General features: G+C 22.4%; 12 protein-coding genes across 13 annotated transcripts; 7 read left to right on the plus strand and 5 right to left on the minus strand.

Moving 5' to 3' along the window:
• Positions 1-3,999: 3,999 nt before the first annotated feature.
• LOC128955478 (platelet-activating factor acetylhydrolase IB subunit alpha2-like) lies at positions 4,000-4,846 on the plus strand. The gene is made up of 2 exons (XM_054301153.1): positions 4,000-4,376; positions 4,472-4,846. Exons 1-2 carry the CDS (start codon positions 4,037-4,039, stop codon positions 4,813-4,815), a joined length of 684 nt encoding a protein of 227 aa, XP_054157128.1. The 5' UTR covers positions 4,000-4,036; the 3' UTR covers positions 4,816-4,846.
• Positions 4,847-5,439: 593 nt separating this feature from the next.
• On the plus strand, positions 5,440-6,234 carry LOC128955693 (platelet-activating factor acetylhydrolase IB subunit alpha1-like). The gene is made up of 2 exons (XM_054301364.1): positions 5,440-5,781; positions 5,879-6,234. Exons 1-2 carry the CDS (start codon positions 5,535-5,537, stop codon positions 6,232-6,234), a joined length of 603 nt encoding a protein of 200 aa, XP_054157339.1. The 5' UTR covers positions 5,440-5,534.
• A 1,462-nt stretch (positions 6,235-7,696) lies between these two features.
• Positions 7,697-9,449, minus strand: LOC128955694 (uncharacterized). The gene is made up of 7 exons (XM_054301365.1): positions 9,427-9,449; positions 8,950-9,359; positions 8,631-8,753; positions 8,422-8,574; positions 8,010-8,291; positions 7,831-7,945; positions 7,697-7,754 (listed from the first exon to the last, which is right to left on the minus strand). Exons 1-7 carry the CDS (start codon positions 9,447-9,449, stop codon positions 7,697-7,699), a joined length of 1,164 nt encoding a protein of 387 aa, XP_054157340.1.
• Positions 9,450-10,658: 1,209 nt separating this feature from the next.
• Positions 10,659-11,206, minus strand: LOC128955695 (calsequestrin-2-like). Its single transcript, XM_054301366.1, has 2 exons — positions 10,964-11,206; positions 10,659-10,868 (listed from the first exon to the last, which is right to left on the minus strand). Exons 1-2 carry the CDS (start codon positions 11,204-11,206, stop codon positions 10,659-10,661), a joined length of 453 nt encoding a protein of 150 aa, XP_054157341.1.
• Positions 11,207-12,619: 1,413 nt separating this feature from the next.
• Positions 12,620-13,363, plus strand: LOC128955696 (basic helix-loop-helix transcription factor scleraxis-like). Its single transcript, XM_054301367.1, has 3 exons — positions 12,620-12,864; positions 12,952-13,057; positions 13,154-13,363. The coding sequence occupies exons 1-3, from the start codon at positions 12,620-12,622 to the stop codon at positions 13,361-13,363; spliced, it is 561 nt and encodes a 186-aa protein (XP_054157342.1).
• A 2,093-nt stretch (positions 13,364-15,456) lies between these two features.
• On the plus strand, positions 15,457-18,589 carry LOC128955697 (integrin beta-PS-like). The gene is made up of 10 exons (XM_054301368.1): positions 15,457-15,661; positions 15,760-15,835; positions 15,955-16,086; positions 16,176-16,565; positions 16,664-17,315; positions 17,389-17,593; positions 17,655-17,813; positions 17,893-18,019; positions 18,091-18,371; positions 18,491-18,589. Exons 1-10 carry the CDS (start codon positions 15,569-15,571, stop codon positions 18,587-18,589), a joined length of 2,214 nt encoding a protein of 737 aa, XP_054157343.1. The 5' UTR covers positions 15,457-15,568.
• Positions 18,590-19,818: 1,229 nt separating this feature from the next.
• Positions 19,819-20,259, plus strand: LOC128955699 (uncharacterized). Its single transcript, XM_054301369.1, has 2 exons — positions 19,819-20,069; positions 20,147-20,259. Exons 1-2 carry the CDS (start codon positions 19,862-19,864, stop codon positions 20,257-20,259), a joined length of 321 nt encoding a protein of 106 aa, XP_054157344.1. The 5' UTR covers positions 19,819-19,861.
• Positions 20,260-22,025: 1,766 nt separating this feature from the next.
• On the minus strand, positions 22,026-22,820 carry LOC128956304 (adenylate kinase isoenzyme 6 homolog). The gene is made up of 2 exons (XM_054302004.1): positions 22,418-22,820; positions 22,026-22,340 (listed from the first exon to the last, which is right to left on the minus strand). The coding sequence occupies exons 1-2, from the start codon at positions 22,710-22,712 to the stop codon at positions 22,102-22,104; spliced, it is 534 nt and encodes a 177-aa protein (XP_054157979.1). The 5' UTR covers positions 22,713-22,820; the 3' UTR covers positions 22,026-22,101.
• Positions 22,821-24,720: 1,900 nt separating this feature from the next.
• LOC128956303 (mite allergen Lep d 7-like) lies at positions 24,721-25,801 on the plus strand. Of its 2 annotated transcripts, none has more exons than XM_054302002.1 (5): positions 24,721-24,737; positions 24,801-24,888; positions 24,956-25,099; positions 25,175-25,331; positions 25,476-25,801. In XM_054302002.1, exons 2-5 carry the CDS (start codon positions 24,819-24,821, stop codon positions 25,780-25,782), a joined length of 678 nt encoding a protein of 225 aa, XP_054157977.1. In that variant the 5' UTR covers positions 24,721-24,737; positions 24,801-24,818; the 3' UTR covers positions 25,783-25,801. The 2 variants fall into 2 exon arrangements, with proteins under 2 accessions (XP_054157977.1, XP_054157978.1); XM_054302003.1 differs by having other exon boundaries at positions 24,727-24,741.
• Positions 25,802-26,452: 651 nt separating this feature from the next.
• On the minus strand, positions 26,453-28,125 carry LOC128955387 (uncharacterized). Its single transcript, XM_054301053.1, has 3 exons — positions 27,974-28,125; positions 27,110-27,877; positions 26,453-27,046 (listed from the first exon to the last, which is right to left on the minus strand). The coding sequence occupies exons 1-3, from the start codon at positions 28,026-28,028 to the stop codon at positions 26,469-26,471; spliced, it is 1,401 nt and encodes a 466-aa protein (XP_054157028.1). The 5' UTR covers positions 28,029-28,125; the 3' UTR covers positions 26,453-26,468.
• Positions 28,126-29,033: 908 nt separating this feature from the next.
• LOC128955700 (uncharacterized) lies at positions 29,034-31,191 on the minus strand. The gene is made up of 3 exons (XM_054301370.1): positions 30,581-31,191; positions 29,740-30,492; positions 29,034-29,659 (listed from the first exon to the last, which is right to left on the minus strand). Exons 1-3 carry the CDS (start codon positions 31,134-31,136, stop codon positions 29,034-29,036), a joined length of 1,935 nt encoding a protein of 644 aa, XP_054157345.1. The 5' UTR covers positions 31,137-31,191.
• A 5,189-nt stretch (positions 31,192-36,380) lies between these two features.
• Positions 36,381-48,287, plus strand: LOC128955701 (uncharacterized). Its single transcript, XM_054301371.1, has 6 exons — positions 36,381-36,964; positions 39,907-40,612; positions 42,327-43,597; positions 43,689-44,400; positions 46,113-46,646; positions 48,265-48,287. The coding sequence occupies exons 1-6, from the start codon at positions 36,410-36,412 to the stop codon at positions 48,285-48,287; spliced, it is 3,801 nt and encodes a 1,266-aa protein (XP_054157346.1). The 5' UTR covers positions 36,381-36,409.
• Positions 48,288-72,089: the final 23,802 nt, after the last annotated feature.

Raw genomic sequence — 72,089 nt, forward strand, 5'->3', positions numbered from 1 at the left:
CTACAAATTGATTTTTTAATTAACAAAAAGAATGTTTTTATAGGAAAGTAATGTTTAAATAACTTCTATCTCTAATTATAGTCTAATTAACTAAAAAATATATTAAGTTATATATATATATATATACATAGAATAGTATTATGTATATATATGTTACTTTAATTTGTACTGTTTTAATGTCGCTTGAGTTTTACTGTATTTTAATATTTAACTCTATTATTTGTTTATAACTATAAATAAAAATAATGCTTTAATTTATATGTACAAAATTTTAATGATAAGTAGTTTGAAATCATTTATAGATGTAAATCATAGAATTAATATAAAAATTAATTAAGTCTTTAATGACTAATCAAATAATGCAAAAATATATACATTATTAAAATATTATAAACATTTTCTAAAACAAATGTTGCTAAACAAATACAAGATATAATTAAATAAAACATAAATATATGATTAATATGTAAAAATTGTAGTTGTTCAAATTTATAGCTATGACCATGGTGATGGTCATGACGGTTTGTTTTTTAATTAAATATAAATAATAATATTAATATATTTAGGATAATTATTAAAGAAATAGTCTCTCATTTTTTAACACTCCTTTATTTGTCTTTTCCTTGTTTTTTAATTTATTATGAAAATGTAATAATAAAATGTAAAGATTATAATAATGTCAAAATATTATGTTAAAAACGTTTAATACATAATATAAATATTATAAAATATTTATAATATTTTATCAATAAATATTTAGACAAACCATGAATCATTATAATATAATAGTTTCTAATTACTAATTAAATAATATAAAATTATATACATGAATATGTTATTATAAACAATTTCTAAAATAAACATGGCTAAACAAATTGCAATTAAAATAGAATAAAATATGAATATATAATTAATTTGTAAAAATTGTAGTTGTACATATTTATAACTATGACCATGGTGATTGGGAACATAATCTTTAAATGTTTTAGACCTTTCTTCTATGTAATCAATCATCAAATTATGCCATTTGTTATAAATACCCGATTCGTATAGTTTTGTAATTCTAATAATTATATTTGTAAAAAAAATAATTAATAAATATTATAATTTAAATATAATAATAATTATAATTGTGTTGATTTATTAAAAACAAAACTTACAAAATGTCAAAACTTGATTTGAGATGTTTAATCATTTTAGATAATAACAAAAACAATCCCTCACAATTACCACCATATTGTGAAACATGTATTTTGTTAAGATATTCCTTATCTGTAAAATTTGTTATATAAGGTAGTACTCGTAAATTGTAAACAATTGAACGTTTATTTTTAATATAAGCACATTTGCCGGTTACTAAATTATTAATTAGTTTATTTATAAATGTTTTATTAATATAATCTGTTAAATAAAATTTATCAATTCTTGTTTGAAAATTTTGAGCCATCAATGAATTTGAAGATTCTGTAAATCTAATCAATGGATCATAATTTTCGACGACAATACGGGCATCGGTTTGTTCGTACAAATCCAACCACGAGTTCACCACAATGTCTGGCATTTTCATTACCATTGACTCGTATATCATATTACATACAAATTTTGATAATATCATTACAGTTATTAACCAAAACGATAGTATTATTATATAAGATATAGTAATATTTTTTGTTATATTTAAAGGTAAATATGATGAGAATAATGTACAAAACAGTTTCAAACTAATTGTAATTACATTATATAAACCATCAGTTAAATTAGATGCAATTGTTTTATTTTTACAATTATTATTATATTTATTCAAATATAAAATAAATGCAATGATTATTATTGCAAAAATTGTTATCACAATAATATTTAATTTTAAATTTCGAAATATATGCCAAATAATATTTTTAGATTCAAACTGATATTTACGATAAGCAATAATACTTGTTATGTCGTAATCAATGTATTTTGTGGTCACAAATAAGTCCATTAAAATATTACTATTGTTATATATTTGCTGATTAATAGGCATTAGTGCCACATCAGGAATATTGTTAGTAAAATAATTTTCCATTAGTTTATTAAGTGGTTTAGTAGGTAGCATTAATAATAATCTAGATCAATTATGTTAAATTAGAAAATTGCAAAAACTTTATAATACAAATCTATAAATTAATTTGTTTAATTTACAAAAAAAACACTTTTAGATTATTTACATTAGAATTTTGATAATTTATAGTAAATTTTTTTTTATAAATATTAGTTATTTTTAAATATTTTTATAAAAGTTATATAGAAAATTATAAGTATGAATAGTATGAATAGTATGAATATATAAATAAAAGTAAATAATTTTTAATTTCAAAAAAATATTTTTTATAAGTTAACATATTTATTACCTGATATTATAGTGTTTGACAAATTCGACAAGCAACTTTACAAGAGGGCCACAAATTCTAAATGTTGTATTTTTATTATAATAATAAACTGGAAAATATGAAACAAATGGCAGTAAATAAAATGGTAGAAAATTAATTGTTTTATTTGTAATATTATAATTGTTATCTACAATTGGATAATTTTTGTTTGCCATTATACAAATTTTTGATTCATAAATTAATGCCATTATTCTATATAAATAATAAAATAGACAATAAAATAGTAGAGTTTAAAAAATATAAATAAATCTTTAGATTTTATAGTTTAATTTATTTTAGTAAATTTTTTTCTATAAAGTTTTATGCCAAAAAATAATAAGTAATAATTATATAGTTTTTTTATAGTTTTTCACGAAACAATAACAGATTGCTAATTATAATTATACAGTAGATAAATAATTATTTTATGAATTCATATTACAGTAAATTATATTACTTTATATTGTTTACAAGTTAACAGTTTATATTTAAAGTAGAGTATATGTATTATATAAATACATTATATACATATGTATATTGATTTATAACCTAAAATTTAATTGACAACAAAATATCTGTTTATAATTAGTCAATGTATTACAAATTTATTGCACAAAACTGTTGAAAACATTAATGTTGTTATGATTTTTTTAATTACAAATTAATAAAATTATTACATAATATATTCTTATTTATTAAATAATTTATTTAAATTACACAAATACTGTATATATCTATGTATTTATTTATATTATAAGCAATTAAAAAACTGTTAAATTGTTTAAATTATTAAAATCTGCAAATAATAACTAACTAACTAATATTGCATTTTAATGATCAAAGTATTGATTTAATAAACTAACAATTATCTAACAATAAATAACCTTGAAATATTGCTATAAACATAATTTTAACATTATAAGTTATAATTATAGACTAAATATTTATAATAAACTTAAAAGAGCTCAGTTTAGTTTAAATACTATAACACTTTTAAAACATTACTTTTAATAAAAATAAATAAACAATAAATTTTTTTTTGCTTATTTATTAAATCTTTGTTTAAATAAACAGAAAATTTACAATAATATTATTTAATATTTAACTTTATCTCTAGTAAATTAAAATAATCTAGTAATTAGCTTAATAAAATTAATTAATTTTATTTTAGTACTAATGTACCAATAAGTAGCAAATTATTAATAATTTTAATTAAACAAATTATTAAGATATTACAAAAAATATTGTTAATAATATCAATATATAAATCAAGGTTAGGATCATTTTTAAAAATAAATATTGTAGCGGTATATATGATAACAATATTATAAATTGTTTTATTTATGTTAGTAATACATTATTTTATCTAAATTATATGTAACAATTGTCAAAATTCACATAATATTTCGATAATAGTATTAAATACTTGTTATATCATAAACTATAGTTAAAATATCTAATTAGTTAATTAAATTGATAGCAATTAATATCCTAAATCCGTATTAATTAAACTTTGATAAAATAAACTTTTCATTTTATTGCCAATACTATTTCTTTGCTATTTAAGCACCTGTTTTAACGGTAAGACATCTTTATATTGAAATAATTTTTTAATTCAATATAATACAATTATGAAGTTTACACTAGTCATAGCATCTATACTATTGTGCCAATGTTTGGCCGAAAGTCATCCGTGGGATCCACAGCCCAGGGATGCCGGTTGGCTGAAACGACACGAGAAACTACTCGAACAGACAAGACTTCATAAAACAGATGAACAGTTGGTTTTTGTCGGCGATTCCATCACAGAGGGCTGGGCTGGTAATGGACACAACGTATGGGCCCAACATTACACACCAAGACATGCCTACAATTATGGCATCGGTGGTGACAGAACAGAGCACGTCATCTACAGAATCCAGAACAAAGAGTTTGATGAACTGAAACCCAAAGTAACGGTTCTCATGATTGGTATGTTTGCTATATTTCCTCAAACTTATAATATTACAGATAATAATATGTAATATTCTTAATAACAAAATCAAATACTTTATATGATATGTTAGGTACCAATAATATCGCATCCAATACTATTGAAGACATCGCACACGGAGTCAATGAGACAGTTAGAGAATTATTGGGCAAAATGCCAGAAACCAAACTTATATTGTTGGGTGTCTTACCTCGTGCTGAACCGTTGGGCACTAAATGCAAACAATTGAATACATTGATCAAGAAGTTGGACAATCAGAAGAACGTCTTCTGGCACGACATGTGGTTGGACTTTGAGTCCGCCGACGGAAAGCAAAAGACTGATCTCTATGTGTCAGACAAACTGCATCTCAACGAAAAGGGATATCAAGTTTGGCAACAATCCACTGAAGCCCTTATCAGCAAATTATTTAAATAATTTTTATATTTTYCTAATTAATAATAAAAATAATAATAAATTAATTAAAAAAGTTTATTTTAGAATTTATTTTTGTTTACAAAAATAAGATTTAATTAGAATAAAACTTTTTAAAAATTATTGTGGAATTAATTTTAGTATTTTATAACTAAATAATATTATTATATTAGTTATTATACAGTAATACAGTATCACTAACTATCATATTTTCATTAGATAATGTAATATTTGCTTTTATAGAAATAATAATATAATTAGCATTTTTTGACATTATATATATATATTACTAGTTTTAGATGATAAGTAACAGACATATCCTATTTTATCATTTAGTTTCTAAAATAGTAAATAATTATAAAAATTTCAAAATTTATAAAATGATAAATAAAGACAGAAAACAAATATTTTCAAGTATTACAATATATAAGTGTATTAAGTGTATGAATTTCATAATCATTTCAATAGTCACAAGTGTTTTAAATGTTAATATTATTAATATAATATTTCTGATAAACAATATATATAGTAAGTATATACAGTATTACTAAAATATGCTAAGTTTTTAATATTTTTGAAATAAATTATTATATATTCAAGTTTATATTTTTAAAAAAACAGTTAAAATGTTATCTAAAATACATTTATTTGTTTTCATAATTATTATAAAACAATATGTATCAGTCAAACCCTGGGAACCGCAACCAAGAGATGCCAATTGGATGAAAAAACACCAGAAACTAGTGAATCAAACTCTCAATCATATGAATGATGAAATGATAGTATTTGTTGGCGACTCTATCACCGAACAGTGGGCTGTAAATGGACAGACAGTTTGGAGTAAATACTATTCATCGAGAGGTACTTACAATTATGGTATCGGAGGCGACCAAACACAACAAGTTTTATATAGAATACAGAATAAAGAGTTTGATGGACTTCACCCAAAAGTGATTGTCCTTTTAATAGGTATGTCCACAATATTTTTAATTATTTGGTATTAACTATACAAAACTCTATCACAATTTAACCAATCAATAATACAGTAGTTGTTTAATTTTAAAAGGTACTAATAATGTCTATCTAAACGAAACACTGGATGATATCGCTCATGGAGTCAATGAGACAGTTCGTGAATTATTAGCTAAAATGCCAAAAAGCAAACTAATATTGTTGGGTGTCTTACCCCGCGGCGAACCGTTGGGCACTAAATGCAAACAATTGAATGAATTAATCAAAAACCTGGACAATCAACAAACAGTTTACTATCTGGATATGTGGTCACAGTTTGAAGACCCGTCGGGACATATAAGGACAGAATTATATACGTCGGGTCTCTTGCATTTGACTCAACTCGGTTATCATGTGTGGCAACAAACTATGGAACCGTTACTTAACAAATTGGATCCAACAATATTTTGATTAATTATAAAATTAATAAAATATAAATTAATATAATAGTTATTTTTGAAAACAATTAAATAATTATAAAATACTATTGTATATACTGTTAGAATACTATACAATAATTATATGCTAATAACAAAATTAAATGTAAATTAAACTATAATAAAACTAAAGTTAGTTTTGTTATTTGATTGGAAAACTGTTGATAATATAAATATCCCAATAAGTACTTACACTACTCATGAGTGTCGGTCATCACATTTACACTGTTTTATGAGATATTTATGCTAAATAAGGGTTGAGTAGACATGAGTTATAGTGTATCAACTATTTATTCATATATTAATGTAATTTATTTAAAATATTATAAATTATTAAATATCTGTTATTATTATTATTTATTACTATTATCTATATACTAGGTTGTATACTAAACCAGCAATGATTAACTTTAAATATATGAATTTTTTAGTTATTATTATAATTTATGAAAAGTACCATGATAAAAGTAAATCACACATATAGACTAGTACAAATTAAATAAATTGTTTATCTTAGTCATAGTTTAATAATATCTTAGTCATTTATTGAAAAATATATTTAATTTTCATAATATTATTTAATTGCAAATAAATTACATTTTTAAAGTTGTCTAATAATAATATATTGTATTTATTATTAATTGACTTAATTTTTGTCGACTATTTGATTAATAATTGGAATGTCAAGCACCGGGAACACTGTTACCAAACGGAATGTTAGCTATTGTGCTATCAATGGGTGCACTTTAATGGACTTTACGTTAACTAACTGTACTCTAAATAACTGCACGATAACCAACTGTGCGTTTATTGACTGCATTATTATCAAAAGTATTATAAATTACTGTACTTTTGAATATACTGGCACTGGTATTATGGGCACTGGTAATATTGGCACTGGTATTGCGGGCACTGGTATTGCGGGCACTTGTATTACGGACATTGATACTGATGACGATGGATAAAAAACAAAAAAATTCTAATACACAAATTTAATAACCTTTTTTATATAATATTAAATAAAATATACCACTTAATTAAAATAAATATTCCAATAGTATAGTATATAGTGTATATACTGTACATCATAATTATTATTAGTACAGTATATTAATTGGCAAATGCTTTCTCGTCAAAAATTAATCAAAACTTACTGTATTTTTACAAATATTTTAAATATTAACAATGACAACAATTTTTAGTGATAACAACTAAAAATGTATCAATATTTTAATAATAATAAAAAATAAATTATCACATTAATACAGTATTAGCAGAGATTTTCAATTATATTACTTTAAAAGTCTATTTTAAATATTTATCTCTAAAATTATTTGAAGTTATTTTAAAATAATTGGTTTAAAATAATTAAATAAATAGTTTAAGTAATTTTTGGTGACAAATATTTATAAATAAATACTATTTAAACTAATATCTTAGCTCTCATTGAGTACATCTCTACTATCGTGACTTTGTTGGTTTTGTAAACCACGTCTATTATTAAAAAAAATTAAATTAAATATTGGAAATAATAATAATATGTATAATAAAATAAAATAATTTAACTTACATTCGTCTATATCTTCTAAGTTGAATAACAATTAATGCAATAATTAGTATCAATAGTACAGCCATTGCAGCGATTATATAATAGCCATACTTGTTGTACCATTTTTCATCGGATACTGTATTTCAATATAAAATATATATATATAATTATTAATACAATTTTTTTCATATTTGTCTTACTATTTGGCGCGTGACACTTGTCGTCATCGGTGGATAGTCTATAGTTTGGTAGACATAGACATACTGATTGGCGACAAAATTCACCGGAAGCGCAATCTCCCCGTTCATATTTGTCATTGAATCCCAGTGCCGATGAATCGCACTGTCGTCGAGCTATACATTCATTACTTTTGACATCCAATTTGTAGCCACTTTTGCACTGACATCCAGACATTCCGCAAAATGCATTTTCATTGCCAGCTGAACACTGGGCACTACTTTTGCACTGTTGGTTGAGATCAGCTATACATAGGGTGATATGATCAAAAAGATCATAATTTATAATACATACAACTTAATAAAAATAACTATTTGTGTTATCAAAAACTGTGTATCTTTTATATCTTAGTTTTGATAATTTATAATAACTGACCAATTTTATAGCACATTTTCCTATTCATAGTGATATTTGCCATTGTATACGACTCTCGACATTTGCACCGACTGTCTACACATTTGGCCCTACCTTTGCCCAATATTTGCGAGCACTGAGCATCATATTGACACTGATCGTCAAATTTAATAGCTTTGACAAAAAAATTATTATTAAAAAACACACATTTTGATTGTATAATAACTTACAATTTACACACTGATCACTGTCCGATATGTATACCTGACCCTTATTGCATTTACACTTTTTATTATGACATATGTTACTTTGGCAGTGATCATCATATCTGCACTTGCCATCAACCATATGACCTAGATAGTTTTTAAATTAAAAAAATAACAATTTACTAATTTTATTATAGTATTCAACAACAAAAATAGATTTAAAAAACTCATATTAAACACATAATGAAAACTAGTTTAATTAATATTAAATGAACTGGATAAAATTTTATATATATATATATATATATATATATATATATATATATATMTATATAATATATACCGATAGTCTTTAAGGCAAATGATTCTCTACTTTTGTATCGGTCATGACTGCAATAATAGACACCGTTATGTATAATACCGAAGTTGATTATAAGTAAATCACTTTTGATAATATAATATCGTTTATCTTTTAAGTAAAATCGTTCAATTGTGTTATAAACAATACGTTTGGCACCGGTATCATCAATATTATTGTCATCATAACCATTGACATACATGAGCTCGTATTCGGTGTAATTACGTGGTATAAACCAAGTAATGTCCTCTAATTGTTCACATTTTATACGATATTCTTTCTCCACATATGGACAGTCAAATTTAGTSACACAACTATATCTGATATTATCATCCAATTTGGGTACAGTTATATGTTTGACTAATTTAATACCAGTCTGTATGTCATCCAGATAACTATCGTAACAATAAACATTATTTATATATAACATAAATATTAACAAATTAACAATAAAACTAATACTAAAATATTTCATTCTTTAACATTAATGCTCTTTATTATACATAAAAAGTGTTTTTTTTGTTGATTAAAAGTACTTTAATTACAATTTATTTGTTAATTAGCACTGTTTAATGCCGTTTATGTTTTTGTGTATTTTAGGCACATTTTTATTTTATTAATTTATTAAGTATTACCACAATTTGTTTGCAATAATATAAATATTAATAACGCAAACAATTTGTGATAAAATTTGTTATCTTAAATATGTTTTCTAAGTGATAGTTGTTATGTTTGAGTTTAACATAACAATACAATAGTCGGCATAAATATTGTGTATATACTGTATATATATATGTTTGCCATTCATATAAATTTATTTTATAAATACTTAGTTTTGTGTATTAGATTATATACATAAAAGTGTCTTATAATATTGTAATATTATATAATAATAGTTTTTAAACATAATTGACAATATCAAAATCACAAATAGAGTATTTTTATRAATATATATATATATTAAATAACAATTGTAATTCAATAATTAACAATTTATACAATATTATTGAGTATTTATTTCAGGTAATTAATTATTAATTAATTTGTAAATTATATAATATTGTAGTCTTTTTATTAAAAATTTATCTGTGTAATATATTTAACTATACAAACATTTTTCAATAAATATATTTATGTAGAAATAGTTAATAATGAAATATCAAATGATTTAATAAATAATTATAATAATATATAAAAACAATAAATATTGATTTTGAGTGAATATTAATTTAATTATATGTTATGACATAAACAAATGCATGAAATTTATATAATAAAATTAGCTGTTATTTTATAATAAATTAATAATACTGTACTTATTATATTTTACTATAGTATTATTAATTTTTAAAAAAGTATTATTGCTTTATGAATACACTATCAATGATAGTTTATCATTTTTTGTTTATTTATATAATATAATATAGTGATGGTTTATCAAAAAATAATATTTGAAAATCACATTTAATACGAAAAATAAATAAAAATAGATAAATATAATTAGGATTATAATATTGTTATTATGATAATAATAATAATAATATTATAAGTAATATTATATAAATTAGTTGTTTATAAATTATTATTATTATTATTATAAGTAAAAATTATAAGGTATACTTAAATTAAACGATGATATAAACTTTATAGAAAATAATAATAATAATTGAAAATTATTTGCATTATTTAATTGACTAAATAGTGTCAAAATCTTCCGGTTTAGTAAACTTAGGTTTGCGTTTATGTAGTAATGTCTCGGCCTCTTCATCCAAATTGATATCGTCATCGTTGTCGTCATTATCATCAAAGTCTTCGCCATCAAAGCCGTCCAAACCGTCGAGATCTTCATCGCTGTCTTCCTCTTCATTCTTCTCTTCTTTTATACCCAAATATCTTTCTTTAATCTTTGAACACAACATTTGTTACATATTTTTTTAATATTAAATATATATATATATATATATATATATATATATATATAGTTTCCTAAAATACTGACCACTTTTTCGATCTCTTTCTGTCGTTCGGCTTTCCTCTCGGCTTCGTCTGAGAAGTATTCCCACAGCATTAGGCCAATGATGCCGAGCGTCGGTATAAAGAGTACCATTGAGAACATACCTAACGCCAGATAACCTAACCATTCGTGAGCCCACGCGAGCGTCGAGTTGTCCACAAGTGTCGTATTCTCGACGGTCACAATATCCGACACGTTGTCCGATAAAAGTGGTGTGTCTTCACTCATATTGATGTTTATAATCTGATTTAACACACAAACACAGACACACAATATAATCACAAATAATTTGTTATTAGTTTTGTACTATTAATACCAAAACTAATAAAACTTGATTATAGAAATATATATATGTAATGCATTGTTAATCAAAAATTAAATTAAAGTTACTAGAATTTATTAAAATTTAATAATTCAAAATATAATAAATAAATATATTAAAAATTTACAATTCAAAACACACATATAAAATGGGTCACAAAACACACACACACTTGTATTCCTATAAAAATAGTTAAACTATAAGAAAATATATAACTTTTTGGCTAATGATGATATCATGATTATTACTATAACATGAATATACTAAATAAATTCTATGAGAAAATGATAGTTTACATGAAATTTCTATTGATTTTTATAAATATACATTAGTCTTATATATATATATATATATATATAAATTTATGTAAATACTGTACATACAATAAAAGCACTTCATATAAACATATTTATAGTTTTAGAGTGAGCTTCAAAAATTATAGCATTAGTATTATTATTATTATTACTTATATAACATTATTTTATTATAACTTATATATTTTAAATACTCTATGATATAAATTTGCATATAATTTATTTAAAGAAAAAATCAATATTAATATTACTACTGTATTACTATTAGTCTTATTATTTTAAGTCATAAACTGTATTTATTTAAAAAATATTTTATAATATTATAAAACTTTCACAAAAAACAGCGATTCTGTGAACCAGAATATACAAAATGTATATACAATATGTTTCAAATATTATTTATATAATATAATATGTATTCAATTTATCTATTTTATTTTTTTCCTGAAAAACCTATTTTTGAAAACCTAAACTTATTTTGCAGTGAAAACTGTGAACTAAAAATGATTTATTGACATCTAAAATGCAATCAATTTATTCAATAGATTTGTTTATCCAAAAAATAAAAAAAATAAAATCTGAGTGCAAAAACTTTTATTACGAAAAATATTTATAACTTTATATTTGTGGTGTGTTTTTCACACCCGACGCCCACACATACACACACACACCAAACAAATTAAAAATATTTTTAAATATTTTTTAAACCTCAATATAACCACCAGTAGATTAGATTTAGACTATATAGACTAGTAGTAAACACCAAATATAAAATTAATATTATATTTAATAAATTTTCAGTTTTTTAATGCTAATTATTTGAAAGATTAAATATCAATATAGAAATTAAAAKATATTTTTTTGTCATATTGTATTTATTTGACAATAAAATAATTTATAATATACTGTACATGTTGTGACAATAGCTTATTTTAGCATTTAGTTATAAATCAATAATTTGTAGTGTTATTAAAAATAATTTTWAATAAAATTATTATTTAAATAATGAATGGAAACAAACAATTATCGACTGTTTTCCGATCGAAAGGTGAGCGCAGATTTGATACACAAATCCAGAGACAAGTGGCCAACGCTCGGGAACGGGATAGGACTGAGTCGGTCAACAGTGCATTCATTGTATTAAGGAGTCTCATACCTACCGATCCTCCCAATAGGAAACTGTCCAAAATTGAAACATTACGACTGGCCGTTTCATATATTAAACACTTGAATAGTGTAAGAAATGCTATGTAAGTATCATATAATTGATTAAAAGTTTGAATATTAATTATAATTTTATAAAAAAATAAATTTATAATATATATGAAATATTTTAGATTTAATGGTGAAGAAAGTGATAACATATGTGTGCGAAATGCAAGAATCGGTTCGTTGACCGCAAAAACTATTTGCACTTTTTGTATAACTAATCAAAAGTCAATCGTATGTTTCAAATAATTAACATATAGTTTATTCATTATTTTGTTTCGTAAAAATATTTATATTTGTTTTAAATATAATCCTAATTTAATTCTATAGTCATATCAACCGTACATTTATGAAACATCTGAATCTACAATAACCTGTTGTGACGACTACTTAATTGCTGAACAATTGGATAATATCGCTGACAATATGTGTGACCAACTGTTCCCACAACTCAATGAATTTAATGTAATCACCGGTTGTGGTGACAGTAATTCATCGCTTAGTTATTTCAATGACTCGTCATCTCCCACTCATTATTGATATCTTTTTTTATAAAAATAAATAATCAATTAATAATAAGAAGTATAAACATTAATATTTTAATAATATATTATTAGCAGTTTATTGTTAATTGGAAATATCATAATTGATATTTATATTTAGAATTTCTAAAAGATATATTTTATATAATTAATATATTATAATATTTTTATAATTTTTTATAATTTTAAACTTATTATTTATTTAATTTATTTATAATTTCTAATAAAAAAATATAATATGCAAATTTATATTACTATTTATTTATTAAAATAGACAAAAAATAATTTATTTAACAAATAATTAAATTTTTCAAAATAAAAACATTAACACATGTATTGTCTATGTATTTGGCATATGTTATGCATAGAGAGCACTGTTAACTCAAAGACATAGGACATTGATTTTTGAAGACTATTTTGAAGTGTTGTCTAAATAAACTGTTTTGAAAAACATTATCATTATTATAGGTGACATAATCAGTGGTTGTTATGATACCTATGATTATTATGACTATATTGTACATTGCTTTTGCTATTATTATCATATAATAATAATAATAATAATAATACTTTTTATTTTTATGATTTGAAATCACGGTTTGTTTGTGCGTTAATGTCTGAGTTTAATGAAAGTGTTTGAATGAAAATTAATATTTTATTAATAATTATAAGCTTTGAAAACTAAAACTTGTAAATAACTTATTAAATAATATATACAGTATATATATAWAWAAAAGTTTAATTAATGTTCATTAATATCAATGGGTGTGTGATTTCAACAGTATATATTTATATGATAATATATATAATGATAACATAAAGTAATATAATTTTCAAAGAAAAACATTTCTACTGTACTAATATTTTGTTATAAGTAATAAGTTATAATTATTAAATTTTTATTTTGAAAAATATACCAGGTAGAATAATTATATTTGAAGTTCAAMAACAACAAAATGAAAAATCTTTTAGTCTAAATAATTGTTTAAAAGATTTTGAAAAAAATAATATGTGTTTGAATTTAAAAAAAACATTTCATAAAATGTTTGCTCAATATTAAAGTTATCCTTAAGTAACAAACCATACCATCATCTCATGTGTTCATATGTGTTGAATGAGATATATTTAATAATAATATATTAATGTCTAAAAATTTAGTAAATTTTTCTACAATATATGGTTATTGACTTTGAAAATAAATTCATTTGTTATATCAAAATACATTTATTAAACCATATATTTTAATAATTATGAATAATAATAAATTACAAAATAATTTGCAATTATTACTGATAGCAATTCATTTCCTTATAATTATTAGTAATATTAAGTTACTTAAAGCTCAAGGTATGTATCGTAAACTAAATAAGATTTTCTGTTATATTAATAGTAAAATATTTTATTTTGATAAATATTTTTTTTGTAAATTATTTTTAATTCATTAGCAAACTAATTAAAATATTTAAAAATAATATTTTACTATTTTTTTATTGTAGTGTACAAGTTATGTCTAATAAAACAATAAATTATTATACATATGTATGTTTCTCAGTTATTAAATAGACTTTTTTATTGTCATTGATATGTTGTAATGCTAAGTTGAGCATGCTAAATTATGCATAAAGTGTTTATTTACTTATTATTATAATTATTGTGAATTATTAGTATGAATGCTAAAAATAATGATTTTCTATTCATTATATGTTTTTACATATTTTTATTAGTTTTTGAAAAATTTACACTTCAATAGATTAATATCATATACAGTATGTCTACTACACTAAAATATTTTTACAATATTATTATAATTTTATGTACAAGTAATTCAACTTTTTATGAATAAAAATTATCAAYTTTTAAACTTTTTAAAATCATTACTTATTTTATGATTGCAGAATAAATAAATAAATAATAACAATATAATTGTATACATAAGTTACAAAATGATCAAGTACATACATAATTTTCATTTTATAATATATTATTAATTTTTAAWTAATTATTATAATTGTTACAATAAAATATKTAACAATAATTATGGCATAAAAATAATAAKTAAAACAAATAATTGATYTTTTTTAAAGATACACCACCAGYGGGTCAATCATCGGACAGTATTATTTGCACTTTATCATTAAACTGTAGTTCATGTATTTCACATCCCCAATGTGCCTGGTGCAATACTGTTACACCCAATGTTGGTATGTCCCGGTGCGACTCGGAGGACAGTTTACTGGCCAACGGCTGTCCCCGTAAKGATATAAACAATCCATCGTCATCTGTAGAAATCATTCAAGTGATTATTGATATTATTATTATTATTCTAGTTATTAATTAATATTAATAGTATTTATAATAATAATTTAATTATATATATTTGGTAACTGTTATCAGGATAATGAACAAATAAACCCAACTGAATCGCCCATTCAATTACATCCACAAAAAATTCATCTACATATCAGACAAAGTATATATATATATATATAATAGATATTATATTTTATTTAAAAAAAATTATTTAAAAAAAATTATTGTTTTGCTTTGTATTGATTTTTTAATTGTTTACTATTTGTTGCAAATTTATAGATGACTTACAGCGCTTCCACATAAAATTTGAACAGTCACTTGACTACCTGGTTGATTTATATTATTTGATGGACTTGACATACTCGATGAAAGAGCATAAAGAAAAATTGGGTGAACTGGCCGATAGTCTCTGTAGGTTTGATTAGGAGACAAATAAATACAAAATCTAACTGTTTTTATGCTAATATTGTTTTTTTCTTCTAAATTTCAACATATTATAGCCCAACACATGAACAACATTACCAAATCATTTAGACTCGGGTTCGGTTCGTTCATCGACAAAGTGGCCATGCCCTATGCCAGTATGGTTGACTCAAAGTTGGCCAATCCGTGTACCGATAAGCAACAATGTGCGCCTCCCTATGGTTTCAAAAATCATTTGCCACTCAATGCCAACATTTCGCAGTTTGTACGGGAAGTCGAATCGACGCCACTGTCCGGCAATCTGGACAACGCCGAGGGCGGCTTCGATGCCATTATGCAAGTTATACGATGTCAGCGACACATCAATTGGCACGACTTGTCCCGTAAGATCATTGTGTTCGCCACGGACTCTATATTTCATTACGCGGGCGACGGAAAACTGGGAGGAATTGTTAAGCCTAACGATGGTATGCGTGTAGTAGTAGTAGTAGTAGTAGTGATAATGATAAGTAGTAATAGATGTGAACAGTTAGTTAAAGTGTTGATTTTGTTATCTAATATATAGGTAAATGTCATCTAAATAGGGACGGAATGTACAGTGAATCCCTTGAACAAGACTATCCATCACTGGAACAAATCAACAAAGCGGTGACCGACTCAAAGATGTACATCATATTTGCCGTACCGGAGGAAAGTATTCACGTATATAAGCAGTTGAGTGAACACATCCCCGGCTCGACTACCGGCCTATTAAGAGACGACTCGTCAAACATTGTAGACATCATTAGAGACAACTTTAAACATATCTCATCACGGATTGAACTTCGGGACAACTCGTCCGATGCAATAGAAATCAGATATATGTCGTCGTGTTTGGRAACTCATAAAAGTGAGACAAACGTTTGCAATAACATTCAGTCCGGTCAGTCGGTAGAATTTGATGTCGAGCTTAAAGTGACCAAATGTCCCGTCGGTGGACGCGAAACCTTTGCCATAACACCTATCGGTATCAACGAGTATACAGTGGTTGAGTTACATGTTATGTGTGAGTGCGAATGTGAACTGGCACCTGTAGCCCAGCCCAACGCCACCGAATGTTCCAGTGAAGGCACCTATGCGTGCGGTATATGCGAATGCAATCAGAATCGGTTCGGCAAAAAGTGCGAGTGTGACAGTGACCACACCATTAATGAGGAACTCATATCTCAGTGCCGACGGTTAGGTTTTAACACAATCTTGACTATTATTAACTCATTTCTCATATTTATTTATTCACATAATTTTTGTTAGGAGTTCCGACTCTAATGTTTTGTGTTCAAATCGAGGCGATTGTGTTTGTGGTGAGTGTCAGTGTCATCCCAGAGCCAATAGAGAAGAACTGGTATCGGGAAAGTGGTGCCAATGCGACAACTTTTCGTGTAATAGAGGCTATAAAGGATTGACTTGTGGCGGACACGAAAGGGGCTACTGTTGTGATGGCATTTGCCATTGTGTGGTATGTTTTGGATTATATTGATGTTGAGATATCCTAATTAATAATTCATTCAATTTGATAGCCCGGTTGGTCGGGACCGTTATGTGATTGTAGTACTTTGAACAACACTTGCATTTACAGTGAAAATGATGGCAATGTATGCTCGGGTAATGGTGACTGTAGGTGCGGCAACTGTATCTGCAATGAGGGTTATTATGGAAAATATTGTGAAGAGTGTGCAGTTTAGTCAAACATAAATAACTTTGATTTTTTTTTTGGTTTTAATATAATTTTTTCTATATCTATGATACGTATAACAGAGCTGTGAGGGTCGCTGTAATGAACTGCAGCCCTGTGTCGAGTGTCGGGTGTTTGAGTCGGGAACGTATTCACCGGTCGAGTGCCGCGACAAATGCAAATATGATTACAAAACTGTCAATGAATTAGGTATATATTAATATTGTATTTCATATATAAATTAGTCTAACAGTGCTGTGATTAACGTTAAACTACTTTAGAGACCAGAGAGAGCACCAGACGCTGTGTTTTCTTTGATAGAGACGACTGTGCCATCAATTTTGACTACGAATATAAAGACAAAAATTTATTTATTAGAGTCAAACAGGACAGGGAGTGTCCGGCACAGGTAAATGTCGGTATAGTAGTGGGTTCGGTTGCATCTGCTATTGTTATCATTGGCTTATTGGTTGTACTCGTGGGTCGACTGATCATTTGGTACAGAGACAAGAAAGAGTACGAAAGATTTCGTACAGAAGCTGAACTTAATCTTAAAAATCTTGTAAATAATTTTTTTGTTAACATTTTTATTTATTTATATATATATATATATTAAAATATTATTTTTGAATTTAGTTATTATTATTATATTTTTTTCAATTTTAATATTTGTTTTTATAGAGAAATATTAACAATGAAATGAATCCATTATTTACTGCCGCCACTACTAATCATATAAATCCATTGTATGGCAAATCTACTCAAAATGAATATATGTAAATTATGTAAAACAGCAATATATTAAAAATATATATATATATTAAAAAAACATAATAATTATATTTTACAAGATTTTTATAAATCTTTATGTAATTAATTAATATTTACAACTTTATTAATAAATAATGATTTGAGTTTTACTTTAATTTGTGATATACAGTATGTACGGTAGTAGTTAGCACTGACCTACTGTATTGATGTATTGAAACTCTAGTCCTCCATCAGAGTCACACTAAATGATTAGATATTAAAAGCAAAAAAATGTATTAATTTATAATAAAATTCACTTAATTGTAATATTTATCAGTAATTTTAATTTGTTGTCAATGAATATGTTTTCAAATATTTCATAAGAAATTTTATAAGTAATATTGGTTAACAAAAATTTCTTAAAAAACAACAATAAATTAATAAAAATTAATTTATTTCATTATAATTATATAATATAAGTTACAATAAATATTATAAATAATTGATCTAGTAACTATTTATAAAAATCAAATAATTAAAATGACCATCGATTTTAGACATTAATTTATTTTTAATTGTATTAATATAAAATTTAAAAATTGTAGCAATCAAATTAAAATGTTAATAGTAATTTTATATATAATTTAGTTTAGTTAAAACTTGAATATTAATTTTTATTAAATTTATATTTCAAATTTTAACTGCAAATATTATTTCATAAAAAATTTACTTATTTAGCCCATAATTAAACAGAATCACGCAATAATAATTGATTTTTTCTATTGATTATTGTTGACTGATTTTACAATTATCTAATATTCATGTATATATAAGTTATTTACATCAAAGCAAGGTTAAACTTTTTTTTTTATTAGTAAAATTGTTAAAATGATAATATTTTTTTTGAACGCATCAGAAAATTTCATCCAGCAAACAATCGGTAATTAATTATTGGTTAAAATAAATTTAGTTCAATAAACATTTATATATTTTCTAGGAAAATATTTTGCAAATAAAAAAATGTTTAGTACATTATAATAATTATTTATTAATACAAATGAAACAAACATTAATTGTAATTTGATTAATAGGTTTAAACTTTTTTTACTTATAATAAAAGATTTGATGTAATTATTTGCATAATTTTATTGTCTCAAACTATTCAAAACTAATGTACTAAACGATGAACACTTTTATAGTCTCACAACATATTGTTCACTGTTTTTCATAAATTAATACAAAAAATTATAATAAAGAAAATTTCTTAATATTTTGTATTTAATTTAATTAAAAAAACTAAATATGAATATCAACTTAATAATTATGGCCACAATTATGGTCATTGTGTTGACGATTACTACTACAGCTAATGGTATGAAAATAAATCAATATTATCAGTCAGACGACAGTGAAGTCGAGTTTGTGACCGGATCTCCAAATGATAGTCCCAGTGGTGGTCCGCGAAGTATATTCAAAGATTGGATGAAATTTATTCAGGGATTTTTCTCAGGTATTGTTATAAAAATTATTTTCTCTTTTATATTAATTTTTTAAATAAAGTTACTAAAAAATATATTATATGTTTAGATGGCAATTGGGATAATGGTGGTCCGTCTAATTTTGGCCAATTTATTGGCAATCAAGTGTCCAAATTGATTGAAATGCTTACCAGAGATGATAATTGGTTTAATAGAAGTTAAACAATTATATAAAAAAATTAAAAACAAAAATACTAAAACAATTGTTTGTATAGTTAGTATATTTTTATATTTAAATTAATTAAAATTTTTTATATAAAAATTATTTTTTGATAATTACGGTAGTTATTTAAAAAAAATTTGATTCAATACCACAATATACTGTAATAAATTTATGTAAAACATATTAATTTCAATAATATTTTTGTATAACAATTTTTTAATAAATAAATTGATAAAATAATGTAATAAATGTTACAAAAAATTAGGTAAATAATAATAACCACATAATAATAATATTATGATAACGCTAATAAAATAAAAGTCTAAAATTAGATCACTTTTGTGATAATTTTCAATCTACAGACAAAAAGTGTCACAATTGGTCACCAATTGTTCTCCAGTCGGTTTGACAATCAATCAAATAATCAATCAATCAATTGGTAATCAAATCGGATGATCAAGCGATAGGTTAAACCTAATACATTTCATAATAATTATTAGTAATATTAATTTACTTAAAGCCATGATATGTATCGTAAACTAAATAAAATTTACATTAAAGCAAAGTTAAACTTTGAATGAAAATGAAAGCATATTATTTAACGTTTCAAAAAATTTAATCCAGCAAACAATCGGCAATTAATTATTGATTACAATAAATTAAAATCAATAAACATTTAAATATTTCTAGGAAAATGTTTTGAAAACATGAATAGTACATAATAATAATTATTGCTATTATTATTATTATTTCAATTGAAACAAACATTACCGGTAATTGTCATTTGATTAATAGGTTTTAAACATTATATTTATAATAAAAGATTTGGTGCAATATTTGCATCATTTTATTGTCTCAAACAATTCAAAAACTAATGTACTAAACGATGAATATTTTAATAATCTTTTTAAATTTTGTTCAATGTTTTTCAAAAAAAGTTAATAAATTCATACAAAATATTTAAATAAAACTAATTTCTTAATATTTAGTATTTAATTTAATAATAAAACTAAATATGAATATCAAATTACTACTAATTATCGCCACAATTATGGTCATTGTGTTGACCATTACTACTACAGCTAATGGTATGAAAATAAGTCAAAATTATCAGTCAGACGACACTGAAGTCGTGATTGTGACCACATCTCCAAACGATAGTCCCAGAAGTAGTCCACGAATTCAAAGATTCAAAGATTGGATGAAATTTATTCAGGGATTCTTCTCAGGTATTGTTAGAAATTATTTTCTATTTTATATTCAATAATCTAATAAAATATACAAAATATGTTGTATTTAAAAAAAATTGTTCTGTATATATATTATATATATATTGATATATAATTTGTTATATAAAAATATATTTCATTTTAGACGGCAATTGGAGTAATGGTGGTCCGTCTAATTTTAGTCAATTTATTGGCAATCAAGTGTCCAAATTGATTGATATGCTTAGCAAATATGATAACCAGTTTTATAGAAGTTAAACAATAGTTATAAAAAATAAAACTATTACAGTAATAGCAAATAAAAATCAAAACAAAAATAATAAAACAAWCGTTTGTTTAGTTAATTATTTTAATATTTTATTTAATTTACAAAATTATTTTTTWAAAAAAATAATTACTGTTATGTAAACTAAATTATGATTCAATAGCGCAATAAAATGAATATAAAAATTTATGTAAAAAATATTAATTTCAATAATATTATTGTTTAACAATTTTATATAAATAATTTGATAAAATATGTAATAAATGTTACAAAAAATAAGCAATAATTACCACATAATTGACAATATGATTGATAACTCAAATAAAATAAAAGTCTAAAAAATTATATCACTTTTGTCGATAATTTTCAATCCATTGACAAACAGTGTCACAATTGGTCGCCAATTGTTCTTCAGTCTCATTGACCAACTGATGGACACAATCTTCGCCAAACCAATCGACCGCTTCCTCGACAATAGTCTCGAAGATTTCGCACTCAATATTTCCAGTGATCTTTGCTTCGCTATACTGTCGCTCCTGAAGTCGATCGTAGAGTTGGGTATTATTGCACCGCAATATGTATACCACTGTTTGACAATCAAACAGACAATCAATCAATCAATCGGTAATYAATCAATCAATCAATCGGTGAATCCTAACTTACCGTCGATGAGTTCAGTGGGAAACAGATCGGGCGAGTGATAGTCAATAAGATAACCGCCCGACTCTAAGACCGGTGAAATCTTTTCCTCCAGTAGCTGGTCGTCGATGACATCGGTGTCCAATTGGTCGTCGTGTGTGTCAATACAGTCGTTAGTTTTGCAAAACTCGGAGACATCGATGATCTTCATGTCGGCCAGTCGTGCGCTAATTGCCTGACACAGCAACGTCTTGCCAGTGCCCGGAGTGCCCGATATAAGGACATTCGGTCGTTGCCGTAACGGTTGACTGCTGGACATTGTCGGCAATCGGCGACCGAAAAGTCAAATAAATTTTGTTTATAATTTATATATATTTTTTTGTTGAATAACCGAAACACACAACACGTGTGATATGTTTGCTATTATTATATTAATAATAAATACAGTGTTTTGATGTTACAATTGGACATCAATTACGTGCAAATTATTGCTATTACTATTGAGTAATGTATTCAATAATTTTTTTGTTGGTTTAAATTTCAAACTATGAAATACAATAACTTTAAGTTTTTCAATAYWTTTTTTTGTTAATGCTTTTAATTTCAATTATTTTATTTTACCTTTATTTTACATTTTATGTTAAGTTAATTTAATTAAAAGTTTATTACAACTAGTTTTTTTCTGATGATTTTGTGAGATATTTTGTGTTACTTTAATAATTATTTATTTATTTTTTTGTATTTTAACTTATTATTTAGTTATTGTATTTGTATATTTATTATTACTATTAAGTTTTATTAATAAATTGTTTATAATAGTTGGTAAAATTATAATATAATATTAAACTCAAATATTTTATTCACATTTTGCTTTCAAATAAATATTATTTTAGGTATAAATAGATTATTTTTACTAAATATTTGAAATTTAGAAATATTTCACTAAAACTGAACAATATTTCAATTAAGAAAATTAGATAGAAATTCAATATATTGTGAATTTGATTAAATATTTGAAATAAATAAATATTTAATTTATATATACTTTCACTATATTTATTGTCCCATCAAATACTTGATGACCTATTTATAGGCTAATCTTTTGACTAAAATGTTTAGTGATAGTACTGACCATTAATTTAATATTTTGCTTTACCTGTGCTTCACGATTGCATATTTTAAACTAATATTATAGTATAACTTAAATTTATATTCATATATAAAATAATAATTATTATTATCAAATTATAATTATAAGTATATTAATGTATTGATTTGTCATAAAAATACTATACAGTAGTATTGTTGTGTAAAATTTCAACAAATGTAATATTAATACCACAATACAGTAATAATTATATTTATAGTTAGGTATGATTTACTTAATTAATCATTCAAATATAATTAAAATACATTATGATTAACATTTTTTTCTATATTAAACTTAATAAATGTTTTTAGAAATTTTAATTAGAATATCTAACGATTATAATATGCTAATTATTATTAACATAGTTTTTATTTGATAATTACTAACTAATATATACCATAATTTAATAAATTGATTAATCAACAATATAATAATACAGTGAAACAATATGATATATGCCATATATTATATGGTATATGTAAAATAACTACACTATAATAAGTGCTACTGTAATAAGTCATATATTTTATTTTTATCAACTTTATAAAATTATATTTTAACTTTAATAGCATATTAATTAGAGTGTATTAAACAATTTCAATATTAGTACAATATTAAAACTAAATAAAAAATATATTATTTATAATAATTAAATAGATTAAATGTTATCATAAAAATTGTTACTTTATCTGTCTATCCACATTTGAACCAGGATATATTTCACATAGATACTTTATATAATTAGTAATAAATTGAAAATAATAACATTGATAATTTTTTCCTAAAACTTGATAAATTTTGTATAATTTTAAAAAATTATTTTTAAATATGAAACTTTTAAAAAATGATTAAATCTATTTAATAGAAATTTGCATTTTTAAAATAATATTAGCTATTTTTAATATTATAATTGATCAAACATTTTTAATAATATTAATTTTAAATAATTTAAAAAACTTACTAAAAATATCACTTAATTTTTAAAATTAACAAATTAATAAAATTAATTATTTGTGACAAATATTACTGATAAACATGTGTCACATAATGTATCACATTAACGATTATACATATAAACTTTTTAAAAAAATTAAAATTAAAATAATATACTTTAAAAAATCTATAAATAAGAATATCATTTATTTTAAAGTTTTATTAATTAGTTGGCAATTAATTTATTAGTTTATATTAATTGTAGGTATAGTTAACAAATAATAATAATATTTTTAATAAATATATTTACATGTTTTACTATAGAAAATATAATTATCAAAAATGATGGTTAAATCGTTTATTATCTTAATGGTGACCACACTATTGATGGTCGATTGCCATGAATATGAATGTTTGTATTTTATTAACATATGAATAGTTTTTATTATTTATAATTTTTGTTTTCCATAAAACTATAGTCAACACTCCTGGAAATGCCAATCAAATGGTTGACCAATTGTTGACTGTAGTAAAAGCCAAATACAACACCACATTGGATCCATTTCATGTGCCAAACATGAACTTCAATTTTACTAAGAAAATCGCCCTGAGCACATGGCACGGTTAGATTTTTAATAAAAAAAATATAATGTCTTTGAATACTTATTAAAAATACCTGCTCAAACAAATAATAATAGGTGAGGCAAACCTAACTGAGGGAACAATTAAGGGTTTGGGTGCCATCAAACGGTCGGGTGATTGTGATATCGGTACCGATAAGGGACACTTTATTGGGCACTTGCAGTTTGGCGACAACAATATTCACGCACACTTTCATGCTGTCACACAAATCGGGTATGATTTTTAGTTCAACAATAAATTAGATGAAAAATATGAAATCTAGATTATTATAGTTTATAAGATTTTATCTACAGCTAGTTTAACTTTAGTGATAATAATAATAATAAAAATGTTTTTAATAATTCCCCAATTTTTTAGCATTAAAGGTCTAAAACCGATACACTCGACCATCAATTTGGACGCCGACATCGGCAACATTGACGTCAAGATAACAGTGGGTATGAATGAAAAGGGCAAACTTCAGCTCAAGGAGTTCCAGGTGGATGAGCTCAAACACGTCAAGTTTCACGTAAAGGGTCTTAAAATACTTGATCCACTCGTCAATGTTATGGCCGACGCATTTGTGGCCATTTTCAATCCACAGGCCCGACAAATATTGGGCAATATCTTGAAGAATATCATCGGCAAAGAGATCGAAAATCTCAAGTTTCCGCCCGCAGTATAACAATTATTTTATTTTTCCCCCTAAAGTAATAAACAATATTTCTAATAAAAATAAATTATAGTAAATAAAAAAATTGATTTTTATTTTTTATACTAAATTATTTTTTTTAAAAAAACTTTATAAGACAATTTATTGATATTATAAAAATGCCATTATTTATATCTAATTATTAGTATAATAACATTACTAAAGTAATTTATAGAATATTATGATAAATTATCTATAATATATAATACTAACTCTATAATTTATTTATTTAATCAAATTATTAATAGTATTATTTTTTTTACTGTATACTTATCGGTAATCAAACTTATTAATACAAATACAAACAATTTGTTATATTATTATTATCTATAAGTTTTTTAATAGTAAAACTAAATGCTTTTTACTTACAATAAAAGAATTAAATAATAATTTGTGATAACCATTTAATTAAAATTACCAGTAATTTTTTCAGAAACAATGATTATATCAGAAACAATGATTATATTATAATATTTTTATAATATTTATCATTATATATAATTATTTTATATATTTATTATTTTAATAATTATATTACATGAAAATATTTATTTTTTTGATAACAATAAAAAATTATGAAAATTTAACTATATATAAATATATTTACATTTAATTATTAATTAGAAATAATGAATTTTGAATGACTATTAGTTAATTAATTAATTTTTAAGTTTAATATTACTAAACACAACATTTGGATCATTTGAATGAAGCATTTCATTGAAACGGCGTCTCCTTTCCATTGATTCACTAATATTCTTATTGTTATTATCACAGACACTGCCATTACTACTACTACTACTACCTGTGCTTTTACTAACAGTGCTTTCAGTGGTACACTCAATATTATGGCCAGAATTTGTCGGTCTATTGTTATTACTGTTTATCATATTAATCAGTTTTACACGTTTGGAGACAAAAACAATGTTAGCGCCGACACTGACCACCAAAACAACGCCCATTATTATCATAAAATACATGACTATAGCGGGCATTTCGGTGACCACTTGCGGTGATTCCAATGGTTCGTGGGATGGCTCGACAGTCGACACATTGCCCGGCAATACTTTTTTGATTTGACAAATAAAATCATACATATAAGTGATATCAAAACATGGATGGGCTGTCCATTTGAGATCAGTGGTTCGCATTGACACACATTTCTTATAGTCTCCATTGGCTCCGGTATCCCATTGAGTGAAATCTAAAGCTGAGTTATCTTCCCATTCAAATTGTCCTAAATTTATAATAGATATTAGTATAAAAGTTTTATAGTATTTATAAATATTTAATAAAATACCAGTTTGTGTTTCCCGTAAACCAATCCAAGTACTGTCCCGTAATTTATCGATGACTTTCAATAGACTCTTATGTGTCGATTCATGAATTGCAACGAGATTTCCGTTGATTGACTTACATTTTAAGGATGCCTCAGCCCATGTAGTCTTCAATAGACTGTTTCCTATGTCAGCGCTGAACAGATAGCAAAACTGCAATCCCTTGTCAATGTCCAACCATTTTAGACTAGATTTTCTATCACTTGACTTGTATTGATATGTTGGACATACATAATCATTATAATCAGGATCACTATCAATATCATTGTTGTCCTGTAGGCTTAACAGGTAACGGGATTTAACAATTTTCAGATGAATTGTAGATTTTGAACACATAAATCCAACGGCACTTTCCACACATGGCTTCTGTATCCAAACATTTTGTAAATCCTTATCAACGACTATACACCTGATCTCATATTTAGCATAAGTTATATCTCGTTTGTGGATTGAGTTTTTGTAGGACATTGACGACTGATGATCTTTGGCTGACTCTGACTGAGGTATTGCATAGTATGTGCTCTTACTTTGACTGTTGCTGTTATCTACCGATGATGACAGTGAATCCAATCGTATGGCAAACCCTTTGACATCATAATTGACGTCTTGGACGACAACCAGCTGTAGGTTTTGCTGTCGACACACTCTATCCGCTGACTGCCAATCGGCCGTCTCGTTGTATATGAAAAACAAACTGTTTTTATGTGAATCCGTGTTATATTTGATAGCCTCTAAAAAAATGTAATAAATATATTAAATATAGCATTACATTATTAAATATTTTTATTATTAATATATATATATTTTAAAAATTGGTTAATAATTACCGATTATATTAATAACAGAATATAACAATAAAAATGTTAAATAAACAAAATTCATTTTTATTATGTTGTATACTATTTTATTTGCTATTTCATTAAACAGTATCAATAATTTATACAAACAATTAACATATTAAACAATACAACAAAAAATTTATACTAGTATGACATTGTTTTATTAATGTATTGTTAACAATATAATAATATAATAATTATTTTATTAATACTGTACAACCTGTTGTTTAGTATGTATTATTAGTCATGCCATTAGAAATACCTGTGTGATAATAATCTAGATTAGGACTGGTAGCCAAGGTAGTTATTTTTTTAGTTATATGATATCGTATACTGAAATAAATGTGAAATATAAAAAAAAATTACCTATATCATATAACAAATTATAATGTAATATTTATGTATTTAATTATTAATATATTTATTTTATTAAATTATATTTAATTAATTTTTTAAATACATATTGTTACATGTTGTTAATGATTTATTAAAAAAATGTAAAAATATATATTAATTAGCTAACTATTAAATGAATATATCAATTAACAAACTAAACGTTATTGCACTTGTATTGCGAAATCATTTACAATATGAATAATCAGTATACTATTGTATTATATATTTATTACAATATTAATGATAAATGGGAAAATAAAAGTAAAAATTATAATTAATTTATCAGAAAATAACACTCAAAATGAAATACTTTATGCTTATAATTTCTTTTATAAATTATTAATTTATAATATTTAATATGATATTAATAAGAGTTTAATCTAAATAATTATAATACAAATTTTTAGTGTACGATAGTTACTAAAACTGGAAAATACTGCATCTAACAATTTAATTAATAAGGTATCATAAAAATATAAGTATTTTTTATTATAACTTCAAATAATATAATACATAATTGACATTAAATAAACATTAATATCATAAAACAAAAATAAATATTAATAATATAGTCAGTATTAACATAATCATTATTCATAGATCACATAATACTTTTCAAATGATAACAAAATAAATGATATAATAAATTCATTTATATTTTAAAAACTATTGAATAATTTCCTTCAAGTTTATCGACAATTTTGGACACCAGTGTAACCCTATTGACACTATTGCCCCACATTTGATGCAATTTGGTATCATTAGTCTTATGCTGATCCACCACAACGTCAAACAAATTGTGTTCATAGTTGAGCTCAAGTCTCACATCCTTATCCTTAAGCAACACCTGACCATCATTTTGGGTGATATTTAATATTGTAATGAAATGTACTTTAAATGGTTGGATAAACTTATCGAGTTTATAACTTTCGTCAATTGTTACGGTATTTGACTTTCTGTTAAACACAAGTTTACGGATCCAACTCCTGACGTGCGCTCCGGTAGGATAGGCACCGGCTATATCGGCCATAAACACTGGTAGATCATCGGCTGTTTTACTATAAGTAACATTACGAGAAGCAAAAGACTGGCCATCTTTTTGTTGAACACCATTAATAGTGGGCGTATTGTGCCACTGGGATTGTAAGTTCCAGTTTTCATACCTGTGCTTTCCAAACGAATCTTTTGTATAGACACCGACACCGATGTCTATAATGGCCGGCAAACCGTTTACATAGATAACAAAGTTTCCGACGTCGTTGTGATTATGAAATTCACCTAAAATTTTTTAATTAGAAATTAAAGTATATATACAATATATAATGTACTGTAAATGTCGTTATTAACAAAATACTAACCATTATTACCGGCTTTTGCACCCAAAAACAGTCCCTTAGCTGAACCCTCCAGAGTCCTCAATGTGATAACTTGTAGATCAGGCAGCCATGACTCTATTGGTTGGGGAGCTTTCGGTGACTCGACTTTAAGATGTGGATAAGCGTCCAATTTTATAAAATACTCGTGCAATTGATGGCCTAACATAAACTTGTCGCCACCATTCAATGCATACAAATAAGATGCAAACTGTTTTAGTATTGAACTGTTGAACAGTTGTCCATAATTGTAGACCAGTGTCGGATCGGGCACTTGTTTGGCCGATGCGTCGGCAAAGTTGACAAAATAGTCTTTATCAATATGCATTTTATAGATATAATCACCGATACTTTTGACTATAGGTTTTGATGACCAGTCCATGTGATGTCTACTGGCCGACGACATGTAAAACAAAAACTGTATGAAACGTCCGCCCGCTTCGTACCAATAGCTGGGACCTTCATCGCAACCGCCGTCCTCTCCGTACCAATCGAGCCAATTGTCGGCACTGGTCACCGCCCGTTTGACGACATCCAACACCAGTGTATCGTTGACAGACAACAGGCCAGTCATCAACATATTAGTATTGATCCAAATGTTCCAATTGCCGACCCGTTGACCCTCAAAACCCATCCACTTCTTGAAGTCTGTGTGCAGAAACTCATAGACAATACGTCTGTCCAGTTCATAGTCAATGCGTTTCAGAAACATTGGCGACATTTTGGTCAACTGTTCACCTAATGTACAGTAATTAACAAATCAGTGAATACTAAAACTTTGTCAAAAAGTTGTTATTAATATATTCAATGGGTTTATCATTTATACCAAGTAATAGGCGAACCCATGATATATAAGCTGATGACTCTCCGGCACCCAAATCAATGACATACTGTTTGGGATCAGGTAGACCTTCGCCGGCCTTTTGCATACTGAGGTGCGCCGGCCACGTCCAGGTGCTCTCTTCCAGTATAAGCCACAATCCATTTGCAATCTGATTCATATATTTACCATTTTGTGTCAACAATTCAGCCAAAATAAAATCCATGAGTTTGTCTCGTCTATAAAAATCTTTTCCTTCATAATGATTACGATTGCCATTAATTTTAAACTCCAAGAACTCCATGACTAACAATGGCTCCCATTTCTCAATCAGTTCCTTATCTGCTCTTTCGATAATTGACTTTTTGATGTCATCCGGAAGTGATAATAAATTATTAATAAACTGTTGTCTCAATTGTTGTCTCCAACTCTTAATATCATTCATATATTGTGTCTTATCTTTGAACTCTTTGTACAAGAAGTCTCTATCGTGTCGTTTCTGTGTCCATACAATACCACCAAAAGTGGTAATAATTATAAAACAAAATGTTATGAATTTCATTGTTATTTTTTGGTAGTTAAAAATTTATAAATATTTGTAGTTTTTAGCAATTAACTGGGTCAATTAATCGGTTTATTTTCTAACCATTATATACAGCATATGTGCATTATGTACTGGTATGTGAATTATAGCAAATGTTATTTTTGAAATAAACATTATAATTTAATTAAAAGCGGATTTATAATATATTAAATTAGATAGAATTTAAAATTTGATAATATAAAATTATTGTTTTTATTAGATTAGCTTATCCATATATTAAACTTAACAATCACATTAGTTTATCATTAATTTTGTTTCTATATTTTTAGTTATTTGATTTTATCAAAAAAAATTTTTTTCTATTAAATTATAATTAATTATAATGTTTTTGTTATAGCGATACATTTTGTTATGAATTAAGCATTTATTTTGTACCTAAAATTATATAAGTTAATGATTTATTAATATTGATTGTTGTAAAATCCAATACTATCAATATTTTTGGTCATAATTATGCTAAATGTTGTCAATTATTTATAAAATTCAGTTTATACACTCAAATTGTAATAAAATATTTTTCTTTATTTTTTTATATAAAGTACAGTACTTTAATATAATTAGTTATAATAGATTATTATTATTATTATTTTAAAAAATAGTTATTTTTTAGTAAAGTTTAATTATATTAGTAGTAATAGATTCTAGTTTTAAATACTATTATTACTTTTCAGTACCGTAAATATGTTTGAAATATATATATATATATATATATTTAAAGAAACTAATCAATTAATTTTTTATCTAAAAACTTTTTAATTAGATATATTTTTTAACATAGATATGGATTTCAGTGTTGAGGAAACATCACTCATCAGACAAAACTATTTGAAAACATTGAATCCAACCTTTCATTATATAATATTAAGAAATATGAGGCAAACAGGGATTAACAGTAACTTTCCTAATGATATCCTTGATATGTATTCAAATAGATTGAAAAATGAGATTTAGTTAATCTTCCTCTACGTGTATCCATAATATTAAATTGGAAAATCCGTGTCCATCATAACTGTACTCTCTCTCTCTCTYTCTYTCTCTCTCTCTCTCTCTCTCTCTCTCTCTCTTATTCAATAAGGAATATAGGTATGTATATGATATAACCTCATCACTATAGTGTCATTGAGTACTACTGATCACATTGACTACTAACTTGAATTATATAAGTTATATAAGCAACAAATATACATATATATTATATAATGTATGTATATATATAGCTAATAAATAATCATTAAAGGCACTGTTGTATAATAAAATATCATAATCTCTTATCTAATGCTAATATCGGAGTTTAATTTAGATAAGCGTTTAGCTGTCTAATAGCTATTTTACTGTACTAGTAATACATTTATAAAAAAATATGCAGTATATAAATTTTTTATAAACGATAAAATTGAAATAATTTGTTTTGAGGCAATATAAAACAGTGCTTTAAAATACGACATAAAATATTTTTTTATAACTATTACCTCTCTCTCTCTCTCTCTCTCTCTCTCTCTCTCTCTCTCTCTCTCTCTCTCTCTCTCTCTCTCTCACACACACACACACACACACACACACACACACACACACACACACACACACATTGATACTATGTAATATTAATACTGTATTACTGTATTTATTGAAACTCTAGTCTTGAACTATATTTTAACTCCATAGTATCATTTTGTTAACTATGATAGATAATCTTAGTTATGTATTTTTTTGTTAGACTTTAAATATGAATATAAAAATTATCTGATCTATTGTATAATAAAAATTTAATATTAAAATATTTAAAATGCTATATAATAAAATGTGACAAGGCTTTACCCCTAAATGGTTTTTAAAAAAATTATTAAAATTTTTTTCAATATGTCTATTGTTTGTTTTTTATTCAATATTTATTATATTATTCAATATTTGTATCAATAGGAGTTAATTATATTTATAATATTTTACAATATATAATAACCCTTTTACTACCAATATAATTAATAGTATTTTATTTTTAAAAATTTGAATGATTAATAATGTATTGATATATTGAATAAATCACACCAATCAATAATTACAAATATCAATTTATATAAATATTAATAATTAATATCTTATTAATTTTTTAAATAACTTGAATGTGATATTGACATATCATTAATTAATATTTAATTTCCAAACATATCAGTAAATAATTTTGACATTCATTAAATAAATTGAATAAATGCACACAATTGAAATTAATTACTTTAACTCAATATCTTTTTTTATTGAAATACATTTAACTTGAAGTTAAGTTAGTAAAAATAAAATATTTAATTTAAACTGATATTAAAAATTTTCAATTTATATGAATATGTTATTGAAGCGTAAATTCCAATAATAATAATAAATTTTTTGTTGTAATAGTTTAATTAAAAAGATTTATAATTAAAACATTTAAATAATATATATTTTTTAACATTTGTCCCAAAATTCAATTCTTATGCAAATATATAGATTCATATTATAAAATCAATAATAATGATAAAAATGTTTCCTTCAATCTATGTTAGCAAACAATTAACATCTATACTGATTGATAGGATAAATGATAAATATCTGTTTAACTAATAAATCATTTCAATGACTATACTATTTAATGAAATATGTTATATAATGTTGTTTTAAAATCTATATTACAAATAAATCCTAAGTTAACAGTATTATAAATTATTATTTCATTACAGGTATAAGTAATAATTTTAGCACTAAATAAGTTTTATTTCGTTATAATAACCTATAGATTATAAATATTTTATAAAAATTGTAAAGTTTCATAAGAAATTGTAATACTTATATTTTTTTTAATCAATGCTTTTTTATTATACTTGATTTTGAAGTCACAAATATTTTTTAATTAAAAAATAAAACAAACATCATACTTAAAAAATTTATATACTATATTTATTATATAATAATTTAATTCATTTTTTGAATAATTATAAACATAATGGGTTATATATAAACTTATATAATATTGCATATAAGTATATATGCATATATTATTTAAGTGATTATTTTAGAGGAAGAATATAATTATTGTAATTTTAAATTTTTTAAATACAATTAAATTCCTATATATTTTTGTTGCCTAACTGGAAAACTTTTTTATCGAAAAGACAACAAAAATATAAAGGAAAATGAATTAAAAAAATTTTTAATATTACAATAAATATTATTCATTTCACTGAATTTTTCTTATTATACAAATAAAAAAGTTATAATAAGTTTAAATCAAATGAAAGTTGTTTCCCAGATAGTGTTTATATTAAAATAAAATACAATATATTATCTATTTTTATAATCGCATAAAACAACAGTCGACTAATCGGTACATAAAATTTAATTCACTGATTCACGGATTGATAGTATACATAGAGGTCGTCAATATAAAAATACAGTCATTTTAAGCATACCATTTCATAACTATAATATATATATATACTGTATATATATTTCAGAAAAATCCAATTTAATGGCTAAATATCTAAATTAGATTTTTAAAGTGTTTTTTCTTTGTTGAGCTAATTTTGAAGGCATTTCTCCGGCACTGAACCAATCGATTCTGTAAACAACAGTATGTATTGTTTGTGAGGAGAGGTCGGGAAAAGCTATACAATCAGTTGGACCACCAAATTGGAGGACACATACCTCACACAAACACATACACAATCAGATATACATCTTAATTCATGTCGTTTTTAATAGGTTTGCCTTTGAAAAGTAATTAATCCCTTTATAATATAATTATGTCATTCATTGACGTAATTTTAATTACTGTAAATTATGAATTTTTAAATATTATTTAATATGTTTATTGTAATATTAACTAAATACTTATGTCCATAAGCCTATACTATAGATTTAATTATTCGTGTATAAATTTTATTAATTAAAAAATTGTATTTTACATAATTAATAATAAAATAATTATTTTCACTTAAATAATTCAATTTTATTTATTCATATAACAAAACCTTTGATTCTATAATACTATACATATATTTAGTATATATTTAATATATATATGATATATAATTAGAGTTTGATATGATTTCCTTGTTTAATATATATATATATATATATATATATATGTTATTAAATATATGGAAATTTCTATATTTTGAAAAATATAACCCAATTCTGAATACAGTATAACATTAATTAAATAGTGTATCCAAAAATATTATTGTATTAATTAATGCAAATATATGCACACAACTAATTAAAACAAAATTTTTATGCAAACAAAATATTGTCTACATTTTGTCTAAAACTAATTTTATATATAAATTATAAACAAATTATAATATTTTACAAATCAATCATTTTACAGTCAAAAAATGTTACTAATTAATTAAACGGCTGAATGAATAAAAATATAAAATTACATATAATATATAAAACATTATAAAATTATACTAATATTACTATAGTTATATATTTAACTCTATTAAGTTATCATCTATGAAATTGATATTATTAGTTATAAGACATTTTAAAAAAAAAAAATATTTTTTCTTAAATTAAATTTTTCAAAAAAAAACTAATTTAAATTGCTTAGTTTAAGCTACCTATACATTAATTAGTCGATTACGCCCCACTGTTAAACATATATCATACTATTATAAATTGTATAATATATTAAAACATATGATATAATTCATGTTATATAATGCTACTGTTGATGAACTTGAAATTGAAGGCAATGGGTATACTCTATGAATGCAATAATGTATTACAAGTTGTAATTTACAACCTTGTCGTGTGTGTGCGTCTATGCAAGTGTGTGTGTGGTGTGTGCTTATGTATGTGTGATTACAGTGGATGTCTTATTAGATATTTGTCAATGATTTTTTCATATATTAAATGAATGCAAACTAAGAAAGTTAATCATTTACGAGACAACCACTTAATGTGAAACACTTAATATTATAGTAGTATTAGACAACTAATAGTAATATAATAACAATTTAAATAAATATAAAAGTGATGAATACTTTCATAATATTTTTGAAACTCTATCTTAAAAAAGTTGTATTGATTTTGCAAAGTAATTGCAATTTGAAAAATATTGACATTTTATAAGTTTTATTTTTATGTTATATTTTATATTATATGTTAATTAAAATTATATATTTTTAATTTTATTAAAAATGAGTTTAATGAACAATTTGAATACTCAAACATTTGTCGGCAACGATAAGATCATGGATGAGAAAATAGCCATCGCTTGGTGTGATCTGACCTATAAAGTCAAGTCTTTGTGGACCAAACGGCCAAAGATTATCCTAAATGACGTCAATGGCTACGTAAGCTTCGGTACATTGAATGCACTGATGGGACCGTCCGGTGCCGGCAAAACTACACTATTGAAGTGCATTAACGGCCAAATCAATAGCGCTGGACTCAGTCATCGATCAAAGATATACATGAGCTCTGGCGAGAAGATCAGGGCCTGTCTGATAGGTCAGAACCAAAATGAACAGTTGGTTCTCGGGCTGACTGCCCGACAAAATCTGTTATATGCATCCAAATTGAAGAACAGCGACAATGACTTCTTTGTGGATCACGAGAAAAATGTCAACCAATTGTTGTTTGAGTTGATGACCCGTACGGACATCGCAGACACACGAGTCGAGAACTGTTCCGGTGGTGAACAAAGACGACTAACCATTGCATTGGAATTGACTTCTTATATAAAACCAAACCTTATTTGTATCGATGAACCGACCTCTGGATTGGACAGTAATGCCGCAGAAATGGTATGCAATCAAACATTTTATATTATATTTTTTTATTACAGTTTATTATTTACTAATACCTGTATAGTTGTATTGCATTATAGTTTTTTTACTGTAATATTTTCATTATTATTATTATTACTATTGAAATCAATATAATAATTAATTATTTCCTGTATTATTGATATACTGTATAATTCATCATAATTTTTGGCATTACAATAATTATATAAGTGATGTAAATAGTTTATGATTAAATAATTTGTTATTAAATAATTAATTTCTAATATTACATAAAAGTTTTTATCGTATAAATATAATTCATAAATTACTATATTTGGAAATATATTATTTATTAGATTTCTATAACTTTTTTTTTGAACTAATGATATATCATTAGTTGCGAAATGTTTTGAAATAACATTTCATATGTTTTTTTCGATTAGTAAAAGAAAACTAAAATATTTTTTATTATATGTTATTTATATTAATGATATCAAATGAATATGTAGTTAAGTAATAATTTATCTAACAATTTTAAGTTTGATTTTATTTTAATGTTTGTATTAGATATAGTAGTGATAAATCATTTAATAATAGTTTTTGATTTTTTACAATTATAAATTAAAATATTTAAAAAAAATAAAAATTTATATTATATTTTTATAAGTAGATTAGAAAAATATAATATTAATACCAATAATAATATTAATATAATAGTATACAGTAATAATCATATAACAAGTTTATGTTAAGTTTTACGTCAATTTGTGGCATAAATTATAATAATAATTATAGGATTAATTAATATCAAAGACAAACCTATAACCAAGTCATATGAATTTTGAAAGTTATATCTGATTTTATTATGTGTTTGTGTGAGGTATGTGTCCTCCAATCTGGTGGACCAACTAAATGCATAGCTTTTCCCGACCTTTCCTCTCTCTCTCTCTCTCTCTCTCTCTCTTAAACAATACATACTGTTGTTTACAGAATCGATTGGTTCAGTGCCGGAGAAATGCCTTCAAAAAATGACTAAAATAAATAAAGAGAGAGAGAAAAAAAACACTTAAAATCTAATTTAGATATTAAGTCATAAAAAACGGATTTCACTAATAAGTTACAAATGCTTTATAATATAAAGTGAGGTTTTTTTAGGGACGACCTCTATGTATACTATCAATCCGTGAATCAGTGAATTAATTTTTATGTAACAAGTAGTCGACTGTTGTGTTTTAATTGATTAAAATTAGATAATATAAAAAATAAGTTTTTCTCAGAAAATTTTCATTAAATTTTATTATATATTTTTATATACTAAACATTTTATTAAGTATTATATATCATGTGTTTGAAAGAAAAAAAGAGGTCAGTTATATAAATTTTATTACATATAAATATATCATTAAATACTATTTATTTATATATACGACTTGTTTAAAGGCTAAATACATAACTTTCATATATAAATATTAGTTTTTCATTACTAATTTGATAAGTTATGTCAAACAAATCGACAGATAAATATTAAAAAACTTAAAGAAAATTAAATATTATGGTTTTGGGTTATATTTGATTTTTATTTTTTTTATAATACTAAAAACGATTAATGACTTTAAAAGTATAATAAAATAATAAGAAAAACATAATTATTTTTTTCTGTGTGTGTGTGTATTTAAATTAAATGATTAATTATATTTAAGTATATTTTTTGTTGTTTAATATGCTTTGAAATATATTACTTACTTATGAATGATAATAATTATATTTAAAACTGTATTTGTATTAATACTTAGTCAATAAAATGTGTAAAAAAAACTTTCTATTTAAATATTTCTATATAAAGTTTGAAGTTTGAATATATTAAATATTTAAAGAAAATTCTAGTTTAAGATAATTTTTAATTGTCTTAAATAATATTTTGTTTTAAATTCAGAAAATCATTGATATGATTTATTATTATAGATAGATATCTATCAAATTATATTATCATTTTCTATATAATATGTTTATTATATTGTATGTAATAATTATACTGAAGGAGACATAGTTTTATAGATAATATTTAGCAATATATATAGTTTTAGATGATTTTTGTTAGTTATTTTAGAAAATCGTTTTAATTATTTTACTTAACATTTATATATATATATAACTTTAAAATTATAAAGCTTCAATAACAGTTCACAAAAAAATACAGTTAAAAAATAAAAATTAAGTTAAATTTTTTATATTTGCTATTTTTTAACTTAAAAATTCAAATTGAATAACACTTTTATATGTTTTCATTATTGAATGCAAAAATGTATAAATAAAAAAAATATATTTAATTTTAATGTACATTTTTTTTGTTACAATTATATAATTTATTGCATAAAAGTTAACATATAAAAGATGTATTGAAATTGATTTTTCTTAGCATTGCTATTAATGAAAATAACAAAAATAAAATTTGTTTTATTCAACTTTTTTTATGTTAACAATTATGGCCATTAATTACATGTATTATGTATATCAAAAAATAAGTTTATGGTATAATGTATTATAATAATTAATTATCTCAACGAATGACTTATGGCTTTCATTAATTATATAAAAGGTTTTTAAATGAGATATTTTTTTTGTAAATTTTTGCCATAAAATTTTGATACTTGCATTGAATATTAATTACTATTATTATATATACTTTTGATAATAATAATAATTATGTTATTATTAATAAATTGATTATTATTATTATTAAATTTATACTTTAATTTTTATTAATAAAGTTAAATAATTAAAATATAAATTAAAAACTATATTCTAATTAAAGAATAGAAAAATTGATTAAATAATATATATTTTTATCTATAGCTTTATAAAAAGCTTAATAAAATTATTTAATTGGAGACAAATCTTAGAATAAACAAATATATTTCATCTATTTATTCATAATTTAAAATTTCAATATTAAAAAATAGGTCATTGAATATTTGAGACTACTGTCCCGTAAGCACAATATATCGATCATAACATCCATACATCAGCCCAATACCGACGCCCTCCTAATGTTTGACAAATTATATGTTTTGGCCAAAGGAGGTGTCTGTGTATATTTTGGTCCACCCCGACAACTGGAACACCATCTCAATCAATGCCAGATACAGTGTCAGGAACATCAGGTGCCCATTGAGGTGACACTCAAAGTGGCCACACGAGGTGCCGACAATCGCCAGGTGATCAAACTGGCCAAAAAAGCTCAGGAAGATAATCGGCTAGTTTTGCATCAAAAATGCAAAATAGACACTAAGCTCAGTCCTAATGGCATACCATTTGAGAGCAAATGTTTCAATATGCTGGACGTTTGGTACCTATTGTTGCGGACAATGAGACACACCTATCTATCCCATTGGAAAACCCTATTTATTCAGCTATTGTTTTATATTTTCTGTCCGCTACTGATTGCCAAAACAGTCAACTATAATATCGGTCGTCCGGACGGTTGTCTGGAGTATACATTCCGCACAAACCAGAGTTGTTTCAATCAGTTGACCGACGACTCACTATTGGATCAGAATCTTAAATACCAGGCCTTTACGTCAGTGTTGGTGATGTTCATACAGATATGTACGACAACATTGACTTTTACAGCCGATGTCAAGATCTTTATGGGTGAACACAGAAATAGTAAGTGAAAAACACACCTTATTTTATGACTTCCCATTAGATTTTTCAATATAACTAATTTATTTATATTAGCTCTATATTAGCTTTTAAATTATATAAAGAAAATAATAATTTATTCAAAAAAAACAAATTTTATTTTTTTGTATTTTATTTGATATTAAACCGGTATTGCATTGCATGATAGCATGTTTTCACTCAATAATTATTAATGACTGAACTTAATGTAATGTTTTTTGTTTATTTATTTATCGTTTTTTTAAAGCAATTAATTATATCAATATTTCAATATCATTTATTAGGAAAAAATTGATTAGTTATCAATTAATTTTTAATGTAAAGTGATATTTACATTAAATATATCTTATTTATTTATTTTATTACACAAAAATAAGATAAAAATTTTAAATATATAATTTTTCTAAATAATTATAATTAATTAGTTTATAATTAATGGAAAAATTTTATTATTGAAAATTATTTAATTAAAATTATTGAACATATCATTGAAATTTTAATTAATAAAAAACTTAAACACAAAAATATTAATATATATATAAAATAAATCTTTTTTTTAATATTATACAGTAGACATAAAAAATATTTTAAAATTTAATATTATAATGCATATTTATTTTATTTATGAAGAGATAAGATAATGTTAAATTTTTAATGTTATATTATATATATATAAAAAATATTATTTATATGATCTATGAGTTTTTTGTATCAAATAAAAAAAAAGCTTTAATACACTAGTAATATGTGTAGTGAAAAAAATATAGTTCAAGAATAGACTTATAATAAATATTAACGAAATAGGAATTACGTGAATATAAAAATTTGATATTTAAATCCATAGAAAAATGTTTTTTAGAAAATTTTAAAACACATCAAACATTGCCTGAAAACAAATTCTCTCTCAAACATAGCTTTTTTATACATAGAAATTGTTGTCTTATCTAAATTAGACACAGAGATTAACATTAGTTAAGCAATTATGACATTTACCGTTATATACAATATATAAATATATATATAACGAATGTATTTAATGATTATTTATTAGTTATTTTTTTACATTGTATAATACAATATGTTATATAATAAATACAGTCACCACTACTGGGATTGGTATCTTCAATGACATTCATAATAATGATGAGATGAGTGTATGTGTGTGTGAAGTCATGTTTTATAAGGATTTTCTAGTTTATTATGTGCTGTAAATTYAGAAGAAGGTTAGATAACTCTCTCTCTCTCTCTCTCTCTCTCTCTCTCTCTCTCTCTCTCTCTCTCTCTCTCTCTCTCTCTCTCTYTCTCTYTCTYTCTTTCCATATCAAGGATTTCATCGGAAAGATACGGTTAATCTTTTTTTGTTGAATAAAAGGTCGGATTCAATGTACACATACATTAAATTATGAAGTCTGATGAGAGATATTTCCTCAATGTCTATAGAAATTCTCTGAATGTTATTAATATAAGAATATATTTATTATTAAAATTAAACTAAAAATTATAAATTAGTGAGCAATTTATTTATTTATTTATTTATTGAATTATCTCGAAAGCATCAACAACAAAAATTTCTAATAAATTAATATTATCAAATATATAAATTATAATTTGCCAATCATATTTAATTGATTTTTTCAACAACAAAAAAAATCCCAAATACATTACTAATAACAATTGCTTATTTTGCACCCACCTATAGAATGGTATAGTACCGGCTCCTACTATATGGCCAAAAATATCGTTGAATTAATCCCAACCATCATATTCTCTATTAACTATGCATTTATAAACTACTATATCAGTGGCCAGTTGTTTGATATGACCAGAATATTTTTGTACACATTTATCATTATATTTGGTATGCTGTGCTCACAAGGTTTTGGTTATTTGGTTGGCATAATATGCATCAAATCGGAACAGTTGGCTATTGGTGTGTCCATTGGTCTCTATTTGATGCTCTGTATGTTTTGCAATATATTTACGCCGCTGAACGAAATGCCGCAAATATTTTTGATAATAAGCGATATATCGTTCAATAAGTTTGTCTTCTACTCTGTACTGATCATAATCTATGGATTCGACCGGTGCCCGAAAGGACAGTTGTCTATAGTGATGCACAAGTATACTATGGTTGACGATTTGTTTTATATATACGCCAAATATTTGGTTATCTATGCAATCAGTCTAAGAATATTAGCATTTATTGTACTCTACTTTAAAGTCAACACATTTGTCAATAGAAGTCTTTTAGTAAGACTGCAAAAATACGTACGAAAACTACAGTGTTTTCATTCATATATAATCAATGGGTCGGAACCGGAACTGTTAAAAGTACGTAAAATATCAACCGTAAGCAACAAATCGGTTTATGTTATCGATAACGACATCATCGGCCAGTTGGACACCACTGAACTGAATCCAATGGACCATAAGTTGTGTATTGCTTGGATGGATTTGACACTAAAAAATCAAAAACAATTTTTTATGACCAAAGAGAAGACTATTTTGCGCCAATTGAACGGTTTTGTGGAAATCGGTACAATGACGGCACTGATGGGACCATCCGGTGCCGGAAAGACATCACTGTTGAAGTGTCTGAACGGCCGATACCAGTCGCTGATGACCGACGACACAAAAATCTATTTGAGTAAACACCGCAAAATAAAAACATGTTTTATATCGCAAGACGTTAGGGAACACCTGATCAGTGGACTGACAGCCGAACAGACACTCCTCTATGCGTCCAAACTTAAGAATAGTGACACTAAACAAATGGATCACTTGACTAGTATTAAAAATCTTATGGTTGATCTGCTCATCAGCGATATTGCCAACAGTAACGCCCAGAACTGTAGTACTGGCGAACAGAAGCGTCTGGTGATGGCCATGGAGTTGACTTCAGTTAATAAGCCTAACCTCATATGTATTGATGAACCGACCACTGGTCTCGATAGCAATGCGGCTGAAGTGGTAAACATATAAGCATTTTCTTAATAATAAAACTTAAAATTATTTTTTTTAGTCATAATTAACATAATATTTGATGTGTGTTTCCTATCAGGTGATGAAATGCTTAAAAAACATGTCCCGTAAGCACAACATATCTATCATAACATCCATACATCAGCCTAACTCTGATGTACTGATGATGTTTGACAAGTTATACGTATTGGCCAACGGCGGTGTCTGTGTCTACTCAGGTCGACCACAGTTACTCAAACAACATTTGAACGCTTGCGATGTCCAGTGCTCCGACATACAGGTGCCCATAGAACTGTTGTTGAAGCACGCGTGCAATGGCTACGAGGATCAGACAGTAGCCAAAATGATGGCCCGAACCGAATCAGACAAACAGGTACTATCCAACCGGTGCCGAACGGAAACACTTTTGGCCGCCGACGGCATTGTAACCAAATCCAAACGGTTTGCATTAATTGACTTCTGGTTTCTACTGTCGCGTATTATAACCTACACCTACCGATACAACTGGAAACTTATACTCATGAAAATAGTGGCCACACTAGTGTTCGGCTATTCGTTGACATTGTTTTTCCCGAAAAACATCGGTCAGCCAACCGGTTGTGTGAACTTTCAATACGATTATCCCAACACTTGCGACAAATCGGTTCAGAAGCTCGAAGAAGAGTCGCTGTTATCGCAAAATATTAGTTACAATTTTTTGGTCATTTTGTTGATAACGTTTGTCCAGATTGTGGTCACAACTATGACATTCACGTCGGACGTCAAGATCTTTCTCAATGAACACAGAAATGGTATGTCTTTTATAATAACTAACTATTATTTATTGTGTTGTGTATTGAATACAACTATATCTTATCAATGGTATTAATCTCATGTATTAACACACATTTGACTTATAACTTCCTCCTAAAACTCTCAAATATATTATAACCGTATTTATAGGATATTAAATATAATGTGTTTGTGATATTTGATATCATCGCAAAAAAATATTTAGCTATTTTTAGGCCTAAATATAGTTTTTTTTCTGTGAGATATATTTAATGTTTATGTGTTTACTGAGTAAACAGAGATTATCACTTTATATAGGCTATAGAAATATGAAAAAACAAAATTTCAAAACATAAATATACAGTAAACTATTTATTTTTTGATTTATTGTTAATTTGTTATATTGTGTTTATTTGACGGCCAATATCTACCAAATGTGAGCACCCAGTTATTTGGGAATGTTAGCACAACTAGTATTTTCAAAAAAACAAAATTATATTGTATTTAGTAAAAAAAGTGACACTTATTATAAAACAATTTAATATCAATCAATTTATAATTTTATTTATTTTTCATCGTTGCTGTCAAAACAAACAACAAATACGTATATATTATATTTTAATGTAATAGTATATCGTGTATAGTATATGAGATTTATTAAATAAACATCTTAAATACATACACATACACATACACATACACATACACATACACATACACATACACATACACATACACATACACATACACATACACATACACATACACATACACATACACATACACATACACATACACATACACATACACATACACATACACATACACATACACATACACATACACATACACATACACATACACATACACATAGTGGTATGACATTAGCCATATATTAGTTGATTGATTGGAAAATCAATATTTAAGCTAAAAAATTTAAAATTTTAATTTCAATTTTATATATATTACTTAAACCAATGATGTATAATACCGTTTCCAAAGTTATATAACTAGTTGTGTGCATCCATTTGGTTGATGACATGTGAGACTTAACTTGTATGTCGCAGAAAAATCCGTATATTAAATAATGTTTGTGTAATACTTGAGCGCATCCGATGAGTATCAGTAAATCCCAGTGCAATACACTATATCAGTATATTGCGATGACATATACATAAATTTATATATTATATATACATTCCCTCATAGTAATAAATATTATGTTTTTGCTTTTAAAAATATAAATAATATATGCATAGGTTATATATAGTATTATATTAATATTTTTATGTTTTACTAATTGTACTTAACTTAATGGCTAGAGAAATAAGCAGATTTACTAATCTTATATAAATTATATATATATATATATATATATATATGCATTTATGTTCATTGATTTTAGTGTAATAAATACTGTACAGAATAATTTCTATATACATATAAAAATTAGTATTTCACTACAATAATGATAATAACAACAAGTTTTCCAAAACTATCATATCTGTAAATTACAGCACCAATATATATATATATATTATTAACATAATAATAGTAAAAACAAAATTAATTATTATTATATTTTGAATATATTAATATATATATATATATACAGATATTAACAAAATTAATTATTATCATATAAAAATATTACACTTTAAAAATGTTTTAAATTTATGTTAATAGCATATTAAATTTTAATACATTATTTTCTATGATTATTATCAAATAGGTTGGTACAGTACTGGTTGTTACTACTGGGCCAAATGTATCGAAGAGCTCATACCTACCATAATCACATTGTTCCTATACATCTATATCATCGACATTTACGAGGGCACCCGAATATTTGTCTTTTATCTATACTTTCTGACAATAGGCATACTATGCATACAGAGTTTCGGTCATCTGATTGGCATAATATTTAGCGACAACCAGAAGATTGCTGTCCTATTTTCTGTAGCCCTTTATTTACTACTATTTCTTTTAAGCAACTATTTTGTTCCCATCAATGAACTACACTATGCTATCCAATGGTTCAGTAATCTGTCGACATTTAAACTACTGTTTGAATGCATATTAATACTATTCTATGGATTTAATCGGTGTTCCGGTAATGAGTTCTCAAGTGTTATGTTTGTGTTTGGCTTTCAAGACCAACAGTTTTATTCAAACATCAAAATATTAGTTTGCAAACTCATTGTCCTCAGAGTACTGGCCCTTATTGTCCTACTAATCAAAGTTAATCTGCGGCCCAAACGCCACAGTAATCCTAATAACAATAATATCAATAATAATAATAATAATAATATAGACGCTGGTAATAGTATTGATAATGATAATAAAAATACTGTTGTTAGAAACGGTAATAATAATTATAATAATAATATTAATAATAATAACAACAATAATAATATTGACAATACTATGAAACAGCTTTATGTAAATACCCGTCAAAAACATCCGCTAAGAGATGTTAAAGTATTTATACCATAAATTGTGATTTTTTTTAATATATATATATATACATAATGATAGAAATAGTGAAACTATTTTAAGTTAATTATTTGATTTTTATTTAATTAAATATGTTTTTAAAAGTAAAATATTGTGTAAAATATAGTTGACAAATATTATTGTATTTATATTTTTTGTAAATAGTTTTTTAATTTAATTTTTTTAGAAAATATATTTATTTTTTATTAGTTAAGTGTTATTTTATTGTTATTAATTATAGTAAACATAAATATTAAATTATTTATATTTTTATAGTTTCTCAAATTTTTTATTATAGTCTTTAAATTTAATGATTGTATCAAATTACTTAATAATAATTGTTATATATATATATCAATATGTTATATTATTTATTGTATATAAGTTGATGGTAATTTGAGATATAAATAAATAAAATTTTATTATAAAAAAATTATCTATAAATATTAATTTCAATTATTATTTAATATAAAATTTATTTTTGTCAATATTTATATATAAATAGAATAACATTAAACTAATTTTTAAATTATAATATTAATGTCTATATTATTTGATAATTTAAAAATATAGTCTATTCTATTATACCTGTATATAAAAATAAAATTAATAAAAACTAATGAATTTTTTACTTTAATAAATATGATAACTTTCAAATGTATTTGTATCATATATTAAATACATTATATAAAAATAGATTTTTATTTTTAGTACCTTAAATGACAATTTTAATAATAATAATAAATTGTTAAAAGTTTATGATTTAGGTATTAATTTAGGTTTAGGTGGCGTTTGTGTTAAAAAACTATTTGTTTACATAATGTCATGACTTATAGTAGACGTGCTTATAATAAATAATTTTTTTTTTAAAAAAACCTACACCAAAAAATTGATATTTAATTAACATAAATCAAGTTTTTATTTTTAATTAAATAATTTTGAAAAAATATAACAGCAACAACAATAAGTATTTATTGACAATTAATTAAATCTAAATAATGAACTTTAAATTTATTAGATTATTGTTTTTAATATATTTAAAATTAATTTTATTTATTTAAGTCTCTCTCTCTCTCTCTCTCTCTTTCTTTCTTTCTCTGTGTATGTGTTTGTAGTAGACATACAAAAATTTTAATAACATATTAAAATCTTAATAAATGTTGACTTACGGTAAGGAATTTGCTACTATTAAATTACTGAAAATATATGTGTGTATATATATATATATATATATATATATATAAAATAAAGAAATCTCAGTGTGTTTTTACTATTGATATACACATTGTATGATATAATATGTTGTTGTTATGTGTGTGTGATATGAATAACACTATTGTTGTACAGAATATCTAATTATATTTACAACCCAATGGTTGATCTTTAAGTTGAGTTTGACGTCAACCCCTAGTAAATAGTTAATCATATATATATATATATATATATAAATTTATATTATATTTTTTTCTATGTCTAACAATACATTATGTTGTTGTTGTGATTTTTAACAGTAGCATCAGTTAAATATAACGGAAAAAATATTTTTTCTAATAAATAATAAATTTTTATCCTATTTATATAATTTAATAAGGATAGTGTATTATACTGTATACACTGTATGTATATAAATTTATATATAATGTATAAAACATTGTATGGTTTATTTTTAATGAATGAATGTGTGACTATAAATAGCATAGTTGTAATCTATCACAACATATACAGTATAATACAAACAACAGTTATTTGATACGATTTCAAAGTGATGTTTATTAGAGAAACAAAAGTTTATAAACTTAAATGTTAATAACGTTAAAAATAAGGCACATTTTATTTATTTAATATGTTTATGTATGTATGTATGTATGTATGTATGTATGTATGTATGTATGTATGTATGTATGTATGTATGTATGTATGTATGTATGTATGTATGTATGTATGTATGTGTGTGTGTGTGTGTGTGTGTGTGTGTGTGTGTGTGTGTGTGTGTGTGTGTGTGTGTGTGTGTGTGTGTGTGTGTGTGTGTGTGTGTGTGTGTGTGTGTGTGTATGTGTGTGTGTGTGTGTGTGWGAGAGAGTGTCATAAATAAATTGAACAATAATACAGTAATATACTGGTTGTATGAAATACATAAAAAGTAAAAACAAAAATACATAAATTATCTAACATACAATATAATCATTTTATATAATAGAAAATATATAATTTGATGTATAATAAATAATTTGACAAATAAAATTCAAATTGATTGAAAATATAACAAAATATAATAAAGAAAAAGTTTTTAAAATTTACATAATTTTTTATCAAATATTTGATTGCACTATAAAAAATAAAATAAAATAAATCACAAATTATATATATATATATATATAACATATTAAAATTACACCTGAGCTAACATTTGCTAATAAAATATTGATTTCAATAGAAAAATCTTATGTGGGTCTAAGAAAAAAATTATTTACATTAAGTTAAATTTGTAAAAATTTATTTTTAGTTTAAAATTTACTAAATCTAATTGAATGCTTTTAAAAATAAATTGAATATAAAATTGAGATTTTTTTTTATAAAAATATATAAGAAAAATACTGTTTCCGCTAAATGTATTATACAGTATAAAGTATATTCAAAATAAATTTAATGTATTTAATATGAAAGTGTTTTTCAAATAGTGTATAAATTATTTCAATCTAATATCTTATTTATTGCATTAATATATTAGATTGTGTTATTTATTGTGTACACTGTATGTGATTCATATACGGTCTACAGTATATAAAATATATATCAATATGTTATACAATATTAATATAAATCAATGTTTTCAAAGTAATCATATATTTAGATGTTTTTAAGATATTTTTCAATAGATATACTTTTGATGTTATTATTATTATTATTATAAAATATACTTAATACTTTAATATTGAACATGAAATATGTTTTTTTAAATTTATTTTTTTTGAGACAAATAGAATAAAATAAAAATAAAAAATTATATAATCAAGTAAAGTTAACCATACACTGACTTTATGATATATATAAAAAAATTATATTTTTATTTATGTTTTTTTATCACAACCATAGATTGAAAACAAAATAAAATACTAAAAGCTCTGAATGTTATACTGGGAAAAAATAGGATAAAAAATGCTCAAACTATTATATATTTGTTTGTTATATATTTATTTTATATATATATATATGACTGACAATATTATAACTATATATCAATATATATTAGGAATAATATAAAGTAAAATATGCTACTCAAATTTGATCAGTATTGATTTAAAAATTCAATTGTTATTGTTTAGTGGATTATTTTTTTTATAAATATATCAAATAAATTTTATTTATTTTTTGTTGAGAATTTGTATAAACTATTAATAGAAACAGACAGAGATTTTTTTCCCGTATAATCAAAACAAATAACATTTTTTACTATTTTTTAAAATAATGGACACATAAACTATAAAAATAAAAAATCTAAAGTGTAATGCATTTTTTAATTCAACTTTATATATATATACTGTATATTGGGTCCACTTAACTGGGTGATAAAAACCTACTATAATAATGGATATAAAATGACATTTATTTTTATTTCAATGAGTTTTATTTTGCCACAAAATGTAGAGTATTATTATTATTATTAGTTTTATTAAAAAGTTATATTATGTTACAATATTATGTCTAGTGCTTTAGAGTTTCCTATTATTTATATTATTATTATTATTATTATTAAATGTAATCTAAATAAAAATTTTGTGTTTTATGTATACATTTATTTACTGTATTTGTGTATTATAAAAATAATAAAGTGTAGACAACATAAAAAAATATTTAAAAATATAAAAAAATAATATAAATGTCAAAAAATACCAAATAATATACAGTATAAATATAAATATTAAACTACAAAAATAGATTCAAATTAATGAAAAAATAATATTTAATATTTATAACACAAAAGTTAATTAATGTGTGTCTATATATATCTATCATTAAAATTAACGTTTTTACATAGCATATCATTTAAAAAAATATATATTTAAGTATATGATTTGTAAACTAAAATATATTATAATTATATATGGAAAACTTTATCTAATAATAATAATAATAATCTTATATGTAGTTTGTATAAATAGATAGATATTTAATGATACTTTAAACACACACATACATACAAAGAGAGAGAGAGAGAGAGAGAGAGAGAGAGAGAGAGAGAGAGAGAGAGAGAGAGAGTATAAATCACAAACTTTTGCTAATCAATGATTAATAGTATTTGAATCATTTTATCACTAAATACTATTATTTTTTATACTTAACTTTTTTTGCATTGTGTGTAATGCCGTGTCATTTGTATCTATTGAATGTATTATTTGACTGTATTTTAATTATAAGTGCCATTTATTTACTTATAACTTATGATACAATATATATTCAATTGCATAGATTCTTACTATCAATGCATTTAACTTTAACCCAATTTTGTATTTTGGCAAATAAATTGTTTTGTGTATAATTTATATCCTATCTTAATGTGAATCCAAATTTAAACATACAATATTACAGTTACTAAATTCATGCATTTGCATAGCTTCTCAAATATACATAATATATATATATATAATTTATATATATAAGTAAGTTATAAACTGTATGTACAGTATATGTGATTTAATTTATGCCATTTTCCTCCTTTTTTCTTAACCTTCACTCTCTATTTTCCATTGAATTTCTATCTCCAGTTCCCTATCATCACTATATCTGTCACCAGAATATGCGACAAAATAATATTAAATATAATATTATATTTATATATATATAAACTTATTATACAGTACAATATTTTATATATATATATATGAATGCAAATAAATACAATTTTATGTATGCATACAATTATAATATACAGAATTTTGTATCAATTATGTCGTACAACACAAACTCGGAATCCAATAGAAACAGTGATTATTGAGCCAAACCTATGGCACATATGTTTCTAGTTTTGTCATACAATATATAATATTATTGTAAATATATATATATATATATAAATCCTATTGATATGCTGTCATTTAAAGTGACATTTTTGTATAATAATGTCTTTACAAATATACATAAATATTAATATAATAGATAGTATATTATGCAGACACAGACACACAATCACACGTTTCACATTAGTTTTGTTTGTAAAGTCCGTATAATGCAATGCAAAATTTTACACACAAAAAAAATTCTTTAAATTCTCAAAATATTCATAAATAATAATTTTTATAAACAACTTTTTAATGTTTTTATTAGATAAGTAGATAATATGTTTTATAAATTGTATTTAATATATATATATTATTTAATAAAATAATTTATTAATATTTAAATGTTTGTTTACGTTATTATAAATTTTTGTGTTATTCTTATAAATCATATAAAAACTATTTATCATTTTATTTTAAAAATAGGTATTGAATTTTGAATGTCACATAAAACATAAAATTATATTTAGTGTAAATTATTTTATAGGTTCAACGATAATTACCAAACAGTTTTGACTAATTTTATTAGTTTCTTATTTCAATAGTTATTACTGTTTTTCAAAAACTGCAAGAAAATGCAATAAAATAGTTTACAAATATTTTTATCTATAGTTTTAAAAATATTTTAAATTGTCTATCTCTTTCATACAAATAACACACCCACTATCAAATCATTTAATATAAAACTTACATATAATTATATCAATTATTAGGAATTTTCACATAAACACAAACACACACACACACACAAACTTTACTAACCATTTACCCTTAATATGTATTTGTTTCAATTTTTCAACATTTAAGGTATAAAAATGTTGTCTTAAAAATTTTTAAGACTTACACTTAATTAGCTATTATTTTATTTCTACATAATATAACAATATAAACATTGCAAACTATATTTATTATGATTACAATTATAAATTGTACATTTATTTTTATTGAATTTTTATCAAGAAAGACAAACTTATTGTCTGGTATTATGTTATTCATAGATAACAGAATATTCTGTATATTGAAATACACGGAATTTACACAACATATATATATATATAGTATTTACTAATATCGTTGGCATTCATTGCCATAATAAGAGTTTGCTGTCATCACTGGTGTATAAAATACATGAGAAATTGAAACACAATTCCCATACTATTCATTGTGTAAAATGATTACTATAACACTATTATCAATAAATTGTTTGCTTAATAAACACATTGTATTGTATGAGTGAGTGAGTGAGTGASTGAGTGAGTGAGTGAGTGAGTGAGTGAGTGAGTGAGTGAGTGAGTGAGTGAGTGAGTGAGTGAGTGAGTGAGTGAGTGAGTGAGTGAGTGAGTGAGTGAGTGAGTGAGTGAGTGAGTGAGTGAGTGAGTGAGTGAGTGAGTGAGTGAGTGAGTGAGTGAGTGAGTGAGTGAGTGAGTGAGTGAGTGAGTGAGTGAGTGAGTGAGTGAGTGAGTGAGTGAGTGTGTGTGTGAGTGAGTGAGTGGGTGAATGAGAAAAGTAAGAGATGTATTACACAAAATAGTTTAAGTATACTGAGTGCAAACATATATATAAAAAATCAATCAACTATTGGCATGTAATTCACACTTATGTTAAGCGTTACTCTTTAGATATATTGTCTATGACTGCAAAATACTTTTGTATTTCTATAATTATATTTGTTTAATGTATTAAAAATACTAAATCTAAACAATGATTTTTTTCTTCAATTAGTTTAAATCAAATAATAGGATTTTTTTAAATAAGAATATTTGTAAAAATAAGATAAACATTTTAGTTTGAAAATACAGTTTATTAAACTTGTATTTATATAAATCTATCAATATATTATACAGTATTAAATATAGTATATTTTTTATAATAGATTATTAAAATGTTATCTGATTATTATTACTAGTATTATAGCTAAATAATATATATATTATTTCTAAATATATTAAATTCTAGAATAATATAAAAAATACTATATATATAGTAAAATAAATAAGTTTGTAGAAAATGTGTTTTCTAATATAAGTTTGGAAAATAATTTTTTTTGTATAATACAGTACATTAAATTATTTTATGTTTTTATGACATTAGTTTTTTTTCTATTCAACATTTTTTTTATTTAAATTCTTTAGTAATTTACTCTTTTCTTTTATGTTAAATTTTTGTTTTTATTGAGTATTTGTTTAAAACAAAATTATTTACTCAAATCTACAGTATTTTAACCTAAATTACTGTCAAATATAATAGATTTTTAGTTTCAGAAGAAATTATTATTTGTATTTCATTTATATATTTTAATTAGAAATTAATTGTATATTATTATTATTTTAGATCAATTTAATTAGATTTATTAACATCATGCAATTAATTTATATCTTATTAAATTATGAAAAATATTTAGCATATTTCACATTTGTATTATTATTATTATTTTATATGGATTATAATACTGTACCGGTATATTACTATACACGTAAGATAGCCTAAACTGAGTATGTCTATTAAATGCCGTTTTCAAGCACCAGTAGTTGAATATTTCACATTTATACGTATATATCATATCGTAAGCCAAAACTCTGGTAAAATTGAAACACTTTTTTTGTTTAGAGGCCATTCCTCAATATATTTTAAAAACCACATAGTGAAGAGCGCCGTTAGTTTTTAAGCACCGTTTGCTATCATCAGCTCATACATACACATGACTTATACAATATATATATATATATAAACTACTTTAATGTTATTGAATAAAAATTGTGTGAAATAACTTTTTTTCAATTGTTTTCAACTCGTTTTAACTCTAAATCGTTGTTAAATATTTAGTCGCTATAAATTATATACACTGTTTACAGTATATGTAATTTATTAAAAATTTTATAATTTAAATATATTTAAAAATAGATTTATTTCTATTATTGATAAGTACTGTAATTCTTATTATATAATCTATTAATCTATTTATATTAATAGTACATTATTGAAAAAGTCTACAAATATATTATAAAATTTAAATTTTAATATTGTTTATTTTTATCTATAATAAAAACCTTATCTAAACTATTGTTATTTATGAAGTGAATCAATAAAAGGTAAATAAATATTTATATATTTGCTATTAATCATAGTTATAGTTCAATAATTTAAAATTGTTATTTTATTTTGTATTAATAAATAATTTATCATAAATATTATAATAGTTATTTGCTATGCAATTTAGATTTAAGTTAACATATATTAAACTAAATATAATCAATATAGTAAATACAGTATATAATATTTATTTTATTTATATACAGTATTTTCTTAAACTAATTAAATATTTATATGTTTTTAGTCAAATACAGTTTTATTTCAATTATTTTAAATTGTATAAATTTGAAAGCTCTCTCAGCTCTCTCTCTCTCTCTCTCTCTCTCTCTTTCTAAATATAAATAAATTTGCACTTTCAAATTTAAATAAAAGTATTAATTATTATTATTAATTATAATAAACAAATTGTAGATTTATTAAAAAATAACCAATCTTAACATTATAGATAATATTCATTTATTAATGTTATTAAAAATAAATTTTAGTCAAAAATTTGTTGCAAAAAATTGGAAAAATAATATATCATACTTAAAAAAAAAATTTTTTAGATAATTATTATATTATATCAATAACAAAAAAATTATAATATATTATTACAATATTATTGATTCTACTGATATTGTATTTGTGTGAAAATAGTAAGATGAAAGTGTAATTATATTTACAATTTTTATAAATATATTTATATAATATACAATATATCTTCAAATTAATTTTACTTTAATATATATTTATAGTATAACTAACTTACTTTAAATTAAATATCTCTATTTATTTATACTTATTAATAATTCAAAATCTAGTTAATAAAAGTTATTTCTATAAGAAATTTGATGTATTGTTCAATATATAAAAATTTAATAATAATAGATATTTAATAATTAGTTAATAATAAAAGTTATAACATATTTCATAGACGAATCAATGATTAATATAAATAACCATTATCTATTCACATATAAAATATCATTTATTATTATAATATATATATATTTATTAAAGTATTTTACTAGTTTACTGATTTATAAATTGTAAAAATATTAAACTTTATATAATTTGATTTAATTTAATTTATCATTCATATCTTTACAATAAATATTTTTAAAATATTAAATTCCATAAAAATAAGTATAAAATTTCTAAGAAAACGTATATTAGAAATATTAAAAACATTTTCAAAACTAAATTATTTTCAATAATTATTATAATTTTTTTCATTATTATCATATTTTCATTTATATAATATAATAAAAATATAATTAGATTATTTAATTTATTTTTATATCAATGATAAGTTGTATATTTTATATTAAATACTCATTTATATATTATTATTAAATTGTTTTTCATTTGTGTATTATTAAAAAAATAGATATAATTATTTCTCATTAAATATTTTTATAAATAAACAGTAAATATTAAATTTCACAAAAAATAGTTATAAAAACTATTGCAAATTAATTTGTAGAGTAATATAGTTTAAGTACAAATACAATTATAATTATTTTTATTATTTTATCATATTTTTATATTAAGTAAAATATAAAGCATAAATTCTTATTAGTAATATTGGAAAAAATAAAATAATATGTTTAAATATAATAAATACATAATAAATATTGTATAAATAAAATAATTACAAATGTTTTATATGTATAAATGTAATATTGTTAGATAATAATATTTTTATTTATGGAATTATGTAATACAATTATTATTAAGATTTTAAAAGTAAAAAAAAAATTTCATTATGTCTTATTAATATAATCTCATAAAATAATATTTTCTTACTTAAGTCATACTGAAAGACAAACTGGGAATTAATTTTTTTTATTGTAATCGTAGAAAAAAATTAGATTTTACTACCGAAACAACTTTTTATTTATTATTAACAAATTTTATTTAATAATTAATATTAAAGTTTTAAAAAGTATTTTAATTTATTATACAAATTATGATTTGTTTTTGTTTTAATGTTATGTAATAATTTATAATACAATAATTAATGATATATTCAATCTATTATTTTATAGCTTTATATTTTTATTCTTTATATTTGTTGAAAATATTTATATATTAGTAATTATATTTAGTATTAAAAGTAATTTTTATCTAATTATATATATTTTTATATTTTATAATATAATATACATTGTATTAATTTGTTATGATTTTCACGTATTTAATTTATAACATATGATAAAAACAATTAATTAATTTTTTAAAGATTTTTAGTTATTTATAAATATTTACAAAATACAAAGTGGTTAATAAAAAATTATAATTTTTAATATCATAAATACATAATACATATAATATTGTTTGCTATGCAGCAAATATTTGCCAGCAATTTATTAATCATTTTGTCAAAACATTGATCTATCAAATCAGTTAATATAATTGATTATAACAACATGGCATTGATTTATCTGCTATTTATTATTAAATAATTGCTTTTAATAATATAAATTATATCAATAATACAGTATATTTATATATTATTATCAATAATTTAGTCTATTTATAAAATCTCTATACTATTAGTATTTGTTAGTATTTTAAACAATAACGGGAAATACCAAAAATAATAAATAAAAGCTTATTTTTAATATAGTTTATTGTTTATAATTCTATTTTCTAAATAATATTATTAAATATTTTTAAAAATATAATTAATTAATTGTTTTATTGTTTGTTTGATTTAAAAATAGACAATTTTCTATGAAATTATTTAATATAATTTTGTGTAATTTAATTTAAATTTACTGTTTTTTGTATATTTAGATACAGAATAAATGATAATTTTATTATGTTATCGTATAATTAATAGATATTTCTATATTATTATTATTATTATTTTATAAATACATATAAAATTTATATGTTTATACTGTAATGAATGAATAAAATAAATGTTTTATTTCAACAAAAAAATATCACAGAAAATACATATATTTTTCTATTATATGAATGTTTTATATGAAAATGCATTTTTTGTTCGAATAGTTTTATACTATATTATTGTATTATATATTATGATATTACATAATTCAACAAAATGTGTGCATTAAATATAATACTTTTATGCTGTTATATATATATATTACGATATATACTGTATATACTCTATGTGTATGCACTGTATGTGTCTTATATAAAAAAGTGTTTATTTCAATGTTATTATAAAAAATTTAATGTATAATAATAATAACAATAATAGTAATCTCTCTCTCTCTCTCTCTCTCTCTCTCTCTCTCTCTCTCTCTCTCTCTCTCTCTCTCTCTCTTTACTCCYTTTTTAAAAAAAATACAGTATTATATGTCTTTCAGTCAATACATTATTACTTAAACACAAAGAGCTCACACTTTTCTTAAATAAAATACGAATTGAAATGTTCACTCAAAAAGATATATCATAATAATATATGTGTTTAAAAAAATAACAATAGTAATAATGAAATTGTATATAAAATAATTTTTATTTTTTATTAAATAATATTTATATAAAAAAAATTATGTTTTATAGATAACAACATTTACAACAACAACAATACTATAATAGATAGGTTTAAAATATAGACAAAAATACTATTTAAAAAAATTGTTTAGTAATTGTAAGAGTCATTAATCGGATTTATATTACAGTAGATATGWATTTTTTGAAAGATTAATTTTAGGTTTTAAAAAAAATATATTTTAATCATAATGTATGTCCTGTAGACAAAACACATTGACATACAAACAAATATATAATACTTATTGATATATATACAGACATAAATGTGTGTAAATTATTACATGTATTACATGTTTGCTATACTTAAATATATCTAATAAATTGTTTTTTGTAAAAAATGTCAACTACAGATTATTATTATTATTATAAGTTCAATAATAATAAAATATAATTATCTAAAACTCTTTAATAATTAATTAAATAATAATTGTTTAACAAGTCTATGATAATTACAAAATTATTATTATTTTAAATTGTAAATTAAAAGATTAATTAATTAGAGTCAATAAAAGCTATATATAAAAAATGTAGACATGTTATTAAAAATAAAATTAAAAACATGCAATTTATTATATTGAATATAATATTTTATTCTAAACAAACTATATTAAAAAAAATTATTTTACTTTATATTAATTTAAAGAATAATTATTTATACAATAATATAATTTTGATATTTAGTATAAACATTGAAACTATTTTAGGAGATATTATATCAATGGGTTAAATATTATAGAGGAGATGACATCAAATAAATTACTCAAATTTTTTCGCTTTCTTATCATTCAAAACATATAATAGTCAAAACACTCCACCCTTTCTAATAATGAACGAAATACTGTACATATAATGTCACCTAATTTTTTTGGCACACAATTATTACATGTGTTTAGATATTGTTAAAGTTGACAATATGGGGAACAAAATTAATAATTATTAACAATAATAATTAGCAAAATTTGTGTATAAAATTCAGAATAATTTTTCTAATGCATTAAACATTACATATTTATGTAATGTACACACTGTGTACAATACATATAATTATCATTGTATTTATATCAATGTTATTATTTTTATAGTAGTGTGCATTTTGATAAAAAAAATATGTTAAATCAAAGTGACCAAAAAAATATAACATCATATAAGCTGTATAGACATTGTAATAATTATATAAAAATATTAGGTTAGATATTATGATACTTTAATACTATCTGTAAACGTTTGTTTAGTTTTTTTGTAGACAATTTATATCCAATTTGATGAATGAATAGAAAGTAAACAGATTTTTTTACTTGAATGATAAAATCACTACCAAAATAGGTGAAACAGTTTTTTTGGATTGTGAAKTTAAAATGAAATTCTATCAAAATATTTTTACTGTAGTTTTAAATAAGTTGTCTAAAAACATATATATATATAATAATTACTTTTTAATACATAATGAAACAGTATGTGCAGCACAGGGATGGGCTATTATRCTTTGTTTAGATAAACTGTTCAATATTATAGTTAGTTAATAACTTTGATATAATATTTTTAAAAATAATATTATTTTTAAAATATAGAATTATTAAAATTATTAAAGATATATTCTTTAAAAATAATATTATATTACTATATTTAAACTAAAAAAGTCTMAAATTATTTATTAATTTAGTATATTTTGTAAATAAAAATTRATGTTTTTATTTTTATGATTTATTTATTTATCATACTATTATTAATCACATAAAAATCTAGATTTATACTTTTCACAAATAAATTATAGATGCATGATCAAAATATTATGACCCAGTTACATTTTTTAAAAATTTATTATCCAAAAGTCAATCTTACCTATTTTGATGATATCATATGTGTTTCATATTTCTATGATATATTTCAATGTTATATAAACTGTATATTATTGATGAATAAAAAAAATAAATCATTTCGATAAGATATACTACTGTATGTGAATTGTTTATACCGGAAATATATAATAAAAATACTGTTTAGAAATAAAATAGAAATATTCAGTATATTATATATATATATAATATATATTGTATAGACATTTGTGAAAACAATTTTGTTTAATATTTAGTAGAGTAAGTTAAAAGCATTTTGGTATATGTATTGGGAATTTTTGCCAAAAAAATAACTAACAATATATTTTTATTATCTGTTTATTTCTATAAACCATTGACAACAAAAATAAGTGAAAATATACTGTATGATATTATTATTATTGAATTATTATTATATATGTTTTTTTATCTGAAAACTTTATTATTATCAATTTTTATATAAAAAGATTATATCAAATAATTTATATATATATATATATATATTTATAATTTATTTTATTTATAAATATTGTCAAACACACACACATACACACMGAGAGAGAGAGAGATTGGAAATTATATTGATAAATCAAAACACACWCACATACGTATATTAGACTTGCCACCTAACTTTTTAGTGAACCTGTATAATATTATAATTAACAATTTTACTATTAYTTTCACCTGTATTTTCCTGTATATAATTTTTTATATTTCTGTATATTAACCTGTATTTAAGAAATAGTATATGTATTTATATTTTTACTTATTTATATTTCGGATATGAATTAATTAATTTTAGTTATATACTAATAAATATACAAATTTTTAACAAGTTTATAAGTAAAATAAATAAATATGTGCCCTACTATATTTTATATACATTATTTATACTGTTTATTGAAAATACTATTTAATTTATTGTACAAACATAGAAAATAAAAAATTATAATTATTTTATACTTATATTAATCAATTAGTTTCACATATATAAATCATATAATATTATATATTAATATAAAACTTTATATTACAATATACATGTTAACACCTTTCATTTTGCTTGTATCAGACCMMTGATYCCTGTGTAATACAGGAGCAACCTGTATATGTGGTCAGTCTAGTGTATATACATTTTACTTTTTAAGWAAAAAWATATTTTAAATACAATATTTACACGAAATCCAATTTAGTTTAATAATATATATATATATATAAATTGTTAACAATTAAATTCAAATTTCACAAATATATAAAAAAGCAATGTAAAYAAATAAAATGTCATACAATTATTTATATTTACAATTCATATACAGTAAAAACTATTATATTTTATATATACTGTATATATATATTGATATATACACTGATCAKATATATAAAAGATTTAAAATGAGCTTGTTTATTGATAGACTTAAAAACTAAATAAAACATTTCATTCAATTATTTTTATTTATTATTTTTAATGGGCTATATATTTATAATTTATAAATATAAAATCTGTTAAATCATTTTTGTAATTATCTTTTATATACAAAGTAAATGCAATTTTAAATTTTCAGTTAGTTTTAAAATATTTTATATTATATTAGTATTTATAAAATATTTAAGTTGGACTAAAACTATCAATTATATTTTACATATTGAAAATATATCATAACTTCATTGTATTGCTGATAATTATATCAATTTAAAGAATGTATAATATAACTTATAATTATATTTTTAAAAAAGCATTAAAATGTTTAATTTTATAAGAAAAATATAAGTATTTTAGTTATTATTGTATTGTATTTACAGTAATTGATATTAAAAGGTGTTTACAGAGAAAACATTAACATTAGATTTCTTAAGAAATACATTTCAATGAGTCTTACAAATAAAAACAAAAAACAACCACAAGTAGTGTGTGTGTGTGTGTGTATGTGTGTGTGTGTGTGTGTGTGTGTATGTGTGTGTATGTGTGTGTATGTGTGTGTGTGTGTGTGTGTGTGTGTGTGTATGTGTGTGTATGTGTGTGTGTGTGTGTGTGTGTGTGTGTATGTGTGTGTGTGTGTGTGTGTGTGTGTGTGTGTGTGTGTGTGTGTGTATGTGTGTGTGTGTGTGTGTGTGTGTGTGTGTGTGTGTGTGTGTGTATGTGTGTGTGTGTGTGTGTATGTGTGTGTGTGTGTGTGTGTGTGTATGTGTGTGTGTGTGTGTGTGTGTGTGTGTGTGTGTGTGTSTGTGTGTGTGTGTCTRTGTGTGTGTGTCTATGTGTGTGTGTCTATATGTGTGTGTCTATGTGTGTGTGTCTATGTGTGTGTGTGTCTATGTGTGTGTGTGTGTGTGTGTGTGTGTGTGTGTGTGTGTGTGTGTGTGTGTGTTATATTTACAATAAACATAAACGTCTTTTCTCTGTCTAAAATTTAATACCAATTTTCAGTGAAATAAGAGCTTAATGAGTGACAAAACTAGTGATTATCGTTGCTTTCAATTCAATAAAATTTTATTGTTATTTCCTATCAGTATTGAGGAAAACTTTTTTTTACCAAAAATAAAACAAAACCAAAAATAAAACTACAAAAGTTTCTAATAATGTTTAATGATTATTAATATACTAAATATAAATAATTTAATACATTCTGGAAAATTTTAATTACAACTAATTATATTCATTATCTTTAAGTGTTTATCTATAAATTAAATATTATTAAATTAAAACAACATATTTTTATATTGTTATGGGAAGTAAATTACTATAATTAATGAAGCTTATTATTGTATATATTTTTATTTTATTTATAAGTGTATGATAAATATAGTAAATTTATTTTTTTAATATTACATTTTTAGTCTTATTTTTTTATAATTTTACTATTGTTACAATAATTACAATAAAATTTTATTATTAATAAATGTTTTTATCATATGCATAGAACAACAATTAATAAATGTTTAATTAAAAATATATTAAACTTTTCAGTTGTTTTGTGTGTCAAATATGTTAACTATCATTATTTAACGTCAATCTAATAAAACGTTTTACTAATATTAATATTTCGGAAAAACAAAATTAAATTTTTTTTATGTATATCTATTTATGTATTATAATAATAATAGTATCTTTGGTTTTATTTCCACATAAAGTAATTAATTCCTAATAATTTTTTATTTTCGTTTTAATAAAAAACTATTATTTTGAAAGTTCACTTAAATAAAATGTCATATATTCCTGTTTATATTATAATAATGATATTATTAAAAAATAATATTATTTCAGGTAGTCAAATGTCACTCAAATATTATAATACATTTAATATAYATAAATATCCGTTTTTTAAACATCCATTTAGTTATTAATTTTGCACAACTAAAATGAAATTGTCGACCTTATTAACAATTTACTGTATTTTACTGTATATATTATACATTAATACTGTAAATGATACCAAATTATTACCACATATTATATTATATTAAATTTGTTATGAATTTACCATTAAAAATATTAAAATCAATTGAATAGTAACTCTCATGAATCATCATATCAATTATATAAATTTAAAATTGTTTGTATATATATATATAATAAAATTATTTTAATTTACTATTTTTAGTATTAATATATAAAAAATCATTATAAATTATGATTAAATAAATATTTTCAATAAAAATTTTATAAAATATATTTTAAATTTAACTATATCTACAGTATTTGTAAATTATATTTTATACAATAAAATTATATTTCTTAGTTTCTAAATTATATTATTAAAATTATAATTTTGTACATTATATATTTACTTAATTATGTTTAATGGTTCATATACTGCATTTCAACTAAATAGTTTAACTATAATATTAGTCTATTTATAGTTTATAGGTTAAATAAAATTTTTAAATAAAATTTTGCATATTTTAGTGGATATTATTAATACATAATATATGTACAGTATATTTACTGTATATAATATATTTGAACTTTCATTTTCAATAAATATATATATATATTTAAATTTTAAATTGATTAAACATCCTCATTTAATAATTTATTTAAGCAAGCACTTAAACATTTAAAATTTTTTAAGATAAATATTATTATTGAAGATACAGTACTTCAATCAATAAAAATTTAATATTAATATATTTAAAGTAAAAAACAGTAATTTAATAATAAGTTATTAGTAATTTTAAATGAAATATAATAATATATAAGAGGATAAGTCATGTAATKCAAATTTAACGAAAAATTATTTTTAAAAAATTTTTAAGACAATTTTTAAGAAAATTAAATTATGATATTAAATATATATCAAACTATAATATTTTAATAATAATATTGTTTGATAAATAATATTATTTTTATCATTTATTTAGTTAATTCAAAATCAAAATTTGTGAAATTTATTGAATAGACAACATGTAATCAAAGACATTAGTAAATGGTGTAATAAAAACTATAGACACTTAACAACAATAACAACAACAATAAAACTTCATAAAACAAGTACTAAAACAATACATAAAATCCTATTACATAATATAAAAATAACTAAATGATATTTTCATAGTACAGTTATTAGCTCATAGCTATTATACATGAAAACAAATATAATTATATGCAAATATTTGTATATTAAAAATACGTATAAAATTATTTTTATAAATACATAAATATATAATACTTTATTATTCATTGTTTTATATAAAAAAATGTAATATTTGTAATAATTATGACGTTAGTTTGAATATTAGTTTTTATTTTTTACTACATTTTTATTACTTAATTATGTATAATACAGTAATATAAGTTGAATAGTTTTTAGTAAATTTATTGATAAAATTTTATGGACTCAGATTTATATCATATATATTAAAATATCAATTAACTACATTGTTACCAAATGTTTATCAGTTTATCCAGGACAATCAAATTAAATTTATTTGTTTGGTTAAAATATTTTTAATTTATAAACATATTATATTAGTTTAAATTATTTATTTTATCGATTAAAAAAAGGGATACAGTTGTGTTTATTTATTTATTTATTACTACTAATAAATTATTAGCTACAATCAATTGATAATGTTAAGTTTTAATTTCTAGCTATACTGTCACAATAGTTATGGTCTATAATTATTTTGACATTTATAATAATAATAATAAAAAATAAAATTTGATTAGAGATATTTAGTATTGATTGCTTAATAATAACACGTTTATATCATAAAATTTATTCATCAATTTATTTGATTATTAGCTAATTGATTATGTAAATATTATTAATGAAGCAATTTTATTTAAGTATTAGTATTTAATGTAGAATTTATTTTATGTTATTATTTAATTATATTTTAAATCTATAATAATATGTTGCTTATGTATATTGATTTTCATTTTAAACTTTTATTAAACTTTTAATAAGTTAATTACAAATAATATTATATTTTATTGATTATTGTAAATCATTATAGGAAAATTCAAAAAATATAGTTATATACAATACATTTACAGTATATATATATATATATATGTATAGCAGATGAAAAATATCTATTGGATAACTTATTCGGTCATAACTAGAAATAATGATATTATTTATTTTTTTGGACATTTTTTTGTCTGCATTAGACATATAGATTTGATGAGTACAAGTGCCGCCTTATGAGCAATAAAATTGGATATAAAAAATAAATTTAAGTTAAATTCATATACTGTTTCATATATTTTTTTAAGTGTATATCTTATAGGTTATAATTTGTACAGATTATATAGATATATATATACAATTATATAGAGTTATACAATATATCTGATGTAATCAAATATATATTTTATTGTAATAATAATCAGATAATAATATTTTTTAAACTAAAATTACTTATATTGCTGACAAAAATTGAAGTCTACAATATGATTATATTGAATTTTTAAAATTGTTTTTATAAAAATTTATTATATAAGTTTTACATGATTTTAGTTAATTAAATTTTATTTATTAATTAAAAAATTTGAATATCAATGAAGTTTATCATTTGTAAATTTTTTTAGTGCTATTACTAAATATATAAAATCTAAAGTATGTATAAAATATAAATGGTTTATTATTGTTTGTGWTGTTTTTTAAGTTAAATTTAACTATAAAATAAGTATAATCTTATAAAAAATGCATATTTTATCACAACATCTATTATACAACAATAACAACAAAATTTTTATACCATATATTTTTTGTTTTTATTCTTGATTTATTTTGTATGAAAATAAAATATAATATTATTATTAAATATAGATTTAAATACATAAAAATATTATGAAAAGTGAATTTCAAATTTCAAACTTTCAAAACCTTTTACTAAAATAATAAAAAAAATATATTTGATTTATTTGCTAAAATCAGATTTGAATTTTTATTTAAATATTATTGAAATTAAATTTAAATTCACATTTCATAAAATTGATTTATTTTAAATAAAATATAACAATTCTTTGTCAAAAATGTCAAAAAAAGTCAAACAAATTTATATAATATAATATTAGAGAAATTATCACCAAATAGTTACACTGTTTTACTTTTTATATTCAAAAAAAAATTAATTATATATTGTCTTCACTAACTTAATAAACAATATATAATTAAATTTGTTGTTAAGTTTGACAATTGATTGAAATGTTTATGAAAAGCCACTCAATATCAACATTAAAATAATTGTTTACTTCATTAACACTTCAAAATATAAACATTAAAAAAGTCTTTTATTTCTCTCTCTCTCTCACTCACTCACTCACTCACTCACTCACTCACTCACTCACTCACTCACTCACTCACTCACTCACTCACTCACTCACTCACTCACTCACTCACTCACTCACTCACTCACTCACTCACTCACTCACTCACTCACTCACTCACTCACTCACTCATGTATTCATTTACTCTCTTTTGTATATTTAGATTATATAATTTTAATAATATTTAAGTGTTTTCTATATATTTCTATCGCATTATAGTCATAACATTTATAAATAATAGTAAAATGTAATATTTATATTGTATAATAATAGTGCCTAAAAATTGCACTTTATATAATAGGTTTTAATGATAAATTCCTATAAAGTATTATTATTACTGTGTGTTTGTCAGGACAGCACTTGTATTGAATTTAAACAACAATATAATGAATAGTTGTTGTCATCATCTTCTCTCTCTCTCTCTCTCTCTCTCTCTCTCTCTCTCTCTCTCACTATCACTCATACAAACATATATACTTAAATACATATACATTGAATGTATTAATGTAAATAAAATTAAGTGAAATTTATAAAACACCAATATATTTTCATATCGCTGAACACAAATGTTTCACAAATGAAATGCAATAGTTTTGATAAAACAAAAATAATTTAATTTAATGTAAGAATATAATTAATTTTTGTTTTATTTTCTATATAATTATAATATGAAGTATATCTTTTGTTTATAAATATTAAATACGTGAACATAATTTATATAGTATTTTATATATTATAATTGTATAACTTACTATATTATATAATGTATATATATGGTATAATTATATATTAGTATTTAAACTGTATATAAACTCTATGTAATTGTTTTACAACAGACATATTATTATAGTTACATTATAAGTGTATCAATATATTTGTCAGTGATATTAGATTAAAAAGACAAATAATCAAACATATATAGTATATAGAGTTATAAAATCAAAATTATAATTTTCATATAAAGTATAAAACAAATTTAAACAACAATTTTAAATAGTTTTAGTATAATTATAAGTAGTGATCACTACTATGGTTAAGTTATAGTATAGRCACTTACAAGTTTTTTTTATGTTTTTTTAATTAAAATTAAAATATTAGTTACAAATAGTTTTATAATTATAAAGGTTTATATTTAGCTTATTAAACAAAAATTATGTTTTCCAATGATGAAAATCTATTTTTAAAGTTTATGTTTTATAAAAATATCCAAATTGTCTCAATTGGCCTCTAAAATTTAATAAATATATACAGTATATTATAGTAAATATTATAAATAATATRTATATATATATATATATATATACTGTATATTAAATATAGTCAATTTAAAGCCCAAACAATGTCTATCACCGCACCCACACATTTGTCCAAATATTTGCATAAAGTCTAAATAAAATTTTCTATATTTTTATTATTTATGCAATAAATAAACCTAAATGTGCCATTAGATGTGATAAAATTATTTATGCGATAGACTTATGGATATAATGTTTGCATCTAAATATGTTATATACAAAATAAAACAACAACAAAAACAATTGTACATAAAAAAGCCAATTTTATGCTATACTTTTTAACTATATGTTAAAATATATATTATGAAAATTTTATTATTTATAAAATATTTAATTAAAAATATATATCTTATTTTTTTCTCTTTTGCTAAATTTAAGACATAAAAAATAACAGATAAAAACAATTTTAGTATCTTTTTTCTAATTTTAAAAATATAAAATATCAAGTTAAATAATTTATATGATTGATACAAAAATAGTTGGTTTTTTAAAATTAATTTTTTTTATTAATAACTAAATTGTATACATTATTTATAATAAWATGTAAGTTATAATAATATTTCGTAAATAATCAATGAATAAATTTATCTAAGATAAGTTAAATATTTTATAATTTTAATTAAATATTTAATATATAAATTGATTATTTTTTTAAGGAAAATAACAATAAATGAATAAAATATTTGTTTTTTAAATAGGAAAATTTTATTTCTTAATAAATAAGTATTTATAAAATTTAGATTTATTTTTTATTAGATAAAACATAAAGTCCATCAATATTTATTAAATTTTTTATCAAATTTTATTACATGGAAAGTTTTAAAAGAAATAACAAATATATATTGTATTAAACGTCTATTCACTTCAATTTTTTTAGATTTTTATCATTTAGTTATTTTAAAATTTCAAACTTATTTAGAAAAGATTGATATTTATATATTGTAAGCGTTAGTGATTTTTGTAAATAAATATTGAGTGCGTTATAAAGAGAGAGAGAGAGAGAGAGAGAGAGAGAGAGAGAGAGAGAGAGAGAGAGAGAGAGAGAGAGAGAGTTCAGTATATTTACAATTAAATTAACTTAAAATATTAAAATTTTTTGACAATTATACGATTTAGTGGTTAAAGTATTGGTATGTATTGCACATTATGTATAAACTAAAAAATTAGTCATAATTTTAAGAAATTACATAAGAAAACTAAAATAATAATAAAAATAATTTTATTATATTGTATTGATACTCTATTAATATTTCTATCAATAGTTTTAKGATAGTAAGAAAAACTAGTATTTACCTAAAATTTTTTATAACTTTTAAATCAAATAATAATACCAAATGTTTTATATTAAATTTAATTAAATCTATTTTTAAAATAAAGATTTTTAGATAAAAATAAAGAGTAATAATAGCTTCTGAGAAAAAATTCAAAAAATACAAAAATTGTGTAATTTTTTTGGTCAGTTCTATTCAATAGTGTAAATAAAATTTCTAATAAATAATTTAATAATAAATTTTCTTAAAAAAACTAAATGCATTCAAGGCATTACTATTATGAGATTATAATGAAATTTTAAATTATTTTCTATTTGTATTGCATAGATTGCAAAATTGAATTTTTTTTAGATTAAATTTAAATATAGAAACCCATTGTATTTTTTGCATATAATATCAACTAAAGCTAATTTGATTTAATATTAAGCATACAGTTTTTTACTATAAAATTATTGAATAAAATAATATATTAAAATAGTTTTAAAAAAATGATATTTATTTTTTAATTAATTGTTATTTTTTAATTAACAATTTAAGACATTTTTTGGTTTATTTTTAAAATAAATATAAAAAATTACTAATTATGTTATATTATAATTAACTAATTTTTATTTTAGGTATAATTATATTTATATCATATAAATCATATGCAATCATAATTGCTGTCATAATATGTGTAGTTATATTTAAATATTTTTGTTATTTTTCATCCATAGGTATTATTAACATTTAGTTGTATTACAAAAATTTTCAAAACCATAAAAATATAAGTCATACCAGAAATTTGAAACACATGTGTGTCTCTCCATCACTAATATCATAAACCGTATGATAAAAATATAGTGAATGTCATTGTTTTTGTGTCGTACGAATCGGAATCATTGCCAACAAWATATATATACAATATATATATATATATATAATGAAAATTTTAGTCAAAACTATTTATAAACTGAAACGACAAAAATGTTTATCAGATTTTAAAGTTTTATTTATTTATGAAAAACAGCGATAAACCTAATGACAGTCATATATATATAAAAGTCATAATATATTGTATATATATATATCAATAAATCTACTTTTTTTATGTACTATACTTTAAACACTGTATATACACATCAGTAATAGTCGTTTAAATTATTTTTGACAAATCTGACAAATAGTTTTGATTATTAAAATCCAATTTTTATTAATAGTGTGAACATATTTTTCTGCCAACTGTTTTAGTAATCTATAACTTATAGACTATAAGATTTGTGACAATAATTTAAACGGAGACACAAACAGACAGACAGACACACATTGCTATCTAAATAAAAAATAAATAAAAATTTTATATTTTAATAGACAAATAATAAAATGTTTAAAAATATTAATAGAGTTTAAAATTWTTRTTTTTTTTAATTTTCTTTGCTAAATATGTAATAATACTGTAATATGAAATAATAATATATTTTTAACAAATATTTAAATTTGCACATAAAATATGTCGAATATTTTCAATTATAATTATAATGTAAAATTKTAATTTATTTAATCGCATAGTTAAACTTATTTTTAATTAATCAAATYAAGCKMTCTTTTTTATTATTATTTTATATACAGTAGAAATATTTTTTAATATTAATATATAGTACTTTATATTTAACTTTTATAAAAAAATATATCTCAGATTTTATCTATTCTTATAGTTTGCATAGTATTAAATATAAATACATTTTTAATATATTTAAAAGTAAATATTTTATACATAAATAAACATATTTTAAAAAATAAAATTTTTTTTATTATAAATATTTATTTTAAATATATTAAACTTATATTATTTTATTATTTTTAACTTTATTTATTATAAATATATATACAATATATATTTAACAATATGTTTATTAAATTTTTTATTTGTATGTAGTTTTTTAATATTATTTATTAAAAAGATCAAACTTAACATTTTTTATTATTTAGTATAACATAATTTACAAAATTGATATAATAATATCAAATAAAAATTTTTTTAATACCTTTTATATGTCAATTAATGGATATAAAACTAATACATAATTATATTTAGTTTTAGAACTTATTGAAAATGTCAATAAAGAGCTTAAGTAATGTGTCTTTATTACTGTATTTGTGATATTATAATGTAATGAAATAATTTAGGTTTWTATATATATATATAAAAGACGATATTAAACATAAAATAAATTGTTATTACACATAGTAGACAGTACTGAACATAATATTATATATATATATATAAAAAAAATAGTAATACATTACTCCATAATTCTTAATTATTATAAAAGATATTAAGTCTATTGATATAGTCTAACATACCTGTGCAAATTGAACCTGTATTATTTCACAGCTGGAAACA

This window comes from Oppia nitens, unplaced genomic scaffold (assembly GCF_028296485.1).
Source record: "Oppia nitens isolate AA-2021 unplaced genomic scaffold, nextdenovo-longstitch-racon4-pilon3 scaffold2_pilon_pilon_pilon, whole genome shotgun sequence".
In the NCBI taxonomy this organism is placed as follows: Eukaryota; Metazoa; Arthropoda; class Arachnida; order Sarcoptiformes; family Oppiidae; genus Oppia; species Oppia nitens.

Excerpts from the sequence above, each read along its gene's own strand:
- LOC128955478 (XM_054301153.1), top strand. The coding sequence starts at position 4,037 with ATGAAGTTTACACTAGTCATAGCATCTATACTATTGTGCCAATGTTTG. Across the intron at positions 4,377-4,471 it reads AGTAACGGTTCTCATGATTG|GTACCAATAATATCGCATCC; the intron begins GTATGTTTGCTA and ends ATGATATGTTAG.
- LOC128955693 (XM_054301364.1), top strand. The coding sequence starts at position 5,535 with ATGAAAAAACACCAGAAACTAGTGAATCAAACTCTCAATCATATGAAT. Across the intron at positions 5,782-5,878 it reads AGTGATTGTCCTTTTAATAG|GTACTAATAATGTCTATCTA; the intron begins GTATGTCCACAA and ends TAATTTTAAAAG.
- LOC128955695 (XM_054301366.1), bottom strand. The coding sequence starts at position 11,206 with ATGAGTGAAGACACACCACTTTTATCGGACAACGTGTCGGATATTGTG. Across the intron at positions 10,869-10,963 it reads AGAAAGAGATCGAAAAAGTG|ATTAAAGAAAGATATTTGGG; the intron begins GTCAGTATTTTA and ends TTGTGTTCAAAG.
- LOC128955696 (XM_054301367.1), top strand. The coding sequence starts at position 12,620 with ATGAATGGAAACAAACAATTATCGACTGTTTTCCGATCGAAAGGTGAG. Across the intron at positions 12,865-12,951 it reads AATAGTGTAAGAAATGCTAT|ATTTAATGGTGAAGAAAGTG; the intron begins GTAAGTATCATA and ends GAAATATTTTAG. Across the intron at positions 13,058-13,153 it reads TAACTAATCAAAAGTCAATC|TCATATCAACCGTACATTTA; the intron begins GTATGTTTCAAA and ends TTAATTCTATAG.
- LOC128955699 (XM_054301369.1), top strand. The coding sequence starts at position 19,862 with ATGAATATCAACTTAATAATTATGGCCACAATTATGGTCATTGTGTTG. Across the intron at positions 20,070-20,146 it reads TATTCAGGGATTTTTCTCAG|ATGGCAATTGGGATAATGGT; the intron begins GTATTGTTATAA and ends TTATATGTTTAG.
- LOC128956304 (XM_054302004.1), bottom strand. The coding sequence starts at position 22,712 with ATGTCCAGCAGTCAACCGTTACGGCAACGACCGAATGTCCTTATATCG. Across the intron at positions 22,341-22,417 it reads TCCCACTGAACTCATCGACG|TGGTATACATATTGCGGTGC; the intron begins GTAAGTTAGGAT and ends ATTGTCAAACAG.
- LOC128956303 (XM_054302002.1), top strand. The coding sequence starts at position 24,819 with ATGATGGTTAAATCGTTTATTATCTTAATGGTGACCACACTATTGATG. Across the intron at positions 24,889-24,955 it reads CGATTGCCATGAATATGAAT|TCAACACTCCTGGAAATGCC; the intron begins GTTTGTATTTTA and ends ATAAAACTATAG. Across the intron at positions 25,100-25,174 it reads CGCCCTGAGCACATGGCACG|GTGAGGCAAACCTAACTGAG; the intron begins GTTAGATTTTTA and ends AAATAATAATAG.
- LOC128955387 (XM_054301053.1), bottom strand. The coding sequence starts at position 28,028 with ATGAATTTTGTTTATTTAACATTTTTATTGTTATATTCTGTTATTAAT. Across the intron at positions 27,878-27,973 it reads TTCTGTTATTAATATAATCG|AGGCTATCAAATATAACACG; the intron begins GTAATTATTAAC and ends ACATTTTTTTAG. Across the intron at positions 27,047-27,109 it reads TTTACGGGAAACACAAACTG|GACAATTTGAATGGGAAGAT; the intron begins GTATTTTATTAA and ends TTATAAATTTAG.
- LOC128955700 (XM_054301370.1), bottom strand. The coding sequence starts at position 31,136 with ATGAAATTCATAACATTTTGTTTTATAATTATTACCACTTTTGGTGGT. Across the intron at positions 30,493-30,580 it reads ATGGGTTCGCCTATTACTTG|GTGAACAGTTGACCAAAATG; the intron begins GTATAAATGATA and ends ACTGTACATTAG. Across the intron at positions 29,660-29,739 it reads TGCAAAAGCCGGTAATAATG|GTGAATTTCATAATCACAAC; the intron begins GTTAGTATTTTG and ends AAAAAATTTTAG.
- LOC128955701 (XM_054301371.1), top strand. The coding sequence starts at position 36,410 with ATGGATGAGAAAATAGCCATCGCTTGGTGTGATCTGACCTATAAAGTC. Across the intron at positions 36,965-39,906 it reads ACAGTAATGCCGCAGAAATG|GTCATTGAATATTTGAGACT; the intron begins GTATGCAATCAA and ends ATTAAAAAATAG. Across the intron at positions 43,598-43,688 it reads ATAGCAATGCGGCTGAAGTG|GTGATGAAATGCTTAAAAAA; the intron begins GTAAACATATAA and ends GTTTCCTATCAG.